Source organism: Juglans regia, chromosome 6 (assembly GCF_001411555.2).
Source record: "Juglans regia cultivar Chandler chromosome 6, Walnut 2.0, whole genome shotgun sequence".
Taxonomy (NCBI): domain Eukaryota; kingdom Viridiplantae; phylum Streptophyta; class Magnoliopsida; order Fagales; family Juglandaceae; genus Juglans; species Juglans regia.
This window is the reverse complement of record NC_049906.1, coordinates 8,026,097-8,098,185: the sequence shown is the minus strand read 5'-3', so window position 1 is coordinate 8,098,185 and position 72,089 is coordinate 8,026,097. Positions and strand designations below refer to the sequence as shown.

Here is a 72,089-nt window from a genome sequence, read left to right as displayed (position 1 = left end):
ACAGAGAAGGATCATATTGAAGATGATGCTGACTAAGTATTAATTTAACTAGCTTCATAGATGGGTCGCCAAGTCGAGAGTGCCAAAGAGGAACTGAAAGAGAACTCGCTTGAGCTGATGAAGGCGTGGACGGAAAGAAGGAGTAGAGTCCATTATTTGTTGTCCCTTGAAGGAGGATTGTCCCCGAGATGCAGTCCTTGATGAAAAAGGAATCAGAAAAGAATTCAAATGAGACGTTGTTATCAATACAAAGTTGCCATACTGAAATTAAATTTTTCTGAAATGAAGGGACAGAGAGAATTTTATTGAAAAGAAATATAGAATTAGGAAAAAGGAGAGAGACAAAAGTAGTGTGAGATATGGGTATGGGTGATCCATCACCAACACGGAGCTGTTCATCACCATGATACTCAGAAGCATGCATATTCAAGTTTGCTAAATCACTAGTAATGTGATTTGTGGCCGCAATATCCAGGTACCAGTTGGTGTCAGGAGAGTAACTGGATGAGAAATGAGCTTGAGATGGTTGTGAGACTGTATAGGCCTGATTGAAATGATGGAAACAACTTATTGCAGAGTGACCGTGGCGATTGCACACCTGACAAATCATAGAACTGTTAGTGGAAGCAGAAAAGTTACTCCCATTGTTACCTTGTCCATGCTAAGAGTTGGAACGATCACTTCCTTTGCCACGATAATTATTTCTACCCCCTCGAGATCCTCGGCCACGTTGGGCAGATTGAGATTTCACAGTGAAGTTGGTTGAAGTTTCACTGTGAAAGAACTGAGTGTCTGAGTGGTGAAGCATGTGAGCTTTGTGAGCCAAGAGATGCCCAAGTAATTCTTCAGGTAATATAGGTTCAATATGGGTAGTGACTGATGATACAAGAGCATCATAGTCACTGCCGAGACCAGAAAGCAAATATGGTACGAACTCAGAGGGAGTTCTCTTTCAGTTCCTCTTTGGCACTCTCGACTTGGCCACCCATCTATCAAGCTAGTTAAATCAATACTTAGTCAGCATTGTCTTCGATATGATCCTTGACAATAATAAACTAAAATGAATATATCATATATATATATATATATATATATATATATATAGCTACGTGAATACTAGTGTTTCTTTTCTATTGTGTCATCTCAACAGTAACCTAATAGGCATCATTACTAGGACGTGCTTTCTGTGATGCATCGAACTAGAACATTTTAAGGGGTTAAATGACAACAAAAGGAGGGACCAAAAAAATCTTAGAAAAGCCATATAAGATCAGTGGCCTGTGTTCATGAGTATAATTTTCACCCATATGGCAATAGAATTTTCTACAAGAATTTGGATATCAATGGGCGATGAGTCTTCTGTGGCTAGCCGCGAACAAATAAATCCTCAATAAACTTGTCTCAAATCCAATCCTTTGGCTCAACAAATTAAGACTATCAATAAACAACAATTAATGGTGAGCCTTGACGACCAAGCCAATCCTAAAACTTAATTTCAATGTAATGTATATGTGTGTATATATATATATATATATATATATATATATATATAACACCAAAGATATGTATAATATCAGTTCTTGTACTTTCCATTCATACGGCCTGCCACTTATGGGTTGTTCATTCAAGGGGTCAGTTGGAAACAAATTTCGCTTTGCTAGCAAGAAAACTAAAGCGCTAACGAACAAGTAAAGGCGCGAAAGCTGTTGCGCATTAGCAACGCGCATCCGTTTTCTTAGTTTTGTAAGGATCATTCACACAAACTATATTGGGTGGTGAATTGCTTCACATGCGGTGTGCTGCCCATATATTGAATCTGATTGTTATAGACAACTTGAATGATGTTTATGAATTTGTAACAAAGATTATGGATACCGTCAGGTATGAGAAATCTTCGCCATCAAGATTTGCCAAGTTCAAGACTTGTGCGGCAAAGGAAAAGATCAGTGGGAGAATGATTTGCTTGAATGTTTCTACTAGATGCAACTCCACATATTTGATCTTAAGTACTGCTGAAAAACATAAACAAGCATTTGAACAATATGTTTTTGTGGATGAACAATTTGTGAACCCCACTAGTGATAATTTGAAAAATGCACGGATTTTTGTAGAGTTGCTGAAAATTTTTTATGATGTTACATTGAACATTTTTTGTTCTTTTTATGTGATGACTAATGTATATTTTGAACAACTTTGCACAATTGAAGATCCATTAAATGATATGTGCTTGAGTAGTGATATTATCACTAGTACTATGGGCTTAAATATGACAAGTATTGGGGTAGCACTAATAGGTTCAACTTGATGATATATGTTGCTTTGTACTTGATCCATGATACAAAATGATGGCAATGAAGTTTTGGTTGCAAAAGTGCAAAGGGTATGAGTTGGCGGATAAGATAGAGGATAAGGTTAAACTCATTTTAGGCCGTTTGATCGAGTAGTATAACACATTTCTTGTGGCTAGTAGAGGGAGTTCTAATGTGGCTTAAGGGAATGCCAAATACTACTAGTGGGGGGGAGTTCTAATGAGCCAACACCGCCTTCGACTAAATTTAAGATCATGTTCACTAAATTCCTTGAGGAGTGGGATGTTATGGAGTTTAAATTGAAGCTAGAGAGGTATTTGTCTGATGTGTGTGTAAATGACTCACTCAGTTTTGATATCTTAGATTGGTGGAGAGTTAATGCCTCCAATTCTCTTGTCCTTGCTGAGGTAGCACGTGATGTGTTAGCCACCCCCATTTTTACTGTTGCCTCGGAATCTACATTTAGTACTGAAGGATGCATATTGGATCCTTTTAGGAGTTTATTGTCTCCAGAAATTGTCGAATCCCTCATCTGCACCCAAAACTGGTTAAGGACCAAACTTGTCGACATCCAAGAGTTGGAAGAATACGTACAGTCAATGGACCTTGAAGGTAAGTTTGAAACTTGAAATATTTTTTTAATATCTATCTAACTCAGTTTATTATCTATCTAAATCAATTTTTAATATTTTTTTGGATGATCATCTAGCTTCATCTTCAACAGAGACTGTTGTGAGTCTCTCTTCCCCTTCATGGTGAAAAACATCTACAGTAAGTGATTTCTTCTTGCATAATCAGCCAAGTCTTTTATTTGTATGATCAACATATATTAAAAATTAGAGTTTTAGGATTTTTGAAGTAGCAGGAAGCAGAGTTTTACTTGGAATGGTGATGGTCTTATTTCCATCTTCCATCACTCTTAATTCACTTGTAAAGAACGAAGTAGGACTCTTAAAGGTGTAGACTAATGGTCCTTAACATAACAGAGGTTATGTCTAGTGAGAGTTAACACAACAAAATCCCACAGATCATCTGAGGGGAAGAGAAAGAGGGTTGGTTGTACTTGTGGTGTGTGAGGTTAGGGTTCAACCAACTAGGTGAAGTCTATTTGCCATTTGGTACAAAAATTTATTGAGATTTTCTTTTTTATTTTCGTACTGTAGTTCCTTTCCCCTTTGTTAATACTTATACTGATGGAACTTTGAAAAGCTCTATGGAATAAAGATGACCCATTTCTCCCCTCGGCATATTTTGCTTTTTTTCTTGTGTTTTGTTTTTTCCTCTCGGAGTCTGCGAAACCTTTGGCATCTTTCATCAGATTTTGGTGATTCTGCATCACTGGTCAATGGTTGATGGCTTTTGGTATATTAGGAAGAATTAATGTGTCTTTTTATCATTGCTTCATTGCACCTATCCAACTTTTTCTTCTACTTTCCTCAGTATTGAGAGAGATGGTTGCAAGTTTGTACAGGTTAGAAAATGAAGTCATTGCCCCTTCCTGGTAAAAAGATTGCAAAAGCAATAATGTCTTCCTTGTTTACCAATTCAAATTCATGTATTAGCAAAGTTATTGCTAGTTTCTGATTTTCTCAATCCCAATCAAGGTCGGCTCAATGGTAAGGCCATTTAGGCCATTGCCTAAGGCCCCCACCTTATGTAAGGCTCCCAAAAATAAAAATGAGGTATTTCCTTTTTTTATGAAAAAAAAAATAAAAACCATTTCATTAAATAAAATTTTATTAAATAAGGTATGACTCGGGCCAACTCAGTTCGGGTTCTAACGCAGGTTCGAAACTCGGGTTCTGGTCCGGGTATACCCAGGTTCCCGGGCCAAAACCCGGACAAACAGTTTTATACATAGTCTAATTGATTTGAAAGGGGCAAAGCGAATGATGAAAAGAAAAGATTTTTTTTATGGAATATCATACAATTAATTCTTTTGTTTGTATGTTTAAGTAGGAGGGAATGGAAACTTGGAAAAATGGACAAATCTAAGGGGAATTAGGGCCCCCAATTTTTTTTTTTAATATGTTATGTTTTCATATATTGAGAATTTATAAGAAAAAATTAGGTCTTCTTCAAATTCTATCTATATATGATAATATAAATAATAACATAATGATTGGTATTGTATGAGTTTACTTAAATTATGCACTTGTTAATTACAAAACACTTCAAAAACATGGCCACCGGTGGTGATTCACTTCCTTCAACTTACTTTTTTTTTCGACTTTTATTATAAATTCTTTTATAGTAAATTATTTTCTGTTTCTTTAAAAAAATATATATATATTTTTTCGAAAGATTAAGGTTTGTTGTTGATTATTGGGGTGCAAGATTTATTATTCATTTTCTGTTCAATGTTTGGAAGTTTCATTTCTTTTGTACAGGTAAACGTTTGGCTTGGACTAGGTGTTGATAAGTTTGGATAGGATTAGGTGACTAAAATGATGGAGTTTATCCTATCATTAAGTTGGTAATTTTGGATGAATGTAAATTATTTATTGACTTTATCTATAACAATATTAAGTTTATCTATGAGGTATTAGAGATTGTTTAGATAAATCATATTCAGCAAAATTGAGTCCCAAGAAATATTTTACTGCAGTGAAAAGTTATCGCGAAATGTCAGCATTCCGTCCGGAGACGACTTCACTACCGTTAGCAGAGTCCTACTGAAACTAAACTTGATTTCAGATTGTTTATTTAAAGGGATCATAATGGTTACGATTGGTAGAGATTCAGATCTGCATATTTTCTAGAGCACTTTCCAGTACATATTTTGGTGAGAAAATTTCTTGGAGAATTTTCATACTGTTTCTCTCAGAGAGTGGCACTTGAGTGTGAGAAAATTTTCTAGTATTTTATCTCTCTTGTTTAGTGCGTGCATACTTCGTGTAGAAGTTGTCGTGATCGAGTTCAGTCATTGGAGTTCCAGGAGAAAAGTCAATGTTTGAAGATCATCAAAGGTATTGGCTACTACTGCGGCAGAAGACAAATTGGTCATTTGTCTGGTTAAATAAGAGTATCAATTGACAAAGATTTTGTAATTAAGTTTTACTTGTAATTGATTGTCAAATAATAAAATTAAATTTTTAAGATTTGACTGTTTCGTAGGGTTTTACCTTCAAAGAGTTCTTTAAAAGATTTTCCTTTGTAACCAAAATTGGTGTTACGCACTTTGTTTATTTTATATTATTGCTTAATTAATAAATTGATAGCATGCTTGACGACTAACCAATTTGTTGAGTGAATTGGTAGATATTTCTACTGCGATACAGGGGTACTTGAGTAATTTCAATTGACATCAGAGTATGGTTCACTCATTCGAGTGTGATCCATTCCCCTGTCGATCATGTCGTTGTCATTATATGTTCCATCACACTTTGATGAGGAAAACTATGCTTATTGAAAAGTTCGTATGAGGTTTTCCTAAAGTCTTTAGATGAATGTGTGTGTGACATTAAGCGATAGGACCACTTGCATGTTCTTGCATTCCATTTTTGTTTATTAGCCTAAGACATGCATATTATACTTACTCACTTTTTGTTTTTTAATTTAAAGTACATTATTTTTTCTGCTTTGTTTCTAATTGTTTTTGGGAAGTGCATGCCTAATATGTCAAATTTTTAAGCACGCGTTTTCACAAAATAAATTTTTGAACTTATATATCTCTCTACTTTGTGCATACTAACCCTATAGGTCATCTTAATAAAATTTATTTACAAGAACTATGGGGAACTTATATGTATGCTCATTATAACTAAATTACAAATTTATTATTGAAATGTTCACCATAAAGGGAGTCTATATTTTGAATTGACTAATACTAATTGAATCTAGTACAATAATAATTGGATCTACCCTTGCCAAACACAAATGATTGATACATATAAAAAAAAGTCAGTATTGAATCATTGCGGAAAAAGACAAACACCCTATACGAATTTGTCCCTTAAAGTCTTTATAGAAAGAATAATTGCTCAAATCATTGTGAAAAAAGATGAGCAACAAAAATGGACATAAAAAAAAAAAAAAGGTTGTGCAAACTAGTGTTTGGAGAAGATACTCATGTATCTAGACCCTAGCATAAAGTTTAACTTTTGAGGTGTCACAATATCTTGGGAGCATCTATAAGAAGAAAATACTCATGAATAATATTATCAAAAATATATTGAAGAGAAAAAGAAATAAAGAGTTATTTTTCTATATAAGTTTGCTCACTCACCCACTCACATGAATTTTGGCATTGATGATTTTATGAGGTGTGAGCATCCATGGTGATTATTTCAAATAAAAGGGTGTACTCTATTGAATTTTTTGTGTGAATGATACTGTGTTTGGACTAAGAAGCATCTAGGCATGTTACTTGCTCCATTGCTTATATATATAAAAAAAAAAATTGTTAAACTTTTTTTTTATTTTTTTTATTATTTTTTTATATAAAAGAAATATGAAAATATAAAATATATTGAGGTATGGGTCAGTTTTAGGTGCTCTTTTTGCATTTGCTACATAAGTCCCAGTGGTGGGTCTCAGTTTTGCTTCTAAGTCTCAGTGGAACTCTAAGGCACAAGGCATATGCATGGTCCCCAATCACTTAAGTGACTTACGTTATTTGAGCCAAACACATACACGCCCAACCCCCAAGTGTATTTCTCTAACTCCCCCGATACACGGCTCACGACACACACATTGCAAGAGCCCTAGCCCGTTCTCTTCCATATCTCATTTGATTTACTTGTGAGAAATAATTAGTTTTGAGTTTCTTGATTCAAGGTTCTCCATCACGGTAAGACCTCTAGTTTATTCAAATCATTCTTTCCTTCTAGTTCCAGGGTTAGGCGCATCTATATCTTAAGTTTGGGATTTTGATTATTGTGTTGTGAAGTTAGGGCTAGAATACTCCTATACTTAAATATTTGTTCATATGAGGTTATATTATGCATGTATTGAGGACAATTTTCGGTGGGTTATGTGATTATAAATTTTGGTTTTAACCAAGTGCACACCAAGTGTTTGTGTTTATTCCTCAATCAAGTTACTCTACTTATTTGTGCATAATTGCAGTGGTTATCTTACCCATATAGCTAGACCATAAGTGTGATTGGTTTGTGTAGAAAGTTGAGTCAATTCTGAGGGATTAATAATGTCAATGTCTTCATTGTCCTCGGACTCATTCAATTCTGATCTTGGTTACTTCTACTATGATCTTGTTGACTTGATTATCTAGATCAGATTCAAAGAAAGTGCAAAGAGGAAGAAATATACTATTAGAATCACTGACCTTTCACATATGAGATTCACATATGACAGCTATCATTGGAAATATAGTGAGTCTTGTCAGATTAGTGACAAAAAGTTAGAGATTTAAATGTGTTGCTGAGGGGGAGTTAAATGAGTAAGTGATGTAAGTATATTGCTGAAAAAAAAAAGGAGAGATTGAGGGGAGCAGCAGAATATTGAGGAGGAGAACTAAATAAAGTACATGGTTATTGATGATGACTAGAACATTATTTTAGTAGGTTTAGATTACGTCTAACTTTTGATTTTGTTGAGACTAATTTCAAAAAGTGTTCTATGTCATTTCTTCTTATTACTGTATTAAGTTTTTTTCAAGAGATTTTGGTCTACTGGTTGTTTTTGTCTCAGGTACACACTAAATTCATCAAATTGGTTTTGTCACGAATCCGCTAAAGGGGGAGATTGTTCACGAATCCGCTAAAGGGGGATATTGTAGATGCAAGACATTTCTCAAGTTAACTTTGTCACAAATCTGCCAAAGGGGGAGATTGTAGATGTAAAAGTTTGGCTAAGATTAGGTGACTAAATTGATAAGTTTGGATATGATTAGGTGACTAAAATGATAGAGTTTATCTTATCAGTAAGTTGGTAATTTTGGATGAATGTAAATTATTTATTGACTTTATCTATAACAATATTAAGTTTATCTAAGAGGCATGAGAGTTTGTTTAGATAAGTCATATGTGGGAAAATCGAGTCCCAATGAATCTGCACTTATCCAGATAAGAGGTATTAGAGGTTCTAGAGCACTTTCCAGTGCATATTTTGGTGAGAAAATTCTTTGAAGAATTTTTAATATTGTTTCTCTCAGAGAGTGGTATTTGAGTATGAGAAAATTCTCTTGACTACTTACATACTTCGTGTCGAAGTTGAGGTGATCAAGTTCAGCCATTGGAGTTCCAGGAGAAAAGTCAATGTTTGAAAGTCGTCAGAGGTTCTAAGTAGGAGTGTAAATTTAAACCGGGAAACTGGAAAACCAGTCCGGACCAGACCGGTTGGACCGGTTTTGAACCAAAACTGGTCCGGTCCGAAACCGGTTCTTGAATTATGCAAACAGGCCGGAACCGATCCGGTTCCAGTTCTACAATTTTCGAGACCGAACCAAACCGGACAGGACCGGTTGGAGAAAAAAATATTAATATTAATATTTTATATATAATATATAATTATATGTGAAATTTTTATATATAATTATATATCATATATGAAATAATTTTATATTATAATTTATAAATTATAACATAAAATGTTAATTTTAAATGTGAACATTTATAATTTGTTTGATCATATATTATTAATATAATTATATATAAGATATTGTTATTATAATTTATAAAATTAAAGTTTAATAAGATGAAAATTTACTTGATCATATGCTTTAAACATAAAATATATATTAAATTATATTATATATAGTCTAATATATTATATAGCTATACTAATATATACGTTTATAACTAATACTAATATATAACTATACTAATAGTATAATATTAATACTATTATATAGTCTAATATATTATATAGCTATACTAATATATAAGTTTATAATTAATACTAATTTTTTTACTTAAACATATTCTTTTAGTAGTGCAGATTTTGTAATGGGAATAGATTTTTAGAACATAATTTTTGTAGTTTTTTTATTAACAAATTTTTATTTTTTAATGACAAACTTACATTTTAAAAAATCGAAAAATCGGACTGGACTGGACCAGACCAGTCACCGATAAAACCGGATATACTGGTTTATGAGGGTAACCGGTGCGTAATCGGTTTTAAAAAATACAAAACCGGTACATACCGGTTCGGTCCTAAATTTTGTCCAAAACCGGACTGGACCAGTTACAGCCCTAGTTCTAAGTGCTACTACGGTAGAAGACAAATGAATCATTTGTCTGGTCAAGTAAGAGTGCCGATTGAAAAAGTTTTGTAATTGAGGTTTACTTGTAATTAATTTTCTAGTAATAAAATTGACTTTTCTGAGTTTGGCTGCCCCGTAGGATTTTATTTTTAAATAGTTCTTTAAAGGGTTTCCCTTCATAACCAAAATTAGTGTGCGCACTTTGTTTATTTTATGTTATTGCTTAATTAAAAAATGATAGCTTGCTTGATGAGTAACCAATTTGTTGAGTTGGTAGAAATTTCCGCTACGATACAGGGGTACTTTGGTAATTTCATTTTTGAAACATAATTATAATTGGGGATAGTCCATCTCTTGGTTGTTCTTCTATTTATCCCTCAAAATTAACTAAATGTTGATGAAGAATCATTCTATGTGAGAATTGGCTTCAAGTGTGATATCTCATATGATAAGGATAAGGGTAGGTAGTGTATGTGATCCCACATTGCTTGAAAAGGATAAGTTCTTGCTCTTTATAAGATTCTAATAGAGCTCCAATTGTGTGATTGACTAGTCCTTTTGGAGCATATGTCATTTCGTTTGGGCCTTCGCTTCCCAAATCTACACCAAACCAAACAGTATTTCCTAAATCTCCTTCAGGAGGAAAAACATCAATTGGAGTGGGTCATTAATCACCAAAACGTAGGCTTCCAATCAACTCCATTTTCAGATCTTCTATGTTTAGGCCAGGAATAGTAAAAGAGTCCCATAGAGGCGAATGAGTCATTAAAAAGAGTTTCAAAATATAGATTTACAAACAAAGATCATAAACTGAAGTGATTTGTTATGGAGCATTTGCTAGCAGATCACAAACTAACAGTACATTAATTTGCTGCAGATCCCATTATGATTCAAACATTTCTTTTAACTATATATAAAAGCATAACTATAGCTATAATAATTTAAAAAAAAAAAATTGAAGTTTGATAAAAGGGCAAAAAACAATACTACAAGCATGATAAACTAGCCCAAAAGCCACTTTCCTACTCTTTTCATCACCCAAGCAAAAGTCTTTCAACAGCTAAAGGGAAGGAAGAAAATAAAAGAATCCCATTTTGTATAAGGTAGTTATAGCATAGAACCCACTAATCTTCTCCTTCTTCTAAACAATTACACAAATGAAGGCCTCTACATTTGAAAATATGTAAACTTACACCCCAAACTCTGCTCTAGATCTTAGGACTTTGGGCCAGTGGGGCTAGGATGATCCTAGGACATGAGCTACAGTTGCCTCCGTTAGAGAGTTGGAGTGATTGTGTTCACCCTCGTAGATCACAACCAACATTGTTGGATCATCCAGAGTACGCTCCACATGTTTGCGCACAGGGCAGCCCCCTAAGCTACTACACTTGTAATATCCCCTGAAATTTTCATCCATTAAAATACATTAAAAATGGAAGCTTTTTCCCAAGAAAACTACACCCAGAACATCTAAAATACCACTAGTATAGTACAACCAAGTGATATGATTGAGGTATTGTTTGGAAGAGAAGCAAAAAAAAAACAAAAATAGAGAATTCTAATTGAAGACTGCACACTACAAATAAACACACACCTTGGATGGGGAAAACCTTTAATGGGTTTATGGCCATACTTCCTCCAGGAATAATCATCAAGTGGAATATCCGCCATCTTTGGGCTAATTGCAGGGACTCTGATCACTCTCTTCACTTTGGATTTCTTGCTTAAGCATATGAGATTAATGGTATCAGTTCATGAAAATCAAGGTGAAAACACATCTTTTTCTAGTAGTAAACCACAGACAATCATATAAGAGTAAGAAACCAACCTTTTTTTGGAACAATGGCATCGTGCAGGAGATGAGCCACACTTGAGAACGACCGCAAGAACATCTAAAGATACTTCATTAGAGTTTCTTACAAGAAAAGAAAATAATGTGTCTAACTTTAAAAATAGAGCAACATGAACAAAAACTAAGGCGCGAGAGCATTAGGGTTTTGCTCAGGAGCATTGGGGCCTGGCGCAAGCACATTAGGATCTAGGCCGGGAGCTTCAGAATCAGAAGAGTAGGCGTATGGAATCATGTCCCTACCCAAGGTGCAGCCATGCTTGAGCGTGTCAAGATCTGGAGGAAGATCACAGGGGTCAAGGGCTCTTAAGTGTGCCTCTAGGGTTCCTGAGTTTGCCTTAGGGTTATATATGATGTGGGCCTGCATCCTCTTGAGGCCTTCAATGTATCCGTACGACCAAGCCTAGTCACAGACGAACACAACTGACCTTAGTTGCTCTGCTAAGCGGTGAACAACCTCTTGAACTTGAGATAGGTCGCTCTACAGATCTTCAATGACTACTGTTTGGGTAGCCAACCCCTTCTCAGCTCCCTTTAATTGTCAAATGCTTGGTCTGCCCTCTTCTTCTCTTAGTCGGTAGCGGCTTGGGAGACTGCCAATGAGTCTTCTCGTCCTTAAAGCCGGCATTCTCCCCCTGCAACTAGCTCAATAATTCCTCAAAAGCTGCCACCTTCACAGTCAACTCATCAACCGACCCCTCAGCCAAGCTTCTCACCGCCGACGCAATAAGGACATCATTACAGGCCAACTGGCCTGCTCCTTCCTCGTGATAAGCTCAGTTTCTAACATCTTCCGGTGGTGATGAAGCTGCTTGACCTACCCTCGACTCTTTTCCTGAGCAAGCTAGGCTTTCACCAGCTCCTCCTCAAGCTGCTTCTTCTCCTCCCTTTCCCCCTAGGCGCAGCGTAGGGCTTGTTGTGCCAACGGCAGAGGGACTATTCTCTCCTTCAACAACAGAAAAGAACAAACTGATGCGAGAGACCTCAAAGATTAAGGATTTGGTCACTCGGTTGAGGGATTCTGCTAGAGCTCCCCCCTTTCGATTGAGCGCAGAAAGGGATGGCCTCCATGGGGTCCTCTTTGAGAGGTGGCCAGGCAGCACCCCAACGTCTTCGACAATGCACGCGGCCTCCTCCACTAGGTGGATGCAGGATTGAGAGGAAAGGTGACCCACGGTGACGGAAGGGAGTTCTTCCAGCAAGGTCTTGTGGCTCTCATCCCTTGTAAAACCCTGCGATCTATCCCCCTCACTCCTTGCCTCCACTCATGCCTCAAACCCAGCAGTTGGTAACTCAATGACAGGCACTGGAGGAAGAACAACATTCGTCCTCTTAGCAACAAGATCGAGCGCCAAGGCAACCTCTGGCTCTGCCCTTTCCCTACCAGGAGTCCGCTTGCCAACCTCCTTAGCCGAGGCCACCAAGGTATCGAGCAGAGCCTTTTGGTGATGGCTGGGAGCGAAGTGCTTTAGGGGAAGCCATCCATTCCACGTCTGTGCCAGAACCTCCTGTGCAATTCTCAACAACGCCCTTGAAGACTTGACCCTCGATGGTGGATTGCACTGTGGAAGGAGAGGAAAGGATCATCTCCATATTGATCTCCAAAAGAGTCTCCACCAGTGTTGATTGAGGGGCCGGTTCTAGAAGGGCCCCATAAAAATGCGTTGAGAGCATATTTGCCTTGTGGGACAAGCTGCGCTGGCTCGTTGGAGCAACTAACGCCGCAAGGACTGCGACTACGACAGGCTCAAGGCTCAAAGTGATCGTGGCGAGCTCAGGGGTCAAAGCGATTGTGACTGGCTCAAGGGTCAAAACACCCCTTGGAGGAGGAATGGAAGGTGTCTCTAGGATGGAGGGCCTCCCACCCTTCGGGCTCCTTGGAGGATTGGGTCGAGGGACAGGTGCCATCGGTTGTTGAGGCGGAATGAACAGGGGGGATGTTGTACCTCAATCAGCATCGAGGACTGCCCTAGAGGGAATCGAGGAGGGGACATGGGGCTATTGTCAGCCCCATCGACCTTCATGCGAACCTTCTTTCCCTTCCCCATGGTTGGAGAGCTCATCGAAAGCTTACGAGCTGGGGTGGCTTTGGCCTACATGGGAATGGAACGGTCTTCGAAAACGGTGTGGCCGAGGGGAGGTAGGAAGTCTCTTATGTTCTCCTCCCCAAGGAGGGCCTCCGAAAGGGCGTTGACCGGATGTTTCAGTACCCAATTCTATTATCAAAGCGATACGTTGCAGCTCCTCGGGCGAGGCCTTCGGTCACACTGTTTTGTCATCAGGGACCACCCTCCATATGGCCCGTACGAGTACTTACGATGATTAACCAGCCCGACAAAAATTCCCACCGAATGCCAAACACAAAGAAAAATTTGGAAGTCCAGTACTTGACCTTGTGGTAGCGAGGCTCCAGAGAAATGAGGGCTTGTATCTCCCTAAAACTACAAATGTTTCCCTCATGCTTTATAACATTGTGAGTAAGGAGAAACACGTGGCTAGTATGGTCGTCATGCTCCGAGTCTGACTCAAAGCTACCCGCCAAAGGATGCAACAGCACATCAATATCCTCCAAGCATTTGGGTGGAGTTGAGAGGGAGCCAAGGCAAGGAGATCCAATAAGTCGCAAACAAGGAAAGGGAAGGGTAGCCTTAGCCCTCAAGAAAACATGCTAGGGAAGAGAGTGACCTTCGAAGCATAACCCTTATTGTCAACAGCCCCCTCGCAATGCCTAGGAATCTCCAAAGCCACCTTTTTTGGGACGTGAAAGGTGGAAGCCAACGACGATAAGAACTTAGGAGTGACGTTGGAATGCCAGTTATGCCCGATGAAGAATTGCTCCACAATGCGAACCTCATGCTGGTCCAGTTCCCTAGGAATTTTGGGTTGAACAGTCTTCTTGGGAGCCATGAAAACTGAAGTAGAGAAATGCAATAGAAAAGAAGAGGAGTCAAGCAAAGGAAAAGAGAAAGCTAGAGCAAAAGGAGATGAGGATGAAAAAAAGAAGGGAAAAAGGGGGCAGAGCCGTGTTTATATAAAAGGGAAGTGATGGTCCCCCTTCCATACCCACGTGGCGGAAAGGTGAGTACAAAAGGGTTTAGATCTTACAAAACGTATAGCACGATGGGACGTGGGAAATGAAATAGCGTCTCGAGACTAGTCTGAAGAGTCTAATTGTTAGAATGGAAAAGGCAAAAACGTAAAAGAAGGGAGGAAAAGTTTAAATAATTGGCAGTGGCGATTAGAATCCCAAAATCATGAGGACACATGCACCCAACGAGGCTGGTAAGACATGGGTGCATCCCACCACATGTATTGTGCATTGCAATGTCGTGAGAAGGAACCGCCTAACACCATCAATGCTAAGAGAGTGGAAAGGGTGCAATCAAGTGCAGGATCCAACCTTCATGAGGTGGGCCAATAAATTTGGAAAGAGAACTATTGCTCGACGTCATTAAGATAATTAAGGAAGCCACACATGCATAATCTTGAGTAGGAACCTTATAAGTAGAAGAGACATGAGAATAATAACTACCTGCTTCTAAGGAAGAGGATCTCAACAATGGAGACGTCGAGAAGGTATGAAGAATGAAGACTGAGGCCAAAAAGAATTTCCATTGGACTATTTCAATGAGAACTGGCAGGGTAGCTATAAGGGGGTTTTTTCCCCCTATCAGCCTACAGGGCAAGCCCACGAGGGGCCATTATGAAGTAAGTCAGGGAGCCCAGCTGAGACCAACAAACCTCCTCTAAAAAAGAGTCAGTGAGCTTCTGTAAAGTACATGGCCAATGAGCAAAACACATCCAAGAAGCATCCTAAGCGTGGGGAAAGTGAACAATAAGGGTAGATGGGACTCACCGACTTGACACCTCCCCGAGGACACCCTACCCCAGTGAGCCTGCATGGGCAAGTGGGCTGAAAATGGAGAACCCTTGATCTCCTGACAGTGGGCATGGAGGGGCTTAACAGGGAACGTCCGCATGATAAAGTGAGTTAGGGAGTCATGCCGCCTTAATGGCACCACTACCCGGACTTCATGCCGCATTAAAGGATTCTTACAAATGAACAGTGGTGATAACATAAGTTCCTCAAAGTCAGGGATGAGTTATCCCCACCCAAAACCTACTATAAAAGTCAACCCTCAAGTACGAAGAACTCTATCTGATTCCTCTAAGCTCACGCACAAACTACTTAAGAGATATACTGATTTTAGCATCGGAGACTGCCCAGCCACCACTAAGGCCTTCATTCTCCGTGTTTGCTTAAAGTGTGTAGGTGATAGCCCGAACACCCAAGTTTCTAGAACCCGGCCCAAAGGCGCGCGAAACATGTAGTGCCCAGCCCTTTAGGCTCAAGCCATTGAAAGCCCATCATGTTTAAACGCATCATTTAGTTCCATAGGGTTGGTTGGTCACCTTGTTCTTCTCCCTCTCTCACTTTTAGTTACACAAATTTTTCCTATTTTCCCTCCCCGTGCACTTCACCCCACTTCACAACTACTCCCACCCCTTCTATGTGCCTCACTCTACCATAGATTTCCCATTTTCCCACTTTCCCCACGCCTTTTTCAATATGTTCTCTAACCCCCAATAGATCACTCTCACTCGTTAGTCTCTCTCGCGTCTTCCCCCTGCGATTTCTGGGTCTACCATCTCCTATAGTTTCACTCGATTTTCCCTATTCTCCATCGCCAATCGCAGCACCACAATCCAAGCTGATCCACAGCATGCTCCTCCTCGCCAACCAACTCCAACCCCTCCCTAGATGCCACCTTAAGAGATCAAACTGCCAAAAAGCAGCATGAGAACCACCAATTGAAGCCACAGTTGCACCGTAGCCCCTCCCTCCACTTTCAACTGTCCCCAGCCACAGTCCCTCCGTGTTCTCAAACAAAAAACCAGGCCCACACTCACAGCCCAACCTTTCCGCAACCAAGAAGACGGCAACCACCAAGCGGCACGACCATGCACACATCCAAACTCCCCTGTTTTAACCCAAAAAAAAAAGACAGCGCAGCACCACCAGCCACCGCTCCTGCACAACAGAAGCTACCCTAGCACCTTCCAATGTCAAAGCGCCACCCTCCACCTATTGTGAACCATTCAATCTCATGTTCGTTCGCCACCATCGTTGAACCCAATAACCCACGTCTTCCCCACGACAAATGTAAACCACCGAAAGGAAGACATGCAACCACCATGAACCACTCAACCTCCACCCGCACGATACTATCTTGGTAAGCACAAGTGCCCCTCTGATCCCTTCTTCTCTTCCTACAGTTTTCTTCCTTAATGGCACCGGTACCTTTTTTCTCTCAGGGCTCCATCGCCCATAAGTCCAACCGCATCACCATCGATCTCCACCCAAACCCACTGCCGCATCCAAGCCTTCCTCAGTGAGCAGCTGCCTAACTCTCTCTCTCTCTCTCTCTCTCTCTCTCTCTCATGTTTGGTTTTCTCAAATGGGAAGAGTTTTATCCTCTAGTAATCTGGCATCTTCAAGGGGTAGTTCTAATTACCAAAATGCCCATACCCATTTATTATGTTTCCCAAAACACCCATCTAGTAGACTGAGTTTTGTGGGTTGGGACTAGTTTTTAAATAGGCTAACTTCATGTGAGCTTGATATTTAAATTGGGTTTGTTGTACTTTACAAAAACTGTGTTAGCGATTTTTAATGGGCTTTATTTTATTGTATTAAGAAACTAATGAATTAATTTAATTTGGGTTGTGCTGAGTATTTTTAAATTATGCATAATTTTACTCGGATAAATATATTAGTCCATAAACTTGATTTCAAAGAATATATTCAAAAGGCTTTAATTATATTACTTAGTATTAATTGTAAAATTTTATTTTGGTAGTAGTAAGTGTTTAAATTTATATGTTTAAAAACTTTAAGCCTATTATACGAAATAAATCTTTGATGGTTATAAATTAGATATGATTAGTAATTTACAATGACTTATAATATAAGTATTATTAAGGATATTTTATGAACTACTATTCTTTAAGAAATTTACGATTTCCTGCTACATTATATTTTAGTAATGTTAAATTATGATTCCAATAATAGTTTATAGAGATATGAGTTTTAAATATGATTAAGTTAATTTTTGAAATGGATCTAAGTTGTTTTGCTATATTTGATAAAATTATATTATGATAAGTTAAGATTATTTTTTATGATAACATTATTTGTTAGATTTATGATAACTAGATAGTTATCAAACCTATTTCTGTAGTATGAATTTAAGTAGATGGAAAGTTTTAGTAGTCTTTTTAGAATTTTAGTAACATTTAGCATTCTGTATAGGCGATAATTGGTATTCATTCGACACGATTGTGGAAAGATTCAGAAAAACTAAAAAGTCCAGATAAGCGGGGTTCTTATACTAGACTTGCATGAAAAGAAAATGAATTGAGGTTGGTTTGTAAAAATGTGCATGTTATGTTTTGAAAAGAAAATGTGAAAACAACTTCAGTTATGTATTTTGCATTCATTCATGAAATTTAAGATATGAGCAATATTTGACATGTTTTTGAAATGTGCAAAAGAGCGAATATGAAATTTGAGAATTTTGTACATGTCATTTGAAAATGTTTTGAATCTATTTTGATCATGTGAAAATTATATGAATATGTTCAGCATGTGGTTTGATATGATATGCATCTGAAAAACCTTTGGCATCACTTATCTATTTTTATTCTGGTTCTGATTCTAGTTCTGATATAATGATACTGGTTCATGTAATATGGTTGGTACCAACATGATATGATATGAGTGCACCTACTTTGGAAGTAAAGTGATCTTTTATGTTTCTTTCCTATGTGCATACTCGGGGCTCCGAAAATGAATAAGGGAAAGTTTTACAATATGATACTACCTGGTTTGGCCACCGAGAATAGCACAAGCCTACCACAGAGGGTAAACATGGGATATGATATAATATGATATGATACGATATAATACGATATTATAAGATAAAAATGTTCAGTTATGCTATGCCAAAACGTTTTTGAATATGAAAATGGTCTTTGAATATGAAAATTATCTTTGAATATGAATAGTTGATTTTTGAGTATGAAAATATTGAAAAGTCGCTCTGATTTTCTGATAACACTTTTCTGAGATGTGTGTATGAAAATGAAATGTTTTGTTTCTGCATACGGAACTTTCTGAAAATACTCATATTTACATATTAATATATGTTCTCTACTTATTGAGTTGTTGATAACTCACATGTTATCTCTATAACTTTTTCAGATAATTTTGATAGTACCACTAGGGATCAAGACTAGAAATTATGTATAAGACTACGTGAGCATAGTGGATTAAGTATAAAGATGGTATTTTGGTTATTAGAGATTTTGTTCCATAGTTCTATTTTTCTCTATTGACTTGGTATCATGGAAGATTGATGTTAAATTTGAGATTTTTATGGTGTTTTGATTATTCTTATTTGAGTATTTCATCTAAAACAGTGAGTTGTGCGTGTCATTGAAAACTTTGGAGTCTATAACTATATGGTTGAAAAATGATTTTGAGTGACAAGTAGTAGCTCTCTAATCCAACATCCAGGACCAGGGCATTACAAAACATGACGTTAACAAGGAACATCAAAGCATAAACCTTCTTGCGTCACAGTGGCAAAGACTAATTAATGAGTAGTATATATGCCACAATGATAAAGCTTCAAAAGGAACAATAGTGTAAGTGCAAATTAACCACATACAAGCATTTCACTCATCAACCAAAATTTAAAGCAACTATTTAAGGACAAAGAATCTATTGACAAAATATTCATTGTTTTTTTTTTTTTTTTTTTATCTCTTGGCTATCTATGCATATTACAAAATGAGCAGGAAAATCCTCCAACCAAAATGAAATCCAAACGGAATCTCTTAACCGAGATCCACAACTAAATCCCAGATAGCCAGCCTAAATTATTATAAAAGATGAACCAAGAAAAATTTGTGAAGATGTTGAAGCTTATTGAGACAACCTAGAGTCCGAATTGCACTACAACATGTCAAAATGAAGATAAGAGCAATCCAAACGATAGAGCCCAAGTAAAACACAAACATTCTCAATCCATTATATGATACAACTTTGACTCAAAATAGAATTTGAAGTATTGAAGAAGTCTCCCAATCAAAACCAAATTGTAACAACCAAGCAATTGACTTAGGCCACATTTGGGAACCCATCTCAACCCATCTCATCTTATCTCATCTCATTTTCTTTCTAAACATTACTCAAACACAAACACTTTTAAATTTCAAATCTTCAACTTTTTTATATAGTCATTACCTAATAATTACAACTTTTCCAAATTTTCAAACAAAATATAAAAAACAATTCAACTTTTTTAAGTTCTAAACAAAAATTATATTAAAAAAAAATTATATTCTAACAATATTTGAACTTTATAATATTTGTATTCACTTTTTTCTCTCTAAAACCCAATAAAACATCTTAAAACAATTTCACTACAATTCACAGATTTTTCATCTTATCTTATTTCCCAAATGAGGCCTTATACTCTAACTGTTTGACAAAATGCTTATTGATATTAACATTTATCTCCTATCTATAAGACTTTTTGTAGTGATACTTATATCTGAACTTTGAAATCTGACATTTTATCATGACTAGTACAGACATGTGTAATTTTTTTGTATTATGTTTCTCTATGGCATAAAATGTGAAAATGAAATTTTAGATTGTTATCTGATTATGATTATATGATATTATCTTTTTAGTATAGTATTTTTGTTATTGCATTGAATCTAAAAATCCTCAGGCATAATAGGTTCTATTCTGTATGATTTTTGGCCCCACCACAGGAAATAATAGTGGTCTCTATTTCTAGCCCTGCCACAGGATATAATAGTGGTCTCTATTTCTACCGTGCCACAAGATATAATAGTGTTCCCTATTTTTGGCCCTGCTACAAGATATGATAGTGGCCTCTGTTTCAATTACTAATGTTGCTTCAATACGCTTGTGTCAAAAGTTTTTGTTTATATTTTTATTGTAATGAAATGCTTTTGAAAATATCACTATCATTTTTTAGGATTGTTTTTCTTTGCATTATGTAACTGGCTCATGTTTATAGACTAGTATAGGTTCACTGCTTACTAAGTTTTTGATAGCTCACTCAATTATCTCCTTTTCTTTTCAGATGAACTTTGAGATTCCAACTAATTAGGATCAAAAATAGGAAGCACGGGCAAGATTAGTTGAGCATAAAGGAATAAGTGCCTAAGAGACACAAGTGGGTTTACAGATTGGAATACGTGCTAAAGGGTGCAAAAGACTATTGGAGGATTGTTATTCATGATATTAGTTATTCTACTTTAGAATAGTATTTTTAGATAATGATGCGTTATAGGAGACCTTATGGAGTTTTCTTGTTTTATATGTTGGAGGAGTTCATTGACGTCTCTGTGGTGGAATGTATATTTTTTAATATATGAGTTTTACATATTATAGAACCTCTCCCTTTTATCTTTTTCGAGTTTATACTTGTATTGTTAGAAATAAGATTTCAAGTGGAAGGAATTCACTCCTTAACCCTCTAGGTACATACATACAGGGTGTTTCACAATCAGCTCGGGTGCAAAGGCTATTGTAATCTCCAATTTTGAGCCAAGCATCATTCCATACATTAACAATCTGGCTAAGGTTATCCCGAAAGTATGTTTTTTATGCCCCAAATTTGCAATCCAAAAGATTTGCAAAAAAAAAAAAAAGTTACTAAATTAGCTACGAAACCCAATTCTCAAGCAAGTAAATGGATGTGTAACACATGCATTGATGCTTGGAGTGTCAACAGAGTTAATTAGCAGCCAAGTCTTCTACCTTTGCATAAATTCTCTGTTGTTCTCTATTCCGAGAGATATGTTGAATTGAACATGATATTTTTCGTCTTAGGAGATGTTTGAATTCGCAAGTCATCTCAGCTCATCTCAACTCATCTCACTACTATTCAGCAACTTTAACTCACAAATCTCACTACTATTCACAACTCATCTCATTATTATTCACAATTCATCTTAATTCATCTCAACTCATCTCAAGTCATTTCAAGTCATCTTCGAATCCAAACGTCTCCTTAGTTTTTGTCATTTTCATCGCAATTATTAATTTGGTATATTTTTAATGACTATCCATTAAAATGCGCGCTTGATGTTAAAAAGGGTGAATAAAAATGATAAAAATATAAAATGAAGAGAGTAACACTTCATGCTCATTTTGAATCGAGATCAAATAATTTTAAATGTTTAGGTTGATTATTGTATTTTTTTTTTTTCTTATATTGTTAGAAATTGTGTAAATTTAAAGCCACAATGCTCGATGCTTTTCTTCTTCAGTTTGATACTTTACTTTCCAATCTTCCCAATCTCAGCATGATCAACAATAAATTAATAGCTGATCATCCCTTTCTCCAAGTCCCTGCAATATCTCTCATTCTCTCCTTCTCGAGCTAGTCCGTGACTGTGGCGATACTAGAAGCTGGTTGTACAGAGTTATAGCTTCATAAAAAGGGCAACGTACGCAAGTAAGTTTGCTAATTTTCTATTATTTTACGGATTTAGTTTTTTTTTTAATCTATTTTTCTATTAATTAATATAAACCAACAGTTTTGAAAAAAAAAATCTTAAAATAATCCGTTGAACTTTTCTAAAGAGACTTGAAAGTTTGGCCCTAAAAACTTTCTACAAGTAATTAAAAACTATATATTTTTAAAAATAAAAGTCGTAGCATGTAATATTTTTTTTACCCTAAAAAGAAAATCAGATGATCGATGTTCTCTGGAACCAACTACTGTCTCTCTCTCACACACACACACACACTCACATGGGAGTACCATGCATGGATTTTCAGTTTACTTGTTGATCCCTTTTTTGTTTTTATGTGTTTTACTAATAATACTCTCTTCTTCTTGCTTGTATATGTTGCCTCTTTATTACTGGGAATAATATTGCTATGCCTATAGTTCACTCAACATGAAGGCTCTCCTACATGAGTTTCTAGTGAGAAATCTTGATAGCCTTAGCTATATACTGGGTGTGGAGGTGGACTCCCCCTTCAACAAACAATATAAACAATATATATATATATATATATATATATATATATATAATCTTGATCTTCACACCAAGCCAGACTCTGCACCATGTACCCCAGGTTCCAAGTTGTCGTCTCTCAATGGAGAACCCCTTCTAGCTTGACCCCAAGAATCTATCCACAGGTCTAGGTGCACCACAACACTGCACTCTCACAACACCAGATATAGCATATTCTGTCAACCAACTCTACCAGCATCTCCAGACCACCATTAAGCCTCGTTTGATTATACAGATAAAATGAGATGAAAGATAAAAGTTTAAGAAAATGTTATTAGAATATTATTTTTATTTTAAATTTTAAAAATATTGAATTGTTTATTATATTTTATTTAGAAGTTTGGTAAAATTATAATGATTAGATGATATGAGTTGAGATAGTTTATGAAAACAAACTACCAGCCTAAGTGTGTCCAACATTACCTCAAAGTGACTCCTAATCATGGCTTGTTCTTCTCCAAGGGTTCACACCAATTAGAGGCTTATTGTGATTCAGATTGATCAAGTGATCCGGATGTCCGACAATTTACAATTTGTGTGAAGAATGAATAGATAGCCCTATATATCCATGGTTATTGGTGAGGTAAATTGGCTTAGGATATTGCTATTCAAGGAACTACACATTTTGTTGCAGTATCCTCCTCTTATTAAATTTGGTGTGACATGACAAGTTCGGTGCCTTAGAACTAAGTACATTGAGATTGATTTTCATTTTTACTCCAAGAAAGTTTTTAAATTTATAATATTTTTATTCAATTTTTTTCTCTATCATTTTTCAAAACACAATAAAATATTTTAATTTCAATTATTTTATTATTATTCACATAATTCTAAAATATTCCAAATGTACAAACCAGCCCTTAAAAATTTGGCCCTAAAAGCTAAAAAGTCATGGGATGTAATTTTTCCTCCATTACTTTTTCAAAATTCCATTTCTTCAAAATCCACACTTTTTCCAAATCTAGATCAAAACAAAATGAATTTTAAGATCCATTCTTAGAAATCTCTTATCTCTATCTTGGGGTTTGTAGTGGTTTTTTATAATTACTATAAACGTGGATCATATAAATTTTATATATATATATATATATATATATATATATAAGTTGGTTATATTCAGGGCCGGCTTCCATTAGGGAAGTTAGGCAATTGCCTAAGGCTCCTAATGGAAGAAGGTCCAAAAAAAAAATATATATATAAACTAGAATTTTTTTAAAAATATATACCTAATAAAAAACTTTAATTAATTCAATGAGAATGAAAATATAAACAAGATCAAATAGATATTATGTCATTATTAGTTTTTAAAAGTATCACAAATAATAATTATTTTACCTATTCTCCTTCTAAAAATAAACTTCTCTTTTGTCATTATTAGTTTAATATATAATTAATGTGAAAATTATAAATAGTAAAATCTAATTTTTCAGTATTCATAAAATATTTTTGTATAATCCTTTGAAGAGGCAAGGACCCACTTTTTTTTTCAAATGTGTAAGTTATTTATAGAACTTTATTGACAATAATGATTAAATTGTGTCTAAGAGTCTAAAGTACTTGTAAAACTAGATTTGATAAAATTCTCTCTAAATCAAAAATTTTCTAATAAAGATTAAATCAGTTATTAGTTGAAAATGTGGTATAAAATCTTAATCAATAATTTTAATTTACAAAACGATAAGAATTATTTTTCAATAAAATATAATATAAAAATAAAAATATATTTATTTAATTTTAATTTTTTTTAAAAAAAAAAAAAGAAGAGCCTCACTCAAAATTTTAGCCTTAGGCCCGGAACAATTTGAGCCGGCCCTGGTTATAATAATATTAATAGCTCCCATAGATCATGAATTCCCAAATACGAATGCAACTATCTAAAACCAAAGTAATCTAAATGAAATTGATACGATTTTAGGTCAATATGGTTGTTGTATGCCTATAACGCCAAACCAAATTGATATCTATCTCTCCCAATACTCGAGGCCCATGAATCCCCCTCTGTTGGCACATCATTTTCCATGTTCTTATTTAGCAAACACGCATTTGAGCTAAACCAATATATACTAGTTTTCTTAACATTAGTTTTTATATGTTGATGAATATATATATCACGTTGCTTTTCTTTATGAATTTTTAATTTCATATGTTTGTCTTATATTCCTGAGTTTTTTTTTTTTTTTTTTTTTTTCTGAGATACAATGGACATCTATTTAGGTAGCATTAAGAAATTCATCCAATGTACGATTTGTGAAGTTCAAAGTTTGAAAGTGAAATATAGGCTTATGGAGCTGAACTATATAATTTCATTGATCATTCTCTTATATAGGCTTGTGTAAGTGTTAATTTTTTTATTTTGAATATCCATGATCTGGAAAAAAAAAAAGAAATCTTCACTTATAATTTTTTTTTATTTTTTTATTTGCAATTCTTCATTCTTTGTCATTTGAATAAACCTAATTCTTTCCACAAGATTTCAAATTATATGTTTATTTCAAACTAGCTGTAATTCCCTTTTTCTTTTCAAGGCTATATATATCTCGAAGAAAGAAAACTTTGCGTACTGGGGAGTTAAAAAGTTGTCGATCGAGTAGAACAAGAATCGCAACAAGACCTTGCAATATTCATCTGATTCAATTCTTTAATCCAGAAGGAGAATATGGTTGAGGTCATTCCGGAAAGGCTCAGGAAAACATGGGAGATATGGAATATCAGGGGAGTAATTCTCGTCAGCCTTTTATTGCAAATCATTCTACTTTTGGGTGCTCCCATGAGAAAACGAACAGGAAATAGGTTGGTCATTATGCTAATCTGGTCATCGTACTTTCTGGCTGAATGGGCAGCTGGCTTCGCTCTCGGGCTCATCACCAGCAGCCAAAGTTCTAACCACGGTGAAATTAGTGATCTCTATGCATTTTGGGCTTCCTTCCTGTTGTTACATCAGGGTGGCCAAGACACCATAACTACTTTTAATGAAAATGAGCCCTGGCTAAGGCACTTTCTTACCTTAATATCCCAAATTGGCGTCACGATTTATGTCCTACTCCAAACACTACCGAAAAACAACCTATGGCTCCCAACTTTCCTCATTTTCTTCGCAGGAATCATCAAATATGTTGAACGGACACGCTCTTTATATCTTGTTAGTTGGTGTTGAAATCCCTGCCCAAGCAAGCAGTCAACAATGACTGCTTGCTGCTTAACCCCTAACGCCCAACTCTCAACTGTCCATTGAATGCAACAATAAATGCATTCATACGTAAAACAATGCGCCTATAAATTAAAGCTTCAGACGAGAGCATCAAACACCCAAAGAGAAAAGAAAAGAGAGAGAGCCGAGAGAGTTCTGAGAAAAAAGAAGAGAGTTGAGTTGAGTGGAGTGTGATCCTCCTCCTCTGTAATATTTTCTTGTGTTCCACTATTTATTAGTGAAGCTCTTTTCTGTGGATGTAGGCAGTTGCCGAACCACGTTAAATTTTTTGTGTCACTGAGTGCATGAGTGTACTCTTTTATTACCGCTTTTATCCCTTCCGCTGTGTTGATTTCCCCAACAAGTGGTATCAGAGCGTTTGTTGGAAGAAGTTTTTTTACAGAAAACTCGGTTTTAGTGTATAGCTCAGTTTTCAAATTTGAGCATACCACTGTGTTCGTCTCATCCAGACAAGAAAAGCGGTGGAAACCAGAGGCCAAACAAGGACCGCACGCGCTCCCACGCGCCGTCTGAAGATCGGAGAGTGAGACCCACTCTCGACACGCGTCCCACGCGCCAAGTAGAGTATCTAGCGCGTGATTCCCACGCTCTTACACGCGCTCCAGAGAAGACTTGCGCGTGAAGTTCACGCGCCCTGACGTGTTCTTGACTCCATAAAGCGCGTGAGGGACACGCGCCTACGCGTTCCACGCGCACCAGAGGAGTTCAGGCGCGTGAGTTACACGCGCCTACGCCTGTTTGTCGCGCCACGCACTGCACGCGCGACAGAGTTCCTGTTTTGGTTCTTTTGCTCATTCCTTGTGCTATCTGAGTCCGATTTTGACGAAACAAGACTCGTTTCCAACAAAATCAGACGTTCCGGACACAACGGTGCTGTCCGTTTTGTGATATTCCACCTCAAAGATCCTGTACTTGTATTTTGTATTTAGAACAGTCTAAATCCATGGAGGATTCAGCATCAGGCGCCATGATAAAGCTGACTGCCTCAAACTACAGTCTTTGGAGACCTCGAATGGAGGATCTCTTGAACTGTAAAGATCTGTTTGACCCTTTGGAAGATGAAGGGAAGAAGCCAGATGAAGTTACGGATCAAGTGTGGAAAAAGATGCACAAGAAGACTATTGGTCAGATCAGGCAATGGATTGACCATAGTGTTTTTCACCACGTGGCCCAGGAGACGGATGCATATAACCTCTGGAAAAAGTTAGAGGATATGTATCAGGCTAAAACTGCTCGAAACAAGGCCCTCTTGATGAGACGGCTTGTTAACTTGAAGTTGAAAAGCGATACCTCTGTTGCCGAGCATACTAGCGAGTTTCAAAACCTAGTTAACCAGCTCGGGTCCGTCAACCTGAATCTTGGCGATGAAGAACAAGCCCTGCTACTTCTCAGTTCATTACCAGACAGTTGGGAGACGCTGGTGGTCTCCCTAAGTAACTCTACTCCAGATGGCAAACTTACCATGACGATGGTTAAGGATGCCCTGTTTAATGAGGAGGCCAGACGAAAAGAGACAAGCATGAATCAAACTCATGCCCTTGTCACCGAGAGTAGAGAAAGGCCTCAAGGTAATGATAGAGGGAGAAGTGGAGGCAGAAACAGAGGGAAGCCTCAACCACGTGGAAGGTCCAGCAGTAGCAGGAACCAGCAGACGGGTAACATGAAATGTTACCACTGTGGCAAAGAAGGCCACATGAGGAAACACTGCCGCAAGTTTTTAAGGGAGCAAGGTCAAAGCAGTAAGCTGAAGAAAGAAGATGGTGAAACCCTTGTCACTCTTTCTGGAGATGTGGCAATACTCTCCACCAGTGACGAGACGTGTCTGCACGTTGCAAGCCATGATGTTGAGTGGGTGGTAGACACAGCAGCATCATACCACGCCACTTCCCACAGTGAATTTTTCACTACGTACAAAGCAGGAGACTTTGGTACGGTAAGGATGGGGAATGCCAGTTCCTCGAAGATCGTGGGAGTTGGCGAAGTGCAGATAAAAACCAACGTTGGTTGCACCATGGTGTTGAAAGATGTTCGACACATTCCTGACCTTCGGCTCAACCTGATTTCCGGGACAGCCCTTGATCGACAGGGCTATGACAGCTACTTCAGCAAAGGCACTTGGAAGCTGTCACAAGGTGCCATGGTTGTCGCCCGAGGACATATTTGCGGTACGTTGTACAAGACCCATGTGAAGATCGGTTCTGATAGCCTCAATGCAGTGGAAGACGAGGCATCACCGAATCTGTGGCACAAGAGACTCGGACACATGGGTGAGAAAGGGTTAGATACGCTTGCAAAGAAGGCACTTATCAAAGTTGCCAAAGGAACAGCGTTAAACCCTTGTGAGTACTGTTTGTTTGGCAAACAATGCAGAGTCTCGTTTAAATCCTCTACGAAGAGAAGATCAGAGTTGTTGAGTCTGGTACACTCTGATGTATGTGGTCCCATGGAAGAAGAGTCATTGGGAGGTAATAGATATTTCGTGACATTCATTGATGATGCTTCACGAAAAGTCTGGGTATATGTTTTGAAGTCAAAGGATCAGGTCTTCGAGCACTTCAAGAATTTCCACACCCTAGTGGAAAGAGAGACAGGAAAGAAGTTGAAGTGTCTGCGAACGGACAATGGAGGAGAATATGTCTCCAAAAGGTTCACTGCATACTGCGCTGATCGCGGTATTCGACATGAGAAGACGGTCCCATATACCCCTTAGCACAATGGTGTAGCCGAAAGAATGAACCGGACCATCATTGAAAGAACAAGATGCATGCTCAGTATGGCCAAGTTACCAAAGCCATTCTGAGGTGAAGCTGTTCTAGCTGCCTGTTACCTGATCAACAGATCACCTTCTGCACCACTGGAATTTGAAATTCCTGAGAAGATTTGGTCTGGAAAAGATGTCTCTTACTCTCACCTGAGAGTATTTGGGTGCAAAGCCTTTGCACACGTATCCAAGGAGCTGAGACAGAAGCTCGATGTCAAGTCAACTCCATGTATCTTTGTTGGATATGGAGATGAAGAATTCGGATACAAGTTATGGGATCCAGTGACAAAGAGAATTGTCAGAAGTAGGGACGTTGTGTTCCATGAAAACCAGAACATCGGAACTGAAGCTTCATCAAGAGAGCTTAGTTCCGATACTCCAAATCCTGCACCATTACAGTCCGCCACAGATAATGAGGAAATGCAGGATCGAGATCCAGAAGCAGAAGAAGAAGCTCAGGGTGTTGAGCAGGGGGAGCAAGAATCCTCTCCACCAGCAGCTGGTGTACCACCACAAGGGTTAGATGGTGATGAACCTCCTTTGGTTGATGAACCAAGAAGATCGGCAAGAGGCCGCCTACTGATTCCGTCGAGGAGATATCCGGAATCAGACTATATTCTGCTTACTGATGAGGGGGAGCCAGAGAATTTCCAGGAAGTTCAAACTCATGCTGATAGAAGCCTATGGGTGCAGGCAATGCAAGAAGAGATGAGTTCTTTGCAGAAAAATCAGACCTATGAGTTGGTGAAACTTCCTGAAGGAAAGAAAGCCCTAAAGAACAAATGGGTATTCAAGCTGAAGAAAGATGGCCAAGGAAAGCTGATGAAGCACAAGGCCAGATTGGTTGTCAAAGGATTCCAACAGAAGAAGGGAATCGACTTTGACGAGATATTTTCTCCGGTGGTGAAAATGATGTCGATCCGAGTCATACTCGGATTGGTAGCCAGCTTGAATTTGGAACTCGAACAGATGGATGTGAAGACAGCCTTTCTCCATGGAGATTTGGAGGAGGAGATCTATATGGAGCAACCAGAAGGGTTTGCAGCTCCAGGGAAAGATCACTTAGTCTGCAAGCTGAAGAAGAGTCTCTATGGCCTCAAGCAAGCGCCGAGGCAATGGTACAAGAAGTTCGACTCATTCATGATGAGTCATGGTTACAAGAGACTTGTTGCAGATCAGTGTGTCTATGTTCGAAGGTTCCAGAATGACAAGTTTGTCATACTCCTTCTTTACGTTGATGATATGTTAATCGTTGGTGAGGATAGGTCCATGATTAACAAACTAAAGAAGGAACTATCCAAGTCCTTTGACATGAAGGACTTAGGCCCAGCACAGCAAATTTTGGGCATGAAGATTGTTCGTGATAGGAAAGTCAAAAGGGTGTGGCTATCACAACAAAAATATGTTGAACAGGTCATTAGACGTTTCAACATGGGAGATGCTAAGCCAGTCAAAACTCCACTTGCAAACCACTTCAAATTGAGCAAGAGCTCGTGTCCTTCTTCAAAGAAAGAGATTGAAGAAATGGAAGCAATCCCCTACTCTTCAGCAGTAGGAAGCCTGATGTATGCAATGGTTTGTACCAGACCAGATATTGCTCATGCTGTAGGCATGGTGAGCAGATTTCTTTCAAATCCAGGAAAGGATCATTGGGAAGCAGTCAAGTGGATTCTCAGGTACCTGAAAGGTACATCGAATATGTGCTTGTGTTTTGGGGGAGCTAAACCAGTTTTGGAAGGCTATACAGATTCAGATATGGCAGGAGATCTGGATAGCAGGAAATCTATTTCAGGATTTCTCTTCACCTTTGCAGGAGGAGCTGTCTCTTGGCAGTCCAAGTTGCAGAAGTGTGTTGCTTTATCTACAACAGAGGCAGAGTACATTGCCGCAGCGGAAGCTGGGAAAGAGATGTTGTGGATGAAGCGTTTTCTCCAAGAACTAGGAGTTAGTCAAGAGGACTACAAGGTGCATTGTGATAGTCAAAGTGCTCTAGACTTGAGCAAGAATTCAATGTACCACTCCCGCACCAAGCATATTGACATCCGCTATCATTGGATACGCGAAGCGATGGAACAACAGCTGTTGAAGCTTGTGAAGATCCATACGAATGAGAATCCAGCGGACATGCTGACGAAGGTGGTTACAAGTGAGAAGCTTGAGCTATGCATAGACATAGCTGGGATGGAGAGCATCTAGGTAAATGGGCATGGAGGGGGAGAATTGTTGAAATCCCTGCCCAAGCAAGCAGTCAACAATGACTGCTTGCTGCTTAACCCCTAACGCCCAACTCTCAACTGTCCATTGAATGCAACAATAAATGCATTCATACGTAAAACAATGCGCCTATAAATTAAAGCTTCAGACGAGAGCATCAAACACCCAAAGAGAAAAGAAAAGAGAGAGAGCCGAGAGAGCTCTGAGAGAAAAGAAGAGAGTTGAGTTGAGTGGAGTGTGATCATCCTCCTCTGTAATATTTTCTTGTGTTCCACTATTTATTAGTGAAGCTCTTTTCTGTGGATGTAGGCAGTTGCCAAACCACGTTAAATTTTTGGTGTCACTGAGTGCATGAGTGTACTCTTTTATTACCGCTTTTATCCCTTCCGCTGTGTTGATTTCCCCAACAGTTGGGGTGCATTCCGAGAATCCATGCTTACAAAACCAGATCCTGGACCAGAGTACGCGAAGCTCGTGGAGGCATTCTCTTCGAAGAAAGTAGCCAGACTCCCTACAACAATATCACAAACAGTAGATGCTGTTATTAAAGAATCCAAGTCCGCCTTCTATTCTTCTCCACGGCCGAGAGATCAGGAGAAGGGATTAGATGAGTTTGAGGTGGTGAAATATGGTTACCACTTCTTCAAAATCTTCAAGGGGCTCATTGTTGATCTCATTAGCCACAATGATCGAAATGAGAGCAGAGATTTTTTTCATGAGAGAACTCCTGAAGACGCGCTTGAAGTGTTGGAGGTTGAACTCAACTTCATCTACGAAGTTCTCTATACCAAGTTCGTTGTGATACATGATACAATAGGATACCTTTTGCGCTCTGTAAGCTCGCTTTCGGATTTGGGGTCCCTTGGGGTCTTCTTTTTTGTAGACTGCAAGCATGGTTTAGATAAGTTTGATATTCGAGTTACCTACACCCTGCTGCTCGGTGCCTTGAGCCTGGAGGCAATAGCACTCTTCAACCTCATTTTTTCTGATTGGACAACAGCTTTTATCGGCAACAGGATTACAAATCCAAGTGTCCGGGCCATCTTCAAAAAATATCTCAAAATTAGAAGGTCAATGTGGTCTCCACCCAAGGATGAGCTGCTAAACACTAATTCAAGTGTACTCTGGACCATCTTCAAAAGATTTCTCAAATTTAGGAGTTCAATGAGGTCTCCAAGCAAGGATGATGAGCTGCCTGGTACCGAGTCAATAAGGACTACACCAGTATTACTTCGCAGGTGGTCTGAATCCGTGGCAGGATTTAATTTGATAACATACTGCCTCAAGGAACTTCCGAAAAAATCCAATGAAGAAAATGCAGATCAGTGCCTCCTTGGCATTTTTAAGAAGACTACTCATCATTTGTTGCATCATATACGCAAATACTGCCACAAGGACCTTCCTATACGGAGATATTGTCTCAAATATCCGGTCATTGATTGTTTGGGTGCTAAGGATTTTCTAGATGAGTGGAGATATGCGTCCAAAAACTACTTCACGAAAAATCTATGGGAATTTATCTTTGTCGAACTGCGGGAGAAATCTATAAAAGCAGATACAGTAGAAAATATCAAGACGATAAGTTCAGCTAGAAGTGCTTACGTTCTCGAAGAATACAAAATGAAGCACGGAGGGGATCAAGTAGTACTTTTTGAAACACTTAAAAAAGATTATATTGAAAATGTTACCTATGATGAGAGCCTTCTGCTTTGGCACATTGCTACTGAAATCTGCTATCAAGGAAGTCAAGTCGATCACGATTCAAAAGCTGTTGATCATTATAAATTCATCAGTAAGCTCGTTTCAGATTACATGCTATATCTTTTATTAATGAAACCTACTATGATGTCTGCTGTGGCAGGTATTGGGCAAATTAGATATAGAGATACATGTGCTGAGGCTAAAAGATTCTTTTTCAACAAGGGACTAGGACCAAACAATAAGGAAAAGGAGGCTTGTGAAAACCTTATTGGTGTGAATACAGATGTTAAACCTGTTCATGTGAAGGGAGATCGAAGCAAATCTGTATTGTTTGATGCATGCATGCTGGCCAAAGAGCTGCAAAAATTGCGGGAGGAGAAGAAATGGGATGTAATCAGCAAAGTTTGGGTGGAGATGTTGTCATACGCGTCTAAACATTGCCGACCAGATGCTCATGTGCAGCAACTAGGTAGAGGTGGACAGCTTATCAATCTTGTTTGGTTGCTGATGGCTCATTTTGCCCTGGTTGAGCAGTTCGTATTCACTGCCGGTTTTGGCCCTGCAAAATTGATTGTGGAAAAGTAATAACTTTTTCGTTATTGATGCTATATGTATATGATTGGAATTTGATGTACTTTTTTCGATATATCTCTAATCTCCTTCGCTTGGAAAATTCAGCTTTACTCATTGACCTTCATACAAAGCAAATTAAGTAATTATAGGTATATCGAGAAAGAAAAGTTTTAAAGACGTAATAATTTCAAAATTTAAAAAAAAAAGAAAAATACAAGCATGATAGTTTTTTTCTTAATTATGATAGAGAAAATTGAAATGGTTGCTCGAATAGATTGTCTGTGCATGCATGTAGGACTAGCTACTGGCAACTTGGCAATTGGTATGTTGCCCACAATAATGAAGCTGCGGCCCATTTTATTTTTCAACAAACTTGCATTAAAATTAAGGTCCCGTTTGAATTTAGGACGTAATAATAGGTTGTGCAACACGCGAAATGTTGAAAAGGAAAAAAGCTCTTTCAACCGATAAAGCTTACCGACAAAAGTAACCAATTGTGTTTTTTTTATTTTTTATTTTATTTAACGGTTAAGAAAGTAACTATTGATGAATTGGTGTTTTTTCTATTCTTTAAAAATATTTAAAAATGTATAAAAAATGGTTGAAATTGAAAAAAAGAGAATGCATTTGCAGTCCAAACTATTGATGCCGGTAGCATGACTCTTTTAAAAATTCCACATTAAGTTCGAGAGCAGTTTGAGTGCATCTTATATCGGCGGGGATATCCTTCAATCGGTGACAAGAGTTGGGTGGTGGGATAGAGCCTCTCTGAAGCAGAGCAAGTCACCTTCCACCAAGACTTTTTTTAATCCAAAATTGTTTACAGTTATTATTAAAGCAAAGGCCCAAGATAGCAGCTTCCACCTTTGCCACTGATGGTTCCACAATAAAAGTATTTTTGTTCATGCCTGTAAGAGTTCTCCCTGAGGGTGGCTTCCATAGGTCATAGGTTGAAGATCAGCATGGTTGCATCAGGTATGAGATTCTCAAACACTACCTTGTTTCTTGTATACCAACGGATGTTCATGGCATTTGATACAAAGATGAGAGCTCCTCTGGCCAAGGGGATACTCACTAGACTGCCCTTGCAAAGTGGAAACCTAAGAATGGGTCTGAAAGTCTCAGGCACAGATGGACAAATGACACAACTTTTGAAGGGGACCATTGCAGATTTCCACATAAGCATTTTCAGCAAAATTGAATTTTCAAACAGATTTCCAAGGAGCTGGTTGAAGGGGACCATGATTTTGCAGCTTTGTGTTGATAACCATGTGGGTATTCTTTGATTATAGTTATAACTATGATGAGTATGCGAGCTCTACTTCTTTGAGATTCCACTATGATCCAAGCATTTCCTTAACTGTATATAAAAGCATAACTATACCTATAATCATTTAAAAAAAATTAAAAAAAAAAATAGAAGTTTGAGAAAAGGGGAAAAACACTACAAGTCTACAAGCATGATAAACTATCAGAAAATCCACTATCTTTACGCTTTCCTACTCTTTTCATCACCCAACCAAAAGTCTTTCAACGGCTAAAGGGAAGGAAGAAAACAAAAGAATCCCATTTTGTATAAGATAGCTATAGCATATAACCCACTAATCTTCTCCTCCTTCTAAACAATTACACAAATGCAGGCCTCTGCGTTTGAAAATATGTAAACTCACCCCCAAAATCTGCTCTAGATCTTGGGACTTTGGGCCAGTGGGGCTAGGATGATTCCAGGACATGAGCTGCAGTTGCCTCCGTGAGAGAGTTGGAGTGATTGTGTTCACCCTCGTAGGTCACAACCAGCATCGTTGGATCATCCAGAGCACGCTCCACATGTTTGCGCGCAGGGCAGCCCCTCAAGCTACTGCACTTGTAATATCCCCTGAAATTTTCATCCATTAAAATACATTGAAAATGGAAGCTTTTTTCCCAAGAAAACTGCACCCAGAACATCTAAAATACCACTAGTATGGTACAACCAAGTGATATGATTGAGATACTGTTTGGAAGAGAAGCAAGAAAAACAGAAACAGAGGATTGCGAATCGTGATTGAAGACTGCACACTACGAATAAATACACACCTTGGATGGGGAGAACCTTTAATGGGTTTCTGGCCGTATTTCCTCCAGGAATAATCATCAGGTGGAATATCCGCCATCTTTGGGCTAATTGCAGGGACTCTGATAACTCTCTTCACTTTGGATTTCCTGCTTAAGTATATGAGATTAATGATATCGGTTCGTGAAAATAAAGGCGAAAACGCATCTTTTGTGGTAGTAAACCACATACAATCATAGAAGAGCAAGAAACCAACCTTTTCTTGGAACAGTGGCAACGTGCAGGAGATGAGCCACACTTGAGAACGGCCGCATCGTCCATGGAGTTACACCTCCTCTTCAAGGAGCAGGAAGACAGAGGTGGCTTCCCCGCAGACGACACCTGAGACATGTGCGTAATATGGAACCCGGACGACAAGGAAGGCTGCAAGCTCTCAGTATCCCCTGTCAAAGTCGACACGAAAGAATTCGCAGCAGAAATCGGCGGTGATGGCGAGAAGGTGATACTTGAAACGGCATCCTTCCTCTCCACGGACCCAATATTCTTTGCCCCCATATGTGGGGGCAAATGGGAGTGATTATTCGGCAGAGGAGGTAGGCGAACAACCGGTGTAGGAGTGGGACAGTAAACCTTAAAAGCAGAAACAGGCTCTGTTTTCAGATGGTGAGACAGCGGGTGCTTTGTTTCTTCGTTCAGCTGTACTGGTAAATCAGAAGCAGGAGCAAGAGAAACAGGAGCCCTTCGGAACCGAGCGTGGCCTATTCTTCTTCTATCCAGTAAAGATATCACCTTCTGGAACTTGTCCACCGTGACATCCGCGACAGCCCCCAGCTCCATGGAAGCTTTGTTACTAGTACTGGTGGAATCAGCTGTTGCTTGTCCCTGTTGGTATTGTTCTTGAGAAATCAATCTCATCAGCTTCTCGACGCTCTGAATCCCAGCAGACGCAGCTTCCTTTACAGCAAGAGCGTCCTCTTCAATCTTCCCCGAAAAACCATCACCCCCGCCACAGCCCATCATCAGCTCCACAGCCATTGCACTAAGAACAGAAGACCTCCATAGCGAGGAAAGATATAAACACAATACAGATTCGATTGGATCGTTAAAGAAGAAGAACAAATGATGACGAGGAAAGCAAAAAAGCGGTAAAGTGTGGAGACTGGAGAATGGAGATTAAAAAAAAAAAGAGCAGAGAGTGTGATTCGAGTCAAACTGATACCTTCCCCAATGCAGCAAAGGCAAAAATAGGGTTACTGACCCGTCCATCATCTTCTTCATCGTTCTGCAGTCAAACTTACCCACTAATCCTGTGATTCCACGTGGTCGAAACATTGACCATTTTCTGTTGGAGACCGTGAAAAATGATAAGGTCAAAAGGTTCCGATTAGCCGTTGGATCGACGACTCGGTAAAATCGGTGTGAGAGATAGAGAGAGAGAGAGAGAGTTGGAGACAGTGAAGCAGAGTTGACCTTTAACAGCTTTTAATGCAAAAGTCATTTGAAGGGTGGGGTTTAAGAGGTGGGCGATGTGGGACAGGTGCGGTCCATCCTTTACCGGACACCGGAAGCTGCGGCAAAGGCTCCACAAGACCCAGCACCGTTGGATCATGACCAGATCTATTTCTGCACCATCCGATAAAATCACATGACTCCAAAATTTGAGTCACATGATTGATGGATTTCTGGATGCTCTCTCACAAGGGGGACCTTCTGCACATTTTAGATCAGTGTTAAATAATGTGCTAATCACTTCCCAAAATTGACATCACAATGAGTAAACAAATCATGATTTTGCAGAGCATAAGCTGTTTGGTCAAACATCTTAAGATTTTCTTTCTTTTCTTCAGCCTGAAACTACTTCATTCACATCCTAATGGTGCTGGTTCACATTCCTGTTATATAACGAGAAATGATATATATATATATATATTTATATATAAACTCTAAATGTATAAGTTTGGTCCAAATTTTTTATAAAAAATATGATTATATTATGGAAAAATATGAAAAATTTATTTTTTCTTGATGGAACCCATATTTTTACAAAATATTTGTATAAAGCTTGTATATTTGAAACTTGTATATAGCATTACTCTTATATAATTATGAAAGAGAGTAACATAAGTTACAAATTTAAAAAAATTTTCTCATCAGTTATTATTCATCATCTCATATTTTATGAAAAACAACCACACACCCTATAAAAAAACACCCACACACCCTATAATTATAGGTATAAGTTATGAGAGTAAATAGTGACTGATGTATAGTAAATATTAACAAATTTTAAGTTAATAAATTTTTTATAATTTTTTTGTGAAAAAGTAGGCTCTATCGGAATAAAGTGAATTTTTTTATTTTTTATTGTGAAATTTTCTCTTTTATTAAAAAAGAAATATTGCGCAAAACTCTAATTATGTCTCGCGATTTTACAAATTAGGGTCTAAACTAAATTTGTTAGAATTTATCTTTTAAGAAAATTTTAGTTATATATATATATATTCTTTGGTCCGGCTTATAAATTAATAAACTCTGAATATCAGAATATTTAGGATTTATTTGAATTTGTATTAGAACAATATTATCATTAACCAATAATGATAATGACAAGAATTAAGAAACTTAATTGCTAATCAATCGAAACTGTTCATATATATGGCCTCATGCAATGCATGGAAGACTCCGTCGGTGCGAAGATTCCCCATGCAAAAGTCAAAAAAACACCAAGATTAAAAATTCCATATATATGACAGCTTGATGTGAAACAAAGATAAGCAAAATCTATAACTTATGCTTAAATAACGAGCTGAGATGTCCAATTTAAGTTTTCATTTTCTTTTACACAGCTTAATCATCACGTGTAATAATCAGTATTCTCAATCCTTCGCCTTGAATCTTGATTTATTTTCTCGGATGATGAAATGAAATAAGATGAGATTAAAATTAAAAATTGAATAAAATATTATTAAAATATTATTTTTAATATTATTATTATTTTAAAATTTAAAAAAGTTGAGTTATTTATTTTATTTTATGTGAAAATTTGATAAAGTTATACATAATAATTAGATGAGAGGAGTTGTAAAAACAAACGAGACATATTACGTACGTGTAGATATTGAAACGAGTTGATTTGAATTGTGAATAGTAATATTTTATAGTCCCTGCATTGAGATGGGTTTTATAACTTTTTTAAATTGATATGGGTTTAACTTTTTATGTTGAAACGAGTTTAACTTTTTTTATGAAGTAGGTTAAGATGAGTTTAACTTTTTTTTAATGAAAGTTAAAAAAATAGTGAGTCACATTGATAAATAGTTTGAGATGAATTAAGTTTGAGATGAATAGTTTGACTTCACAAATATATATATATATATATATATATATATATATATATAAAAGAATCAGTAATAAGAATGCCAAAGTATGGAATAGTTTCGACATATGCCTTAATCTGTTTAACAATGTTAGTATGAACTTCTGACCAATGAGAATGTCTCTGTAGTCGTTGAAATAAAGGATGACATTGTTTCTAAATATCTTGATAGAATTAAACAACATAATTAAGAGAATCAAAAAAAATTTTTGTAACTGATTTTTGTCAAGAATAATATTTGAAAATTTATCAACAAATTCAATGGCTCGATTAATGGATCTGATTTTACTTTTAAAGATGTCATAACCAAGGTATATATATATATATAATACTTGGATATGAGATCATAATTAAAATAAAATTGCTGAAGTTCATATTGAGTCATAGATCAGGAGTACTGGCCACGTACATATGACATTGAGTAACTTCGAGAATAGAGAAGATATTTTGAATTTGATGAGAGTAAATTTTAATTTGAATTTTACTCACCCAAACATTAATTTAATAGTGTAATGCCGTGCTCTTGAGGTTTTTTATTTTTTATTTTTTATTTTTTTGGCACGCGCGTATCACTTCACACGTTTTTTCTGAATAAAATGTGAACATAACAAAGGATTCATGCACGGGATGCATGGAAAATTAGATTAGTAGAGTGGGCGGGCACAAACTAGAGTTGACGTGTGAGAATCAATTTAGATTGAGAATTGATTTCATCTCAACTTATCTCATCACTATTATTTATTATTATTATAAATTTTAATTCATAAATTTTATTACTATTTATAAACTATCTCAATTCATCTCATTTCATGTTATTATTAAAATATAGAAGATAATAATTAGAAGGCCAGTAATGTATTAGGTATATACTACAAATCTCAAATAGACAAATCATGCATACCCTTTGTAAAAAAGTAGATTCTACTAAAAAAATAATGATTTTTTTATACTTTTTTAAGGTGACATTCATTTTTTTTATATAAAAATTTACACGGAACTTATCTATTTAAAATTTGTACAAATCATTTCTCTAATTTAAAAATAAATAATAAGCTGGTAGTAAAAAAAATTATAATAGAATAAATCTATTTACAAATTATATATTTACAAATTATTAGCTTGTAAATTAATATACCTAAGATTTACATTGGTCGTAGTTAAATGTAATACACATTTTTTTTAAACAATCCAATCATGTCATATAGCTTTAAGATAATGATCAGTGTGGTTTTTGGTGTATTTAATTTCCAACATCTCAAGATCAGTACGTTCTGGCCGCTTAAGTTTATTACCCTAAAAAGTATGCAAGCTGCGGCCTATAGATACGATCAGTAGATAATACGAATCACGATCCCCAATATTCTTGCTTGCCCATAACTTCTGCTGCATCTTCTTCTTCTTGTTTTTATCTAATTCAATATTATAAAATTATAGCCTTTCTGGACTCATGTAATGATCCATGCATCTTCAATCATTTCCGATAGATTTATTCCCAGGAAAATCGAAAGCCCTGGGTTCCAATCCATTCATCATCTCTTGGATTACTATTATATATAGTTCATTAACTGTCAACCACTGGTATATGCATGGGAGCTGATCAAGCTGATCTGCAAGCGATAATAAATGAGTGGACCTGATCAGTACGAAAAGAACAAACGCAAGAAGTGATGAAAAGTTGAGATAGGGTGGGACCATCTTTCCCACAAGTTGTCCACGAGACCGGAAGAATACATTTCAGAATCTTCAAAGCTCATAAAGAAAATGGCCAGAGATCAGAACTTAGGGCCTTTGGGGTATGGGAAGGAGAGTTCCATGTGCTCCCTACCTAATTTTGTTCCTTTGTTTTTATCTCAGTTTGGTCATTGTCATGTGTGGCTAGCTAGATCCTTTGTCCATTCTAAATACAACAGGCCAGGAGGTCAGGGAGGCTTGAATCAAAGACTTTGGAAGATTGTAAATTACTGTGCAGAGAGGTCCCGATCTGCAGTCTGCTAGGGTTATGGGGCTAGCTAGCTGTGCGTCGAATCCAATGCAGTGTGCCAACACGACGGCTGCATGTGTCTATGATCTAACGTGGCATGCATGGGGGGGCGACCTGTCCCTAATTAATATCCATTTCATGAGCAGATTTAATTCTGTTTTGGCCCCCACAGTCTTCCTTTTATGTGGAATCATGCCTCTTCCATCCATCTTTTTAGGAACCCCTCTGCATCTTCTTGATTAGAATCTTGCCTTGCCTTTTTACTATATTACTAACGTGTCATGCCACGTCCAAGCTGTTAACTGGTCAATTGTGAGACGTGGCAGTGCCGGCACAAAATCATGTTATTCATAAAGTAAATAAGACTAATTTTTCTGTTGGAGGGGATAGAGATCATGATCTCTTGACTACTTTCGTAGCAAAAACTCTTTTGACATGCATCAATTTGTAATTATGATCATCAATGGATCAAAATCTAGGTTATAAGCATGGATGGAACAGTTGGAGTGGGACATTAATTAAGAGCAATGTTACGTATAATCTTTATTTAAATATTACAATACAAGTCTAGACAATTTTATTTTAAAAAAATTTTTAAAATGACAAAAAATCTCTTCTAAAATAATATTTTTTCTCATTTAATAAAAGGTCTGCACATACAGTCCGTAACATTATAAAAAAACTGCTTATTTGCTACTAGTTAATTTCAGCGAAATGACTATTTGTAACTAAAATTAGTTTCGAATAGTCTTTTGATTGCAATAAATTGATCACAAAAATTCATTTTTCTTATAGTGTAAATGAGAACTGCAAATAAAATTTCTCATTAATTAATCATACCATTGAGCTTTAATATACATTCATGATCTTTGAAACACTATGGCCTATCATTCACATATGAGTGAACTAATAATGATTAAACACTATGCGAAAATGATGATGATAATTAAAAAATTGATGAATTATATTTCTCATAATCTAAACCGGCCAAATGGCCTCAGGATCTTTTCAATACGTACTTAAGAAAAATAAGTATTTGTGATTGATTATTTACGATAATAAAGACTATTTGCAAGAAAAATCAACTCATTTTTTAAGAAAATAATCATTTTCGTTAAAAATAAATAGTCAAACAAATAAGCAATTTATTGTAATACCTCATTATATAGTTCCATATATGTTTCTTAAACTTTATAAGTGATGATAAATATTTACTTGAAAAATCTCTGTGGATCATTTTGTTTAAAACTAACGATTGAGATTTAAACAATTCAACATATATTTTAGAAAAACTCAAACAATCCGAGGAAAATGTTGAATTTCGGCTGTAAGCTAGCTGTTTTTTCGATATATATTCACATGAACGTGTGATTCAGTCCTAGCAATACAAAGCAAGCTTGGTGCATGTGCCTAAACAAGCTTGATTAAGGAATTAATTATAAGCATGTATGAGATAGAGTTTGGTGTACCTAAACTTTCAAAATTTCGAGTCATCATATATAGGGCTCGATCTTAATATCTACAGAAAATAAAATGAAGAAAACAACAAAATAACAATTACCAATGCCATTATTTTAGCCAAACGTGACGATCGAGGACGGAATGACTGGTAGCTAGCTAGTGACCCTAATATACGACAGATTTGGGTTATAAAAATTAGGTGTGATAGTATTTTATTTAACTTTTTAATTTTAATCTTAATTCATTTTATCTCATTTCATTCTTAAAAGTAAACGAGCCTACAGTTTTGAGCAAAAATAAAAATTTCTTCAGAAATTATTTATTATCTCATATTTTATATCTTATAAAAAATATCTTTTTTTTTTTATAAAAAAATAACTATAAATATAAAATATAAGAATAAATAATAATTAATGAGTAGAATTCTCAGATCCAATACATCTATCTTTCTTCAAACATATTTAGAATAAAACTGTTTTTTATATTAAATTTTTTATTTTTTAATATAAATAATAATTAATTCACTAAGAGAAGCAAGAATATTATATAATAGATGTAATTTGATTTTGATAAAATAGGAGATCACAATAGCCTGTCTCTCAAATAGGGAAGAAATCTCATCAAGGTGTTGCATGTTAGGCAGTAGTGCTTGGGCTGATCATCTACATGTGTCAATATAAAGAATTGAGGAAAATGGCAAGAAAAGTGAGAAAAAATTGTAGGAAAACGTTGGAAACAATGTTCCAATTGCTGGCCAAAATATGCTAATGCTCCAAAATCCGAACAAAAAAGAGACTTGTACCATAAGCTAGGGAAGGTGTGATAGCTCTCGTATATATTAAATACAAACAAATATGTCTTAAGTAGTGTTTGGGATCACATATTATTTACGAGTAGATTGAGAAGTTATTATTCTTTATAATATAATTCTATGAACGGGTCTTCAATTATACTATAGACTTGTTTTTTTAGAATATAATCAATATATGACCTAAGCTTATTCTCAATTAAAGTATAAAATTTAAGCCATGCCACCAATATTAAATTGGCCCGAGAAGGACGTTAAGAATTTAAAAGAGTGAAATGATATGAATAGGTAGTACATGAGATCCGTATTATTTAGAATAAAGAATTTATAACTCTTTATAATCATTTCAATGCATATTGGTTGAGAGAGAAATTCTTGGTGGAGTTTCAATTGTACCGGTAACTAGTCTTGATTGGCTAGTCCATTTGCTTGGTGTACGTGTTGGGGTTGGTGGTGGGTCCTAATTAAGAGGTTGTTCTTAGACTCCAATGATCAAAGGAACAAAGAAAGAGAAAAAAAGAGTACTACAAAAAAGAAAAGAAGAAAGAAAAATTGAGATGAGAAAGAAGAGGCCAGGGTGGAGAAAGCTCCGTCGAGGAAGATGGATTGTCACTTCCATTGAGTTTTTGGTGCAAAAACTCTTGTGTTTGTTTTAAAAAAATATATAAATATCTGGCGTTCCTTTCCATGGATTGAAAACTTGATGAAGTACCCTTTGTAAAAGGGAAAATAAACCACACATTACTTTGCCGTACGTCAGCACTTTGTCCCTTCTTAATTAAAGATAGCAATACAAATAATGTTGTGGCCCACATCTTGGCTGTTTTTTCAAAGTTTGATGTGTTGGTTCTTTAACTTGCATCGACAAATAATCAAAGTTTCAAATTAAACCTATAAACAACCAAGAATGAAAATGATAATTAAATAGATATTTCTTTAATATTTTGATTGTTTTTAGGGTAAAATTTTTAAATATATAAGAAAGTTTTTGAAGTTTTTCTAACATCTTTCGTGTTTGCTTAAATGACAAAATAGCTTTGAATATTGACATTCATGATGTTCTTAATTAATTATTTTTATTCATGGTCAAAAACTTATTTTTCCATACTTTGCATAATCCTATTAATAGTGTGCAAACTAGATGGGAGGAATTATAATTTTAAGAATTACTTAGAAACACGTCATTTACGATGAGATCCATTATAGTTATAAAAAGAATAAAAACGTAAATACTTTTTAATATTACAAACTCGTTCGAATAGTTATATTTTATATGAGAATTTGAAAAAATTATAATGATAAGATGAAATGAATTGAGAGTATTTCTATATTCAAACGGGATCTAATTCATGACACAACGGAATTCTATATCAATGATATTATTAACGTGATTGACTAGTAATATACATACTTGTAAATAATTAAGATTTTACATGAATGATTGCATTTTCAAAACAAAACTTAATAATAATAATAATAAATGTATATTATAACTTATGATTGGGATTAAGATGTCAAAGGACAATATTTTTGATAGATTGAAAGTCATATTAGATGTAATTTCATCGTGTAAGCTTAAAACCATAGTTTTAAATTTCGTACCGGCCGTCCGGCCGATACAGTACTATATCTATTTCGTAATGGCCAAAATACTAGCCAGTACCAAACGTATCGGCCTCAATTTCAGCTAGTGTTTTTTTATTTTTTATTTTCATTTTTTCAAACTACAAGTTTATTTTTTAACCCACAATTCAGACTAGACTATTTATAATTTATATATATATATATATATATTTATATATAGGCTATTATTTTAGAATATAATTTTTATATGTATTTTATTTATATATCGAGTATTCCGTAATATTATCCTGAAACGCTATCCCGAAACGATATTAGTATCGAAATATTTCGTTCTAATGCTTTTACCGATACAGTATCCGGTACGGTATTCAAAACATTGCTTAAAACAGTAAAGAATTGATAATAGTTTTACATTAATTTTTTTCAATAACATACAAGAGTACATAATTCGAACAAAATAAATAACGAAGTTGTGGAAACAAACAAAAAAAATATTAAAACAGCCCAAACATCATCATCATCATCGATTCATCATCATCATCTTAATGGACCAAAGAAATTGAATGGTTGAGAGAAGGCTCTATAATATATATGGAATTAGGGAGTAAACCTTTTTTGTATTTTTCTAATTAATTGACTTTGGCTGGTAATTAAACAGGTTATCCCCATCATTGATTGGAATCATGGGGTCCACCTGATTACTGATTATACTTTTTTTATTTTTATTCTTATTTTAATGTCATAAGTGGAGTGTGGGACAAGTTATCATTATTTTACAAATATTATACGAAAAATGTTAGTAGACTCCTCAAAATTACTGTTTAAATATATTATTTAATAATTAAAAAAATAATTATTAAAAAAATTATATATTTTTAATTTTTTAATAATTAAACATATTAAAAAATAAATTTATAACTAGTTATACAACACTGGCCGGCCCGCTAGGCTGGCCAAATGAAAATTTATATATTTCTTTAGTATAATTTTTTTGTAGTTAAAATATTTTTTTTATTTTTTATTCAGCCATACAAATTAATGTGAAATATCTGAAGTAATTTTATGTACTAATTATCAAAGTAGAAAATTAAAAATTCAGTAAAAACAAGCCAAGTGAGAATTTGTGTATTTCTTGATAAAAAAGATATAGAATAAAAGAAATTAAGAAAAATAAAGAGGGAATGAAGAGATTCCATCTTAGAAAGAAACAAGTGAGAGAAGAAAAAAGAGACGAAATAATCCGAAAGTCTCTCCCCAACTTTCTGTGGGTCCCACTACAAAGACAAATGCACAGTCACTGTTACCCACTCCACCCACTAACCATCGAACAATAAAACACTACGTGGCAATCCCCAGTTCGCAGAAAAAAAAAAAGGAAAAAAAAACTCACAGAAATTTAACCACGTTCTTAACCTATGCGTGAGTAATTTGGAAGCCCTTTTATTTAGATCTTCAATCGTGCGGCCCAAACCAGCCCTGTTGGCTCACGTCTTTACTTAGCGCGTGAACCTGCCTCCGACTCCCCGTTCCCAGTTCCGTGGGTTGCTTTGCTGCTCTCGTTTTCGTTTTCGTTGTCGTCCCTCATCGTAAATACCGTTGTATCTTATTTGAATATTCAATCGACGGAATAACTATTAATCAGAATAAATACGTGCTATTTATTTGACTCATAAATAGATTATAGAATTTAATTTTTAATTATTTAAGAACACATCATGGATGGCGGGAAAATAATTAAAAAAAAATAGTGACTAATATTTAATTTGCATCCGTTGAAAATTAGTGAAAATTAGAGATTATGCTAGTTTGTTTTCATAAATAAGATGAGATTAAAGTTAAGAAGTTGAATAAAGTATTGTGAAAATATATTTTTTTAATATTATTTTTATTTTAAAATTTTAAAATTTTAAATTGTTTATTTTATTTTTATTTTATATTAAAAGTTGAGAAAGTTACAATGATTAGATGAGATGAGATGTTTTTTAAAAACAAATGAAGCCAATAGAGATGAAATATATATGTAGGTTTCACCGTTTGGAAACATCTCAACCGTACAGGCTAGATGAGATAGTTTGGTCATCCTAATTGGACCTTATATTTCATTTGGTTACACAAATGAGATAAGATGAGATGAGAAACTTGCGAATATTAGTGAGATAGCTTGAGAATAGTAGTGAAATAGTTTAGATTAAAATGTTTTATAGGCTTTTGAGAAATGAAAGAAAAAATTAAATAAGAAAATTATAAAGTTGAAAAAGGGTTAAAATATAATTTTTTTAACATTATTTGTGTTTCAGTATTTGAAAAAGTTGAATTATTTTTTTGTATTTTATTTAAAATTTTAAAAAAATTATAATAATTAAGTAATGATTAGATAAAAAAATTAAAAATAATTTTATTTAAATAATATTTAGATATTGAGATAATATGAGATACGTTGAGACAATCTATAAAAAATGGCACCTTGCTCTTTCATTCTTCCCTCCTGGACATCACCATTTATGTCATAGTCAAGTTTCATTATATATAGTCGCAAAATTGTAATGAATAATCTATTTTCATCTCTAATCACATAAATCTCTCCTGCACGAACGAAATCAAAGTTTAATTTGGAATTTATCGTGGGTTTCGTTGTCGATGAGTTTAATGATCTCAGGTTGATTTGTGAAGGGTTTGAGATATTTGAAGCGTATGGAATTTCATGACTGTAGAGTATCTACCAAAATCCCTTCTTGACTGCCAAAATGTTGTCTTTGTTCATTTCTTCAAAAACTAATAGAACACAATAGATCACACCAAGGGAGGTTGGCCTTGACGACAAACAGTCACAATCACCCTATTGACATGGTTCGATCTAAGGAAAATCATAGTATAACTCTCAAATTTGCTTCCTCATATATTTTATTTTGTTTTTTTTAATTATTAAGAAAGTGACTATTAATAAATTTTTATTTTTATTTTATTTTTTTAATGGTTAAAAATTTTTACAAGAAAAATCAAAAGAAAAAAGAAAAAAATCCATTTACATTGATATGCATATTTGGGATGCACATGATTCGTCTAAATAGTAAAATGAGGTGAGATTGTTGTGAATAATAATGAGATTATTAATTAAAATTAAATTAAATGAGATGAAATGATTTCATCTCGAAGTATCCAAACGGTGTGTGCACCCATTGTCCCCTATCTAATCCTATTGACGATAAAAGGGAGTATTGTTTACACTTCACACCCAAAAGATTAGTCCAAAGAAAAACTTCCAACACCATCATAATTTGGTCATTTTAAGGTTATCTTTTTCAAAATTAGTGAATACATACTACAAAAGAAGAATTTAGATTAACTGAATGTATCCACGTTATTTAAATGATAATATTTAATTTGTATAATTTAAATTTATTTTTTAAATTAAATTATGTCATGTAAGCATTTTGTTAGATATATTCACATGCTAACTTGAAAATATAATTCTTCTTAGTTTAATTATAAAGACATCATTCGATAAGATAAAAAAAAATGTATATATATCAAATTTACGAGAGTTAGGGCTAGTCTGGATAATACTATTTATTATTTTATTATTAATCACTATTATTTAATTTTTTTTATTATTATTTATAAAATATTTAAAATCATATCACCGCCTAAACGTAACCATAATCACATTCTAGTGAAAAAATCACTTTTAAAAAATAAACAAGCGATCATTTCTCACTTATTTAACACAATTAATTCATTTGTTTATTTATATAACACGACAGCTTCAATATGATATGATTCAATATTATGAACACAATTTTCGATAAAGTTTCATAAATAAAAAAATATTATCATCTTTAAAAAATAAAAAATCATTATCTTCTAAAATATATAATATTTTAAGGCATTCCAAAATAACATCAGCCCACCGAATCTGATCCACATGCGTCTAACGTGTGTAAATGGTCCGCTGCAGCCTGCCCATTTTGTTATTTATTTATTTATTTTTGTATTTAAATATAGAAATATATATTCCTTTCTCACTCCAAATTTGATTCCTCTAAGTAATTAAAAAATCAATAAATAACTCCTCGGTCGCTCTTTTCCTTTATAAAGCCATCTCTACCCCCTCCACTTTCTCAGGCACACATTCGGAATCCATTGAGAATCCACACGATAAGAAAAAGGTCATGGCTTTTTGTAGACCATCTTCAACCATGGTGATCGTCCTGTTCGTGACGATATTCACGCTGTCTTCAGCGTTGGATATGTCGATCATCGGTTACGACGAGAATCACGGCGACCGATCGAGTTGGAGGACCAACGAAGAAGTGATGGCGATATACGAGGGGTGGCTCGCGAAGCACGGAAGGGCCTACAACGCCATCGGGGAGAAGGAGAAGAGGTTCGAGATCTTCAAGGACAATCTCCGGTTCATCGACGAGCACAACGCCGATAAGAACCGGACCTACAAGCTCGGGTTGAACCGGTTCGCCGATCTGACCAACGAGGAGTACCGGACCACCTACCTAGGCGCCAAGTTCAGCTCCAAGAGGAGGCTCTCGAGGCCGAGCAGCAACCGGTACGAGCCACGTGTCGGCGATAAGTTACCAGAGTCCGTTGACTGGAGGAAGGAAGGTGCCGTCGTTGACGTCAAAGATCAAGGGAGCTGCGGTGAGTTTCAGAGTTTGCATAATATTCTTTTATATTAATAATATTTATAATTTTTTACTGTTCATAGTGTAGAAGGGTAATTTTGTCAATTTAGGTGTATCAAATCTGCAGTCTCTCTGTTTTTTCCAGTTCTCTTTTTTCTTGATAAAGAGTTAATAATAAGATTATTGGTTAGCGAAAAGTTTATCGGATCTCTTTTCGATGATATTAATTTATTAATTTGATACAAGATTTAATAATCTGTACTCAAAGAATTAATTGAATTAATTGATAAAGAAAGATTGAAAATTGTTTCGTTAAATTTTATTACTATAATTTTTTTAAATTTTTATATAAAATATAATAAATAATTTAATTTTTTAAAATTTTAAAATAATAATAATATTTTAATAATATTTTTTTAATTTTTATCTTTCAATTGTGCTACAAAACTCTTTTAAAAATATTTGATTTTATTTTTTTATTCATATATTTTATATTTTAATTTAATATAAAATACGAGAATAAAAAAATAAAATTATATATTTTTAAATAGAGTTTTTAAATAGTATGACGAGCGTGAGACGTTTGACTTCATCAGTAATTCATCCAAAAACTAGAAAGATTTGCCCTTATTACGATACAAGATTTAATTATCTCTGTGCTAGCATGATAATTAATTGATGAAGAAACTGAATTTATCCTGATACAACACTTCCATCATCCAATTATTCGAAAAGCTTGAAGGATAGAAGTTAATCATTTAACTGTTTTGTGAAACGAAATGAAGGGAGCTGCTGGGCGTTCTCCACGATTGCTGCTGTGGAAGGGATAAACAAGATAGTGACAGGCGATCTGATCTCTCTATCAGAGCAGGAGCTGGTTGACTGTGATACATCTTATAATGAGGGTTGCAATGGTGGTCTTATGGATTATGCCTTCGAGTTTATAATCAACAACGGTGGCATTGACACCGAAGAAGATTATCCTTATTATGCTTCTGATGGCACTTGTGACACATACCGGGTAATTCTATTGTGAAACAACAACGTAATAAATCCGTATAAAATGAAAGACGTACTGTTATTTATATTTTTTTTCGTTCTTTTGTCTTTTGTTTTGTGTAGAAAAATGCCAGGGTGGTTACAATTGATGAGTACGAAGATGTTCCCGCAAACAATGAGAAAGCACTGCGAAAGGCAGTTGCTAATCAGCCCGTGAGCATTGCCATCGAAGGAGGGGGCAGGGAATTCCAGCTTTATGACTCGGTAAGATTTCTATCTCAATCCATTCGATCAGATTTATAGAGCTTGGTAAACGGTCAAATGGGAGGTAAATTTAGCTCTTTTAATTTCAAAGTTCTGAATGGAAAGGTTCAAACCTTTTCATTGCTATTGCACTACTCTGGAAGTGTCTTTTTGTTATGATCTGATTGCATTCGTGCTAGTGCCACTTGCCCAAGAATCAAATTATATAGAAACTTCCAAGATGCCAGACACTTGGCACTGCATTAAGTAATTTTAATGGCATACCATATGCTGTGATATGATGAAAGTACCACACCACATTATCAATATCTTTCCAACCACCAGAGTGGAACTTTTTTCCTTTTAGAAGGCAATCAATTGCCTTGCACTGGTTTGATATTCTCGTTATGATATTCTCTGTCAATCTTTTGAGGCTGGAATGCCATGAATAGCTTCTGAGTTGGCACGATGCCAATCTTTAATTAAATGGATTGTTTTGCCGCATTTCTTCAGGGTGTCTTCACTGGAAAATGTGGGACCTCACTGGACCATGGAGTTACTGCTGTTGGGTATGGCACAGACAATGGTGTTGATTACTGGATTGTGAAAAACTCATGGGGTGCAAGCTGGGGAGAGGCAGGCTATATCAGGATGGAGCGTAATCTGGATGGCACCTCAACCGGCAAATGCGGTATTGCAATGGAGGCCTCCTACCCTATCAAGAAAAGCCAAAATCCCCCAAACCCTGGCCCATCTCCACCGTCTCCCATCAAGCCCCCAACTGTCTGTAGCAGCTACTTCTCCTGTCCAGACAGCAACACCTGCTGCTGTACATATGAGTATTCAGGCTATTGCCTTGCATGGGGATGCTGCCCACTTGAGGGTGCCACTTGCTGTGATGACCATTACAGTTGCTGCCCGCATGATTATCCTATCTGTAACACCAATGACGGGACCTGCATGATGGTAAGAGCAAGTCAAACTTTGTTTCGTTGCATGTTCTTTAAGTCCTCTCTTTCTCCCCCTTTGCTAACGTATTTCCTACTTGCAACAGAGCAAGGACAACCCATTGGCAGTGAAGGCACTGAGGCGTACTCCTGCTAAACCTCACTGGGCCTTTGGAAGTGGTGGCAAGAAGAGCAGTGCTTAAGCGGATGATGCTCAAGCTGGAATTGTGTCAAGTTGAGGATGAAAGAATTGTGGCACAGTGGTGTTGATGTTCTCCTTGACTTTATCCTTACTTACAGTCCACTTTTCCATCATTATTAAGATACCAATCGGTGGACTGTCTTTTAAAGATTATTCAGAAACTGAATTTATGTAAATAGAGCCCTATTTACTTCTGCTTGATTTCAACAACCAACAGACATTGTTATAAGTTCCCATTGTCATCTGTACATTTCAGTTATCATTCGGCCATGGCCTTGATGAATTGCCTTATCATTTCCAATGTCGCTGGTTGTTCCTTGTTTACTTATTGCATATATTCAACTTGCTTGAAGATCTCAAGTCAATTCAAGATTAGTAGATAATAATGTATCATGTAGTAATCTGGTAGGCCAAAGGTTTATAGAAACAAGCGACCAAATAAAATCCACAAATCCTTGTCTTTTAATTCTACCACCATACAACTGGGAATCCCTTTCCCTCCATAGTGCACAAGAGAATCAATCTTAGATACAGTCTTAAAGCCGCACATTCATTTTGAAAAAAATATGAGATTCATCATTAAAAAAATTATTTTTACATGTGGGTCTTAAATTTATTCACTTTATTTAAAATGAGTGAGCGAACTAACATACTCTAAAATTGCAAATATCATTTCTCGTGGGGTCAATGGAGATGCTTCTCACCACCTCACACCAAGAACTCTCCTGTCCGTTCGGCTGCCATTTCCATGCAAAACCATCCACGACCTAATTCTCCACTTTGGCTTAAAATGAAGATGGCTGGCAGTGGCATAACCAAATTACATTGATATCTCTCAATCACTTGTCCAATAAAAAAGAAAGACTTCAATTCTGTAACCGTACAAAAAGGATCTTTCAATTCTCTCTAGCTGTACACTGTACAGTCCACACAAAAAACCTTTCAATTCTCCTTAAAAGAGTTTTGCTCTTATTTAATTACATACAGCTCATAGCTTATTGCTTAAAGATTAGATAGGACCGTTATCCTTCCAAGTCCCCCAAGTCATACTATATAAAGTCTTGGTCTCTCTCTCTCTCTCTCTCTCTCTCTCTCTCTATCTATCTTTCTAAGCAAGGAGAGAGAAGATGAAGATATTCATCAAAATAAGTGGAATCTCATCTATGATAAATAATAATTTGTAACTAAGCAAATTATAGTTGAAGATATATAGAGCTGGCTGATATAACATGTCTCAATCCATATAAACTAATGGAGCCACATTGATGCTACACAACAAAACCAGAGACTTAAATATCACTAACAGAAAGAGAAAAAGAAAAGAAAAGAAAAAAGAATCAAATAGAAGAGCTGGGGACCATCCAATGTGTTGGGGGAGAGATGCTAAAGGACGCATACAAACTTCATCTAGTCTCAATATATCTGTCTGCTTTGCTTCTCTCATTTTGTTTCCGGGGACCAGCCCCCTTGTGGTGGACTATTCCTCTCCAACAGGATAGATAATGGGACTCAAACCCCACCACGACATTTGCCACTCCGCTCGATCCATCAATGAGGACAATAATAGCATTGTCTTACCATTGTTAACAGTCATGACAACACAAAACATAAGGGTTTCAGGAATATCCATGTGATTGCAATTAAGCATGACATTAAATCAATCATTGCATGCTCTTGTCACTTGCGCAAACAATGTAGACAAAATGGTATTCAATTTGAAGGGGTTTATGGACTTATTGTGTTACATTTATACTAAGTTTTATGCACAAAAAGCAAACTGGTGCACAATCAAATGACAAGGAGCCAGCTACCGACCAGCAGACCAAAGCTAAGTAATCTTTTCCTGACAATAAATGCAACTTGGGTATGCTAATTAATTGCGATTTGAGGCACTTTCTTCCTCTGTTGGTGGTCTAAATCCCAACTCCATCACCAAACCATTTCCTAGCTCTAAATTATGGTTTATGGAAAAGGGTTTTTCTTCTTGAGCACCATCCATATGACACGAAGACTCCTGTTTTATGTCGGTTATCTGAATGCCATCATTGTCAAACTGAACTCTCTGGTTCGCGCTGTTGATGTTGTTGCCCAGCAGGGCTGTGTCTGGAGCTTCGATGGCTTTAAGAGAGGGATTTACAGTAGGTAGCTTTGTAAGCAGTGCTCCAAGGCAGCAAGACATAGTAGGCGAAATGGATGGTCCTGAAATGCTGTTTTGTGGAGTGTTCCAGCCCAAGTTGATCGACTTTAAGGGAGAATAGTCAGGTTTTTCCTCCAACAGTCTCTTCACTCCGGTTAATGGGCGATTGTTGTACAATGAGAGAGTTGTTTCATGGCTTTCTATCATATGGGCATTGGGTTTGAGAACGTATGGATGTTGGATAGGAAGGTTTGGTCTTTGGATGGCGAAGATCCCTGGAATGCTTTGGAGATAGCAGAACTTCCTCTGTATGCTGATCACCAGATCGAGATCTTCCACAATCTGAAGAGCCCATTAGTCAATTGTAATCTAATTTGCATAAGAATTTAGATAGAAAATTGGCATAGTAGATACCTTATCAAATGAGCCAAGTTGAACTATGCCTTCTCTAACAGAAATGACTGCAATTGTCTGTCAAAATAAGAGAATTCTAATAAGCTTAAAGTGGGTAGTTCAGTAAGTTCAAGTGGGAATTTCAATTCCTTTAGTTCGACTTTGAGAAATTACCAACCTGAATGCCTGAATTGAAGTGAAACTCCCATGCTCTTGGTTGCTTCAAATAGGAATAATTCAAGAGAATGCCATATTTAAAGTAAAAGAAGTAGAACTTACATTTGAAATGATACTATGCAGAAAATATATAGATTGGCTTACAGGATCAATGGAGACATTCCACGAGGAGATAAAGCTAGGATCACCATCATTTGGGGCATTTTTAAACACCCATTTGTGACTATTATCTGCTGCAACTTTCCCCAGTAATCTGCAAAATAGAAACCATGCAGCTTATCCCTCAATTTTCTCCAACAGTATTTTATCACTTGTAAAGATTCGAGTCGATTACATATGAGCTCTCACCCTTCTCCAAAATTGTACACCTCATGAGACATTTTGAAGAAGACATCAGCCCCAAACCTCCCCTTTCTGTAACCACTGCCGGTTCGCTCACATTCAAAGAAATCACAGAACCCATCTTCCCACACTAGAATCCTGAAACCCAAAAAGATAAATAAATAAATAAAAAGGAGAGAAAATACTAAGCAACCAGAATTGAGACAATGGTCTTTTCACAATTCTTGTACTTAACCAGTTCCTTTTGTTTCCTTTGGAGCGATCAAGAGCGCCCCCTTCACATTCCCATCTGCAAGAAAACAGTGTTGTCGAGAAGAATAAAAATGCATGTTTTTTGTAACATGAACTTCACTGAACAAAATAAATAATCATGCGCGCATTTGAGTTTTGGTAATCATTTTCTTACTTAGGAGGTGGGAAATTCCGAGGCAGTATCCTCCAGAAAACAGCGTACACCCACTTAGAGGAACTGGAAGAATTTGAACACGAACATAGGCTTCTAAGTGTTTGCTGCAAGAGAGAGTTGAGGAGTCCACTCTCCATTGCCACAGAGAGAGAGAGAGAGAGAATCAAAAATACTTCTAGTAGTAGTATCTATGGAGTCTCAGTTCTCATCACAATTAAACGAAAAAGTTGAAACGAGAGAAATCGTTGGCCGGCACGCGCACCAAACGAGTGAGAAAAACACGCACCTACCACAACCATGGAGACATTCTGTTACTCTGTTTAGTAGTGTTTACTGTCCTAAGATTTTCATAAAATCTTTGGACTGGATAAACATTTGCTAGTAAAGAAAGGAAAATGAAAGAAATGAACGATGGAAGGTAGTTTGGATTCAAACCTCTTTGAAAAAAGAGAAGTGCTGGCATGCTGCTATCCCGCCCACACCTGTTTAGATTTAAAGATGGTTTCATTTCTCCATTACAAATTTTTTAATTTTTTATATAAAATATAATAAAAAATTTAATTTTTTTAGACCCAAAAATAATAATAATATTTTATTTAACTCATCTAATATAAATTATACTTTTTTAATTTTTAATTTTAAATATTTTTAAAAAATAAAAAAATATGAATACATTAATATCACTTTCTTAATTATTAAGTAAAAAGATATTAAAAAGTAAAATAAAATACATAAGTAGTCACTTTAAAAAAGATAAATTCAGAAGACGTAATATCATTTTCCTTTAGAAAAACTAAGGAAGATGTCGATTAGTTATTATTTGAAGTTGTAGATAAAGATTTTAAGATTGGAGAAAAATGCTTTTTTGTCCTTCTACCACCCTTCAGACTCCTGAGGTTTGAAAGATTTCAACAAAAGCCATTAATCATTCCTCTTAATAGTTTCAGGCTACCCATAGAAACAGGTAAGCAACCATCTCGTTTCTACTTCTTCATCTAAATCTCAGGAATTTATGTGTCACCACAACCACTCATTTTCTTTGTATCATTTGATACAACAGGCCCACCCCTAAATCCTTTTGCTCTAGCTCTCCTCTTCCATGCTCCCTTCTTTTTAACTGGTACCTCACTACTCATCCTATGTTCTGATTCTTCCAATAACCCCTCATTCCTTGCTGTATTTCCAGTGCCCTCTTCAATTTCATGGAAGACTCCCCCCTCCCTTAACTCCTATTTTGCCCCTGTAACTTCAAAGTGGATAGAACCATCTTGCTCCTCTCTTTTTAATTTTTCCCCTCCCCCTTATACATAACCACGTCCACACTATTTTTTGTAAATTGTTTTCCTCTACTCTTCCATTTATTGACAACTCACTTTTGAAATATCCCCCTTCCCTTTCTTCCCCACCCCTATTTTTTTTAACCACACCCACACCTCTCCCTCTGACCCTTCCTTCTTTTTCTTCACTACTCCCTTCAATGTGTGGCTCCTTCTTCCACCTGCTTCCCTTCTCTACCCTTCTAGGACTATTGCTATAGTACTTAGCCCTTTGAACTTGATTTGCCCTCAACCATATTCCATATTGATCTTTCTTACCCTTTGAGTTTCCCAACAGACTACAACAATCATTAACTCCATGGATAATGCATCCATAGGAGAAACATATACGTAGCTACTTCTCATAACGAAATGGAATCCAGAGGCTATTACCCTTTACCTTTAGTGTTCTTCCTCTTGCTAAAGGCTGTGTCAATCCAAATAAATCTAAACTCTCAAGAAGCTACTTGATCCACTCCTATCCTCCTGCACATCCACCTCCTCTACCTTCCCCACCGTTCCTCCAATCTATTCCCCTCTTTCTTTTGTCATGCAAGATAAGGGTAAATCGTGCATCCTCACCCAAAATCTCTCATAATCAAAATTCACCTATTGCACTGAAGTATACCCCTCAAATTCCTTTAAAACTAGCAACTGATTATCAAAAAGCCAGGGTCTCCCTATTCATACCCTTTGCTTATCAGCTTGATTCTTGAAAATTATAACAAAGACATTCAAACTTACCTCCATAAATTTAGTTGCCTTGCTTATCCACCATATTTTTTCCATTGTTGACCCCAGAACCTCCCTACTTATAGCTATCTTTGAGCACACTTTCCCCACCAAATTTCTCTGTTCTTTGTTCTTCAGTTCTTCAGAGGCATTATCTTCGATCACTATATCTAATATATCCTCTTCCAGCAGCCTGAACCTCTTCTATTTTTCTTCTAGGTTATCCATTATTCCTCTTAACTTCACCCTACTCTGCCTCTCTTTCGCTACAGCTACGTCATTAGAACCTTAGCCACCTGACATTGAGCCCTACCTCGGAATCTACCTCTCACCTAATGCCTTGGACCACCATTTTTCTGTAATAACTGTCACCACATGCCCCTATGCACTCCCACTCCATCCCTTTTTCCAGAGAGAAAAAGAGTGGAGATTAGGGTTCATTTTAATAGTGATATGATATGGTTTTAGATGAGTTGAATAGAATATTGTTAGAATAGTATTTTTTTTAATATTATTATTGTTTTGAGATTTGAAAAAGTTAAATTGTTTATTAAATTTTGTGTAAAAATTTAAGAAAGTTGTAATGATGAGATGATATAGTTTATATATCCAAATGAGCCCTAAATTCTGAAGATCGATTGGAGAAAATACTAATACATCATATAGATCCTCATTGTATGTAACATTGACACACACACACACACATATATATATATATATATATATATTTACAGATAGATTTAATATTGTGAAATCTACAAAAGTTTATTTGACATTCAATGACAATATTTCACTTTTTATCGCACTTCAAGTCTCCCTTGATATCAATCTATAAATCAAAAGCTTCGACCGAAAAGATATAATCGAAGAATTTTATTTTATTTTTATTTTTTAAATGGAAATTGGAAGGTGCAGACAAACTGTCGTTTCCATGAATCGGAAGCGTCTTCATTTTGCCCAAACTTGTTAGGAAAATGCTATACCCACCGTTCCCACTTCCCGTTCCTGCTTCCCGCTTGATGTGGACATACCACGCATGCGTTAAATATTTTTTTTTCCCTCCATTTCGTCTTCCCTCCAGAGTCCTTTTCTTTTTTGTTTCTTTCGTTTCTGCTTTCCCCTTTCTTTCTTCCCAGTTCGAATTCACCCTCCATTTCGTATTCCCATTCTTTTTTTCTTTTTTGTGACAAGAAATAACGAGATCACCTGTTTGTATTTCCATTATGACTTGAACTGAAGTTCTATTGAAAGGTAAATATTTCAATCTCTAAATAATTTCCTGAGATTCGTATGGATGAGCTTACCTGAGTCCAATTCCTAGTTGAAACAAAAGCAGTGCAATACAAAAGGGAAAAAAGCATATTCAACAAGTTTCACAAAGGAAAATTCATGAAGGTTTAGCTTCTAAATGGGCGGCAACCATTCACGCTGAACTCAACCCAAATGATTTGACAATGGTGCTGACCCTTTCTACAGATTTCGTCTTCCACTCCATTTCATCTTCCTTTTTTTTTCTTTTTGTTTTTGCTTTTTTTTTTTTTTTTTTTTTTTCTTCCCATTTCTTCTTCCTCCTCCAACCCATTTCATTTTCGTTTTTACAGATGGCTAGAAACGGGGATTTATGGTTTGAATCTTGCAAATATGTACCAGTGTTGGGGATTTGGATGGGAGACAGCCTGCAGAGAGATGAAATGCAGAGTGGCTTCGAAGTGCAGAGAGACAAGATGCCGAAAGAAAAAAAAAATGCAAAGAGATGAAATCAGAGGGGAGCGAAATCTGTAATGGGTTGGAGGGAAGAAGAAATGAAAGGTTGGAGGGGGAAGATGAAATGGGAAGGAAAAAAAAAAAGGAGATGCGAAAATAAAATAAAATTGCAGAGAGACGAAATGGAATGGAGATTCGGGAAGATGAAATGGAATGAAGAAGACGAAATGAAATGGGGAAGACGACGTGGGAAGAAAAAAAACGAAGAGAAGAAAACCGAAAAGACAAAAAAAACAAAAAAAGAAGCATGCCACGATTGGTATACCACGTCAAGCGGGAAGGAAAAACGGGAAGAAGTAACGGTGGCCGTAGCATTACCCAACTTGTTAAGGGATTAACCGTTTGGTTGGATTTGATTTTGTTAATTTTTTAGAACTAAATTGGTATATACCGACTTTAAAAATTTAAGACTTAATATCGGACTGATTCAAGATTGAAACTTCGGTCCGGTCCATTTTTACGGATTATTTATGTTAGTAATAATATGATGTTTATATATACTAAACTATTAGTTTATTTATATTATAGTATAAGTACACTATTATATCAAAAGTAAGTTTATATTAATAACTTAATATTAATGTTTATATTTAAGATTAAAATTTTCTGTTATATTAATTTTATGTTATAATATTAAAATTTATATGCAATATCAAATGTTATATTAGAAATTATAAGATTAATTTTATATTATATCACATGTTATATTAGTTTTAAGTTATAAGATTAATACACTTGAATAAAATTAAAATTTTACGTTATATTAATTAACAATTTAGTATATAATATGTATAATATAATACAAAAACTATAAATATATATACTGATCAGAGTCGATTTAATTCTATTTTTAAAATATAAAAATCGGTATTGCATTGATTTAAGACCGGTTTTGATTCTTAAAAACCGATACCGCACTGGACCATTTACAGGTTCAGTCCTGTCTAGTCTGGTTCAACTGGTTTCCCAATTTTCTTACACCCCTATTACTTGAGCACTACCGCCAATTTCACTTTCTTTTCAATGAATGGAATGTAATTGTTTGAAGTAATATCATGCATCACATTCTCAATTTATTTTTATTTCATTACGTACAATGTAACATATTTATTATCATTAAATGATAACAAATCATCTAATAAAATCATGTAATGATGATAAATATATTACATCTTGCATAATGGGATGAAAGTAAAATAGTAGTGTGATGTATATAATTTTCTAATTGTTTACACATTGATTTCTCATTTGGAAAGTGAAAAAAAAAAACTTTTACAACCACAGATTTTATGAAAATAAACTATAAAAATATTTTTAATATTATTTTTATTTTGAGATTTGAAAAGTTGAATTGTTTTTTATATTTTGTTTGAAAATTTAGAAAAGTTATAATTATTAGATGAAAATTTTAAAAATTTAAAATTAAAAAATATTTGTATTTGAGTGGAATGGAATGAGTCAATGAGAGACCAGGCCATCTCAACATCAAACGGGGCCCTACAAAGTCATAAAGCTTGATGAGATCCACATGTTGGAACTCTATGCTAGCCGATACTTGAGCAGTCATGATCCCAAAACATTTGAACTATGTACAAGTTTAACGGATTGTATTCATTTTTATCTATATTCATAGTAGGAAGAAGAGGATAATGTGATAAAGCCTTTTGAAGTTTACCCATAAAACAATTCATGTAAAATCTACTAAATCGACATCGCACCTCGTAGGCTTACTTTTAGAGAAATTACAAAGTGTGATAATGTGAACGCACACCAAGAACAAACAATCCCTCTATCATTATGACACTCCCACAACTCAAATTCATAACCTCTTAACTTTAATACCACTTGTTAGACCGCATCCACGCTTCCTTGAAGTTCATCCATGTCATCAACCCAGACTTTCCTAATTCACCTGGTGCATAAGGGCCACTTGCCGCCATCGACACCATGACACCACCTGTCGTTCCTCTTTTCGGCAGAAGGTAACAGACAGATCGTGTACCCTCCATTTTAGAAAATTCTCAGCGATAAACCAATGGTCAAAGTAGGTGTTAACCCAACGTGGAATGCCATAGCATTCCTCCTAAGTCTAGCTGGGGGGGTGGTTTTCCCTAGACCCCGCTTGTGGGTCGGGCAGCTGAGCGCAGCAAGTGCGACTTCAGCATACTTGTATCTTACCCAAGGTTTTAACCCGAGCAAGTAGTCAGTGATCCTGTCACGTGTGTGTGCAACAATGGGGAATAAATCACTGAAAAAAATAGAAAAGAAAAGACCGTATAATGCATAGTAGCGCCTAACATTCAACCTTAAAAAATAAAATATATTAATTCTGAAATTAGCACTCGATAAAGGAAATTATGATAAGAGTCTACAATAAGCTATCGAATATTTATCACCTGATAAACAATAAGAATGTCAGATTGATCAATAGTTTCACCATTTGTCTATGCATTGATATAAGCTGTCCCCTTGAACTTTGAATTTAAGTTACGCTTGAAAAGAAAGATGACACCTCAAGCACCTGCGAAGTTGTAAGTTGACCCCTTCCAGCACCCGTTGGGGTTTTACCCATGATGGGTTTTCGTTCTACTTTGTTTTCTTCTCTACCTTGGCATGAGGCTTTCGGTATATAATTATCTGACTCAGGATGGTAACATTGGTTGCAATACCAATTACAGAGCCCCAAACAACTTCAAAAGAATTAAGGACAGCAATTGGTTGAAAACATATATGCCAACAGGCACCAACAGCATAAATAAGGCAGAAATCATAGTGTACATGGTGTTGCTTAGAAACTAGAAAGTTGGGACATGTGAAGCATAAATTTGAATATCATTAAAAATGTCATTAATATTTGAACTAGAAACATATTTGTGCACATAAAACATACAGATGGTTTTATTTCAGCATCTTTTACAATACCAAAAACACTATAAGACAATTCTTTCCTCGCAGAAATTGCGTTTTTATAGAGGAAGAATGGAAAAATAACAATATAAAACAGGTTCTACATATGAGAGAACCGAGATCATTGATAGAGTTAGATTTGCAACAATCCATCACAATACCTGATATAACTTGTTGATATACAATAACCAACAGGTTATGAAGCTAAATTTCCTTCTTTTTTTAATTTTCTAAAACCTTATGTTTTTCAATAAATTACAATTTTTTTTGGTAGGTTTCAATAAATTACAAATGAACATCTTATATCTGGCATTCATCATCATCATTGTTCAACTAACTCTTAATAAAACTGAAATATATTCTCAGTCCCACATTGATAACACGCACACACACAAATGATATGTATTTTAATGAAACAATCACTCTTCCTGAAATCCCTTGAACAAACTTGGAAAAGAAAGCAAGGTTAAAATCTGGAAACGAAGTGAATCCAATTTTGAAAATAAAATTTTTTTACAAGTAAAAATGTGAAAATTCAATGAACTAAAATGCTTCCATTTTCAAAAACTCTTTTTGGAGCAACTCAGAAAGGAACACAAATACCTATTGTGGGAGAGAAAGGAGTCATTACGAATATGAAACAAGGATACCACTTCTTGGTGCTTTCTCCTGGATGCTCGTAAAAACTCTCACTACAAAACAAAGAATTAAGTTCCGTGACTTCGTTGAATGTGTGAGGGTATGTCTGGGAGTGTGTATCAAACACTAACAGCTCCACTAAAATATGAACTTACCCATGGAACCAGCAGAATTCATCAAACATGTTATGAAGCTGAGCTCCCCTGTGCTTTTGTTCTGCTCAGGGAATGGTTGTTCACCAAAACAAAAATAAGAGGCTACAAATATGTGTGAATACTCAAAGTAATAGAAAATCCATATGCAAAAGATTGTCAAAAGAATGTAAGAATATATTAGAAAACAGAATCAAATCAAAACTCGGTATTGCCTCTTTTGGAAAGTGATCGAATCATCCTGAAATCTTCTTACCAACAATCAAAGAAGCATGTTTTAAATCTTCTTACCCACTATCACCCACAATAAAGTATATATACAACTGCCTCTTAGGATGGCATCTGCTCTATTATCACTAGGAAACAGGACATTAGCATATATGCAACTTCTGGTTGCAGAGAGAGACTAATGCACAATTCATTTTTTTTTCCTTTTTGAAAAGTAAGAAAATCACAATACACACAATTCATATTGGTATATTTATTAACTTCAAGAAGTTATGGACTATCAGGGCCAACAACAGAGCGGGCCAGTATTTTCATACAAGTATTTAGAAAGGGAATTTGTAGAATTCTTGCAATAGGAAAGAAAGAGATGAAAAAAATTATATAACAGCACAACTGTTATGAACAAACAATTGAGCAGCATAACAAGGAATTAATTATTTAACTCACAGAAAAGTTCTTCCATATTTGTGGGATCCTGGCGAAGAGAAAAATTGCATGCTGAGATGCCTGTAATAGATCATTTCCACATTAGGCAAACTCCATATGTACAGAGCCTTCAAAATTCAAGAAAAAGGAAAAAAGTCTAAACAAGCCTGACATTTGAAATGCATGTACTTGAAAATCAGTACCCCTATAAAGACAATGACCACAAATGAAAGGGAAAAAAGATAACTTTGACAAACTCCAATATCTGAAAACCAGAAATAAAAGAATGTACTGACATATAGGGCTTCAAAGAGAACCGGATTAATTTGACCAGCTAGAATAGTTGGTGCTACCGCACAATATCTGAAAAACCATCATATTAAGGAAGAGGTTGAACATATTTTTTTTCATCTCACATGATGCATACTCAAGAAAATCCAAAAACTCTATGTCAAGAAAAAAGGATACAGCAATGCCCTGATCCATGTTATAGTTCCCACCGGTTGTGAATAATAGTAGATTATGGCAACTAAAATTAAAGCTGCAACAGATAAGCACAAGAGGAAGTATGTTAGATCTTTCATATTGCAAAGTTATCTGATCCAAGAGGCAATACCTAATCCAGGGGTCCAATAGAGCCAACCAACAGATAATAATCAGGATTCAACAGATGCTTTTTGTGTCAAAATTTGGGCTCTTGCCTGATTGTAGTACAGGCAGATTAACCTCATAAATTAATCTTAACTATAATCGACTCTAATGATTCCGGTCCAATTTCTAGTGCATTCACCACAAACAGCAACATATAACATTGAACCACAAGATACTCAAGAAACAAATAAGATAATATTATTTGGTATCAATCAAGGAAAAAACATTGCTGTAATAAGTGAAAACGTTTAAGGTTCCTCACGTTTATGCCAAGTGTTCTCTGAGTCCAAAATATAGATTCTATAATTCAAGGTACATACAAGCATATATACATTACAAAAGCCGCTCATCTTTTAACTAACAATTCTACAAATTTAGGGATTAGGAGCGATATGAGTACAGAAAATCTACAGTTACACACAAGAATGGCTTTATATTTTGTTTTGCACACCTACATACCTTGGATCAAAAGAAATGCCAACTCCCCATAAGCTGAGAAGGGAAGCCCTTTGTGGAGACAATATGCCAGAGCAATAGTGTAGCCGACTACTTCAAGCTCAAAGGCAACAACACTAAGGCCTCTGACACTACTGTTTTTCAAAATTTTTAGTATCTGCAGTTTCAAAGCAAAAGCACTTACTACTGCTTTAATATATGCACTGCATGAGAGATTGATTAAGTGCCCAGGGTGCCAGAACCAGGCTCATTAAAAGTAATTAACAAATGCATGTTAGGGGATCATAAAATTCATAGAAAAACAACATAGTTCGCCACATTCTTTTCAAACTCCACGGATTCTTATTCCATAACTCAGTTCGTGATTATAACCAATAGCTTTTGAAAGAGATTATATCCTTTAAATAAATATTAGCCTTCGTTCGAATGCCAAGAAAGGAAGAGGAAACCCATAATTTCTGCGTCTGTAAAGCATTGAAGAAAGGATTCCCAATAGTTCATTTCGAGGCTAAAAATCATAAAACCAACCCACGAATAGCCAATCTTTTCCAAAAGCGTCGTTCTAATTTAGAAACATAAGACAGGCAGCTAGGGAGCCAAAGTTGAAGTGAAAACCCTATTTTAACACATCTTAACTCTGCGGAACGTAATTTCAACCAGCAGCCATGATTATGATTGAAAAGAATCAAAACAAAACAAAACAAAAAAAGAAGGAAAGTGTGCCTGGGGGAGTTTGACGGTGGTGGAAGCCGCGACTATGCAATAGCCGAGGAGCTTGGAAATGAGAGGCAGCAAGCAGTCTTTGTCAGGGATTTTACCATGGCGGAGAGATCCCACGGCACAGCCGAAATCAATCCCTATAAATTCCATTCAGTCTCTCTCTCTCTCTGTGATCCGATCCAAATACTGTGAGGGACTCTAAAAAGGGAAAAGACTTCGAGGGAAATAGTGAAATACACCACACTGCGCTTCGGACAACTCCAATTTCCATCCCCTTTTTTTTTTAGGTTTTTATGAATTTTCATTTTTCCCATTAGTTGAGGAGAAATTTTGCCACTTGCCTTTCTATTTTTATTATTTAATTACTTGATATAAAACATTATTTAAAATATATTGTATCAATAGTTTGAAATGATAAATTCAAAAATAATATTTGTATTAATTCTTACAAATACTAATGAATTAATATTGTAAGAAGAATTATAAAGAGATCTTATAAAAATAAATTTATAAATTCACATAACTTTATATGATATGTTAAATATATTTTACAATAAAAATAATTTTATTATCTAATCACTTCTGTTTGTGGAATTAAGCAATTCTCTTGTAAAAATTGTCAAAACACACAGAAAGCAACTTTGGTTTGAATAGTAAGATGGGATGAGATAACATGATTTTAAATGAGTTGAATAAAATATTATTTTTTAATATTATTATTATTTTAAGATTTAAAATTTTGACTTATTTATTATATTTTATATAAAAATTTTAAAAAATTATAATAATGAGATAAATCGTCTCTGTATCCAAACAGGACGAAGATTAACTTTTATAATTTATTTGTCACGCAGATTAATTCGACAAGAAAAGTGCCCATCAATACGCCGTGTGTCCCTAAGGCCATGCTTCAAAATAAAAAAGTTGTGAACTCTTGGAAGACGTAGAATTGGTACGCATTACTTTTGCTGAGCATTATGCCAAAGCCGTGCTTCTTTGGTGGAAGGTTTCTCCATCTATTCTGTCACGTACTCATTACCAAGTTCAAGTTAAGCAGTTTCTATGGAAACTCAACTCTGTCATTACCTAAACACGATCCATCTCATTTTGATTACAACATTGGTGAATGGTATTTCTATTTTCATAATCTCATTCAAGTATCTGAACATTTCCAAGTCATTCAGCAACCTCTTCAATATCCAGCTGTAAAGAAAACCAGTGAGCTTTTAGCTTGATAAAGACCTGCCAACACTTTAGCTGTAGCTCCATGGCAGAACCCTTAGGACTCACCTATGGAATCTAAATCTCCGGATAGACTAGCACAGCAACCCACCGCCATGACCACTCACTTAAATAACAGTTTGATCTCAGGAGGAATCGAACCTGTGACATTGGGCACATGCATACAAGTTCGCCCTTTTACCACTTGGGCTACCTTGCAAACATATCACGGAACCAAATCATTACAACATAGATGTATATAGATGTCTGCATTTTCTCGTCAAAACAAGTTAATCGTGCATGCAGAAAACATCAACATTTCAGTATAAAGGTGGGGGGGTGGATTATATCTGTTGGCCATGCAGTCGATTGTATGGTAGATAACCAGAGATTCAGAGGAAAAAAACACATTAAACTCCCGAGATCTACTCTTTCTCGTAGAATTCAAGCATAATTAGGTCGATGCTGGACATATTTACATGCTACAATATGTAAAATATTTTGGGAAAGAATAAAAAACTCACTGTGATAATATATACCCGCATATCCTTTATGAGAGATGAAGCTGCTGTGGGTCTGTCGCATTCTTTGATGGTTTGTTTCTAATATCCTTGCTTTAGATCTTTGATCATAGATTATCATAAGGAAACTTGAGATAATAAAAAAAAAAATGACATTTTCGTTCAAAGCTGGTAGACAGCATCTACCAGAATGTACATTCTCTCAAGTGTATATCAATCAACTTGTACTTGTCAAAAAACTTTGAGTGCATATAACTTCACCCACCATCACGTATAGACAAAGATCAAATCATGGCATGCTTGAAGGGTTTCGTTTGGTGCATATGAAAAAGAAAGATGCATTGAAATGTCTATGTTCAGTGAATTACATTTCCCAGGCACTGGTGAAAAACCATGCAAAATCCCTTATAGTTTTACATTTTACACTAAAAAACGAAAGAAATGCCCATAACCAAATTTTTTAGGAAATTCTACACTTGGACAAAATATTATTGTACATGAAAATGTAGATCTTCCCACATTATTATAGTTAATACGGAAATACTCTAGCCACAAAAGGATTACACAAAAGTAATCCCACAAACTGACATAACTTAATGTAGTTTATCAAATTGTAAAGTTACTTTTATTGTAAAGCAGATCTAACATATATGATGAAACCACGTCAACTTGTGGGATTGTTTTTGTGTGATTCCTTTGTGGATGCTGCAGTAATCTAGTTAATATGCATTCAACTAAATCTGTAGAGAAATATTCTACAAATAAGACAATCTCAAACCCGAGTATCAAGCCAACAGTTATGTCTTGGGCTAATAAAAATTTAGGCGGTAGAAGTATTTTGCATTTTTGCTTATCAAAAAGAAAAGTTCTACTTAATGATGGTTGCCAAAAGTACTTCCACTCACACACATATAAAGATCACATCATATAATAACATGTTACCAAAAGCAAAATTAAGGCCTCTCCCTGGAGTAAGAAATATAACCTTAGCCGAATTTGAATTCCCTAAAGACATCGTCAGTATCAGCATTAGCATCACTGCTGTAACCAATGAATTCCCTAAAGACATCAGTAGTATCAGCATTAGTATCACTGCTGTAATTAAATATCTATGCAAGTAACAAGTTATGTACATGCAAACATTAAAAAATGCTAGACATCTAAAACGGAATGATCTCAAAATATGTCTGCTTTGCAAACTTGAGACCATGGATCAAAATTTTTATTTATCTTTGATACATTGTCATATTCCCATGTGTTATTCAGCACAGGAAAAAACAAGCAGGCCAAAGACAAAATCCAAATTGAATCAGTTTAAGTTTCCAAAACACATTAGAAGAACGATAACCTACTGGCAATGACATGTTGGGTACATAAAGACCATTAATATACACAGACAAAGTTTATATACCTTTATATTTTAATTTTCGCTGAAATATGCACCAAGAGCAGACCAACGAATCTCCTTATTTACTGACAAAAAAAAGAGTAGACCAATGAATCCTGTCATTTATAAACTGTGGATCTCCCGTCAAATGCACCCTCGATTGACAATGTAGCCCATCAAGAAGTTGACACCAGAAGTGATGCCATAGCATCCCTTATGATTGGAACACATTCTTCTCCAAAGACTACCAGAGACAAGCTTCAAGCTGCTCCTCAGCAAACTTCTTACGCCAATGCAATATAACTTCATAGATACCTGTTGGCCCAATAGAAACACCGTGACAACTAAAAAGTATGTAGGCTATCTGTCTATTCTCATACTAATGTCAGCACAATCGTAATTCTATTGCATGATATGGTATCTCATTGCATGATATGGAAGAGATACCATGACTTCATGCTTCACACCAAACCTGTTCGTTAGAAGGATCAGGCCCCACTGTTTGGAAAAAATGTTGCAACTAGAAAACAAATAAGCTCAAAGATAAAGGAGTTTGGGTAAATCAATATTTTGCAGATACCAGTACCTAAGTCACTCTACAGAAGTCTGTAAACTCATCCAACCATATCCACTGCAATGGCTACATGGCAGCACCTAAACATTGCTGTTTCTCACCATTTTTTTTTTTTTTGGTAAGTAATAAGAGATTTTATTAATGCAAGTAAATAGGCATAGCCCAAGTACACAGAAAGTATACAAGCAAAAACAACTAAATGCAAGCTAGGGACTAGGAACTAGGAATGGCTGAAAGGAAATCATTAAAATTATCCCCATTCAAAACAAGAACTCTGTTTCTCACCAATGAAAACAGAAAATTTTAAAGCACAAAACCAGAAACCAAGACTAATCTCATGAACGTACATGACATCAAATTCAGAACAGCAATTCTGTAAATAACTACAGATTTGAATGACATGTAAACTTATTGGACCAGCACAAGACCCCTTCGGCCTCCGAGGGTAGCAGATGGACAATATAACACTATTCAATAAGTGGAATGCACTAGCTAGAGGGAAGACAATACATTTACAAAAGGAATCTAATATGCAATATCTATAGATATTCACTTAAATGAAGGAAACAGTTGCTATTTGTTCATCTACCTGTGAACACTTTTTTTTTTTTTTACCAAAATAAGAAATCAAAACCTCACAACCTTCCAAGACACAACACAATTTCCATCTCAGCCTAAGGTCACTGATGAAATTCTCCAGAAACCAACTTAAGTACTTAATAGTTTACATATCTAATGCCTATGTTCCCATCAAATAAATCATGAGAACTAGCAAATAGAAAAAGCTTTAGAGAATCATGCATTGTGTTGTTCGAACCCTTGGGTGTATACAATATCTAGGGGCCATGTCCCATCGGTGAAATGCAGATAATTTACTTGATTAATGTGATATGAGCGCATTATACGGGTCCGGAATCTCACTGGGTAAAAGACATAATGCGTTTGCATGGTCTCCAAGGTTCCTAGTCATAATTAAAAAAATTCATTATGTTTGTGATTACCAGGTACCAGTCAAACATTTTTGTTTTATGAGCAATAATGGGTACTAGTCAAATAGGAGGAACAAATCTTACATGTATTCAAAGACATTAATTATAAAAAATGGTACTTAAAGACACAAGAAGTGAAGGTGTTTCACTCATTCAATAAGAAAGGGAGTTTACCAAATTAACAGAAATGATAAAAGTGTGAGATTACCACTTGCAACAGCAAAGATTCAATTCTAAAGGCAATGAACGGCACACAACGTTAAATTAAATACCAAAAGAAAAAAGACAGAATCGTATAATACAACACAAAACAATGTAAACGGAGCAACAGCAAGGATGCTATTTGAGTTGGAACTTTTGCGCAGGTTCCTTGTCTAACTACCCCGGACACTGCTGTTACCACTTGACCACCTTCTCAAAATGCTAGCCACCCCTAGCTTCGATTTCCATGAACTCGATCGACCAGTACTGCCCGATACAATATTAGCCGCCGCTGCTGCTGCCGCCGCCAATTGGCTAGGCACCTGAATGGGAGGAGGAAATTCAACAACGTTTTCCTGAGCTCCACCGTCACTCGCACTCGCATCCTGATGTTCAGGCTCACCATTATCTAAGTTCACCGCAAGTGATTCCCTAGCCGCCCTCAACCATTCAGCGCCCTCAGGTGTTACTCCTCTACACTTCTTAAGCTTCACTTTAACCAAATTGGGGCAACCACCCGCAAGGGCTTCCAAACCTTGATCCGAAACCAGGCAACTTTTTATACAAAGCTTCTTCAATGCCACGCATTTCGCGCCAATGCAAGAAATCTCCGCGTCACCAACTGAATCGCTTCCGCATAAAGCTAAGCGCTCTAGATTCTTGCAATTCGATGCTAAAGATTCCAAACTCAGTTTTGTAGGATTCACACCGATAAGAACCAATTCCTGAAGATTAGAACAACCTTTCGCGACGGCAATTAATCCCTCGTCGCCTATCCTGTTCGCCTTCCATCCGTCAATGTGAAGCTTCCGCAAGAGCCTACAACGATCTGCAAGCAATACGAGCCCCACGTTCGTGCACTCTGGCGTCTTAACAAGGTGCAGAATTTCCAGATCCAAACAACTCGAGATCGCCACGAGGCCGTTATCGCTAACCTGTAGCCGTTCGAGATGGATTTCAACCAAGCTAGTGACACGATCCGTTATCACTTGGAGAAGTTTATCCCAATCGCCGGAGCACTTGATCAGCTTCAAGGCTCTTAAATTCTTCGCGCCGATAATAACTGGACCGAAACAGTGTCCGTTGTATAGCTCCTTGAGGCAGATCGTTTTGAGAGATGAAGCGGCTACGCCGGGTCCAATCGGCTCAGCCGCAGCTCCATCGGTGATGCTACGCAGGCGCTTCACCGATAATTCCTCAAGAGCCGAGCAATTATCGAGCACCGCCTTCATTCCCTTTGCTCCGAAGGTACAAGATCCACAGGAGAGCTTCTTCAAACCCTTGCAGTTCTTGGCGAACCCCTCCATGCCGGCATCGGTCAAACCGCGGCAAGCACGAAGCTTGAGGCGCGTGAGGTTGCGGCATTTGAGCGATATAAGAATGAGTCCCTCGTCACCGATGCTAACAGATCTACGATCGCATTTCAAGGCAAGTTTCGTGACAGCATCAAATCGAGAGAAAAGAGACGAGATAATAGGGAGGAGATCTGAGTTGGCGTGGAGGGAGAGACGATGTCGGCTCTGTCCCTCGATCCGGAGCCAGCCGCGACAGACGAGAGAGCAGCGCTTGCGGTCGCCGGAGCCGAGCGACTGGAAAATGCAAGCCAGGCACTCGTCTGGCAGTGTGGAGATGTAGTCAGGGCCTCCTCCATCGATCATCCCCTCGTATCCTCCGGTATCTTCAACGTGCATCGGATAGATCAGGGCCATTGATTTGGTCTTAGAGGAAGTGTCGCTCTGATTAATTTCGCGGCGGCCCAAAATTGCAGCCGTCGAGGTTGACTGGCCCATCCAGGGCTGGTAGAAGAAGAGAAGGAGAGGGGGTTGGGGGTTATGCGGCCTCAGCCTTTGCTATCCTAGACATCGCCGTAGTGAAGCTTGCTAGCTTGCATCCACTCTCGGATTCTTCGTTCAAACTCCAAAGTGTCCTGAAACGGATTCCAAATCATATTTCATTCGGCTTTTGTTGAGAAGTAAAAGAATACAAAAGATAAAAAGTAGAATTCTCTTTTTGAATCGGGAGCGAATATAAAAGCAAAAATTATTAAATACTTTCTAAATTTGGATAATTTGATATTTTCAACGTGATTAGTAATTACATCAGATTTTCGATCCGACAGTCAGTAGTTGTTCGGATGGTCTGAACGTGGATGGTCTGAACGTGCTATCTGGATGAAAGAGGTGTATGATCTTCTATGTTAGATAAAGAGTTCGCTAGGGCTACTGAAAAAGTAGTCCGAAGTATTTTACTGATAGTTGATTTTATTTATTTATTATTTATTTATGTATTTTTTTAATCATTATAAATATTTTTAAAAAAAATAAAAATTCACAACATCATTAAAAAATACTTACTTAATCAGTAAATAAAAAAAAAACATTTGGGATATTTTTTGAGTCCCAAATTCAGGACTCAAAGTATTTCTGTTAGATAAATAATAAAAAGTAAATATTACATACTTTAATGTCTGTAATAAGCATTCCAAAGTAGTTGTTCTGTTGATGCTTCTTTTGTATTGCCTGAACCATTAGCTGAGAATCTCA

The 72,089-nt window shown here is 36.1% G+C and overlaps 6 protein-coding genes across 6 annotated transcripts; 2 read left to right on the top strand and 4 right to left on the bottom strand.

Moving 5' to 3' along the window:
- Positions 1-31,074: 31,074 nt before the first annotated feature.
- LOC108980972 lies at positions 31,075-32,928 on the top strand. Its single transcript, XM_018952043.1, has one exon. The coding sequence runs from the start codon at positions 31,075-31,077 to the stop codon at positions 32,926-32,928; it is 1,854 nt and encodes a 617-aa protein (XP_018807588.1).
- A 1,449-nt stretch (positions 32,929-34,377) lies between these two features.
- Positions 34,378-36,404, bottom strand: LOC118348716 (probable WRKY transcription factor 7). Its single transcript, XM_035690886.1, has 4 exons — positions 36,189-36,404; positions 35,226-36,023; positions 34,993-35,118; positions 34,378-34,792 (listed from the first exon to the last, which is right to left on the bottom strand). The coding sequence occupies exons 1-4, from the start codon at positions 36,299-36,301 to the stop codon at positions 34,630-34,632; spliced, it is 1,200 nt and encodes a 399-aa protein (XP_035546779.1). The 5' UTR covers positions 36,302-36,404; the 3' UTR covers positions 34,378-34,629.
- Positions 36,405-48,221: 11,817 nt separating this feature from the next.
- On the top strand, positions 48,222-51,511 carry LOC109014296 (cysteine proteinase RD21A-like). Its single transcript, XM_018996712.2, has 5 exons — positions 48,222-48,832; positions 49,602-49,837; positions 49,939-50,079; positions 50,572-51,024; positions 51,113-51,511. The coding sequence occupies exons 1-5, from the start codon at positions 48,349-48,351 to the stop codon at positions 51,206-51,208; spliced, it is 1,410 nt and encodes a 469-aa protein (XP_018852257.1). The 5' UTR covers positions 48,222-48,348; the 3' UTR covers positions 51,209-51,511.
- Positions 51,512-52,430: 919 nt separating this feature from the next.
- On the bottom strand, positions 52,431-54,950 carry LOC109014295. The gene is made up of 7 exons (XM_018996711.2): positions 54,663-54,950; positions 54,492-54,545; positions 54,263-54,394; positions 54,059-54,167; positions 53,916-53,957; positions 53,759-53,815; positions 52,431-53,686 (listed from the first exon to the last, which is right to left on the bottom strand). Exons 1-7 carry the CDS (start codon positions 54,797-54,799, stop codon positions 53,081-53,083), a joined length of 1,137 nt encoding a protein of 378 aa, XP_018852256.1. The 5' UTR covers positions 54,800-54,950; the 3' UTR covers positions 52,431-53,080.
- A 5,887-nt stretch (positions 54,951-60,837) lies between these two features.
- LOC109010207 (mannose-P-dolichol utilization defect 1 protein homolog 2) lies at positions 60,838-64,916 on the bottom strand. Its single transcript, XM_035690885.1, has 8 exons — positions 64,657-64,916; positions 63,937-64,090; positions 63,295-63,367; positions 63,123-63,189; positions 62,848-62,907; positions 62,176-62,236; positions 62,032-62,073; positions 60,838-61,164 (listed from the first exon to the last, which is right to left on the bottom strand). The coding sequence occupies exons 1-8, from the start codon at positions 64,801-64,803 to the stop codon at positions 61,061-61,063; spliced, it is 708 nt and encodes a 235-aa protein (XP_035546778.1). The 5' UTR covers positions 64,804-64,916; the 3' UTR covers positions 60,838-61,060.
- A 4,542-nt stretch (positions 64,917-69,458) lies between these two features.
- Positions 69,459-71,514, bottom strand: LOC108983814 (F-box protein At1g47056-like). The gene has a single exon (XM_018955580.2). The coding sequence runs from the start codon at positions 71,334-71,336 to the stop codon at positions 69,720-69,722; it is 1,617 nt and encodes a 538-aa protein (XP_018811125.1). The 5' UTR covers positions 71,337-71,514; the 3' UTR covers positions 69,459-69,719.
- Positions 71,515-72,089: the final 575 nt, after the last annotated feature.

Excerpts from the sequence above, each read along its gene's own strand:
- LOC109014295 (XM_018996711.2), bottom strand. The coding sequence starts at position 54,799 with ATGGAGAGTGGACTCCTCAACTCTCTCTTGCAGCAAACACTTAGAAGC. Across the intron at positions 54,546-54,662 it reads CGGAATTTCCCACCTCCTAA|ATGGGAATGTGAAGGGGGCG; the intron begins GTAAGAAAATGA and ends GTTTTCTTGCAG. Across the intron at positions 53,687-53,758 it reads AACTTGGCTCATTTGATAAG|ATTGTGGAAGATCTCGATCT; the intron begins GTATCTACTATG and ends TGGGCTCTTCAG.
- LOC108980972 (XM_018952043.1), top strand. The coding sequence starts at position 31,075 with ATGCTTACAAAACCAGATCCTGGACCAGAGTACGCGAAGCTCGTGGAG.
- LOC109014296 (XM_018996712.2), top strand. The coding sequence starts at position 48,349 with ATGGCTTTTTGTAGACCATCTTCAACCATGGTGATCGTCCTGTTCGTG. Across the intron at positions 49,838-49,938 it reads GCACTTGTGACACATACCGG|AAAAATGCCAGGGTGGTTAC; the intron begins GTAATTCTATTG and ends TGTTTTGTGTAG. Across the intron at positions 50,080-50,571 it reads AATTCCAGCTTTATGACTCG|GGTGTCTTCACTGGAAAATG; the intron begins GTAAGATTTCTA and ends GCATTTCTTCAG.
- LOC109010207 (XM_035690885.1), bottom strand. The coding sequence starts at position 64,803 with ATGGAATTTATAGGGATTGATTTCGGCTGTGCCGTGGGATCTCTCCGC. Across the intron at positions 62,074-62,175 it reads GAATTCTGCTGGTTCCATGG|TGAGAGTTTTTACGAGCATC; the intron begins GTAAGTTCATAT and ends TTTGTTTTGTAG. Across the intron at positions 61,165-62,031 it reads GGAGAAAGCACCAAGAAGTG|TTGTTTGGGGCTCTGTAATT; the intron begins GTATCCTTGTTT and ends ATTCTTTTGAAG.
- LOC108983814 (XM_018955580.2), bottom strand. The coding sequence starts at position 71,336 with ATGGGCCAGTCAACCTCGACGGCTGCAATTTTGGGCCGCCGCGAAATT.
- LOC118348716 (XM_035690886.1), bottom strand. The coding sequence starts at position 36,301 with ATGTTTCGACCACGTGGAATCACAGGATTAGTGGGTAAGTTTGACTGC. Across the intron at positions 36,024-36,188 it reads CCTTTGCTGCATTGGGGAAG|GTCTTCTGTTCTTAGTGCAA; the intron begins GTATCAGTTTGA and ends CTCGCTATGGAG. Across the intron at positions 35,119-35,225 it reads TGCCACTGTTCCAAGAAAAG|GAAATCCAAAGTGAAGAGAG; the intron begins GTTGGTTTCTTG and ends ATACTTAAGCAG.